At 60.7% G+C, this 68,552-nt stretch overlaps 3 protein-coding genes across 7 annotated transcripts in view; 2 read left to right on the forward strand and 1 right to left on the reverse strand.

Annotated features, from left to right (window-relative positions):
• AFDN (afadin, adherens junction formation factor) overlaps window positions 1–4,954 on the forward strand; it is a 119,968-nt gene extending 115,014 nt beyond the window's left edge. For 4 of the 5 annotated variants that reach the window (XM_040965211.1, XM_040965213.1, XM_040965212.1 and 1 more), the window contains 3 exons: window positions 29–323; window positions 2,722–2,806; window positions 3,332–4,954. In XM_040965211.1, the coding sequence (XP_040821145.1) occupies window positions 29–323; window positions 2,722–2,806; window positions 3,332–3,485 (534 nt within the window). In that variant the 3' untranslated portion in view covers window positions 3,486–4,954. The remainder of the gene's footprint in view (window positions 1–28; window positions 324–2,721; window positions 2,807–3,331) is intronic. The other variant, XM_040965215.1, reaches the window with a different exon arrangement.
• A 14,391-nt stretch (window positions 4,955–19,345) lies between these two features.
• On the forward strand, window positions 19,346–55,830 carry KIF25 (kinesin family member 25). The gene is made up of 10 exons (XM_040965687.1): window positions 19,346–19,368; window positions 19,598–19,672; window positions 20,251–20,400; window positions 20,622–20,798; window positions 21,409–21,563; window positions 21,781–21,954; window positions 22,129–22,284; window positions 22,899–23,041; window positions 55,248–55,422; window positions 55,724–55,830. The coding sequence occupies exons 1-10, from the start codon at window positions 19,346–19,348 to the stop codon at window positions 55,828–55,830; spliced, it is 1,335 nt and encodes a 444-aa protein (XP_040821621.1).
• A 7,550-nt stretch (window positions 55,831–63,380) lies between these two features.
• DACT2 (dishevelled binding antagonist of beta catenin 2) overlaps window positions 63,381–68,552 on the reverse strand; it is a 6,036-nt gene continuing 864 nt past the window's right edge. The window contains exons 2-5 of the mRNA XM_040965688.1: window positions 65,551–65,683; window positions 65,023–65,301; window positions 64,566–64,828; window positions 63,381–64,250 (exon numbers count right to left, since the gene is read on the reverse strand). Coding sequence (XP_040821622.1) covers window positions 63,381–64,250; window positions 64,566–64,828; window positions 65,023–65,301; window positions 65,551–65,683 — 1,545 coding nt within the window. The remainder of the gene's footprint in view (window positions 64,251–64,565; window positions 64,829–65,022; window positions 65,302–65,550; window positions 65,684–68,552) is intronic.

Raw genomic sequence — 68,552 nt, forward strand, 5'->3', positions numbered from 1 at the left:
GACTCTGCCCTCTGTGCTCTCCCCACAGAGGCGTCAGGAAGAAGGCTACTACAGTCGCCTGGAAGCCGAGAGACGCAGACAGCACGAGGAGGCTGCGCGCAGGCTGCTGGAGCCCGAGGAACCAGGGCTCTGCCGCCCCCCGCTGCCCCGGGACTATGAGCCCCAGGGCCCGGCCCCTGCCCCTGGCGCCCCGCCGCCCCCGCCCCAGCGGAACACCTCCTACCTCAAGACCCAGGCTCTGGCCCCGGACTCGCTGTTCACTGCCAAGTTTGTTGCCTACAGTGAGGAAGAGGAGGAGGCGGAGGAGGACTGCGGCCTAGCAGGTCAGGAGAAGCATGCCAGCACCAGGAAGTCCCTCGGGCACCTTCCTGCTGCCGAGCGGGTGCCACAGCCACGCCCAGTCTCTGGTGGCATCTTTCTCTCCACCTCATGCCAGCCACCGTCCGCCACGGCCAACAGTACTGCTCCCAAAGCAAGGCAGCCCCCGTCCCTTCCAAAAAAGCCGAGCTGCTTCCGTCCTGGCCAGCCTAAAGGTAGAGGGCCCAATCACGCCCGTTCTCGTCTCTGTGATCAGACCTGCCGCTGGGCCAGGCCTCACGGCCACACTTGCTTCACGGGTGTGACTCTTCCTTCTGATTGGAGTCTCTGCTGGCGTGATTGTGGTCCAGGGCTCAGCGCTCTGCTCTGCGGGCAGTTGCGTGTCTAATCAGTGGTGACAATCAGTCCTCCCTCCTGCCTGATGCCCTGAAGTACTGTTGGTCTTGGTCTCCATTCTTCCTCTGCATTCTGATCTCTTGCTGCTCATTCTGGCGTCTCAGGACAAATGTGTGTGGCACGCCTCCCTGTTGCACTGTTAGCTGGGTTCAATATTTATTGCTCACATGGTGGTGTGGGCAGGGCAGTGGGAGACAGCCCTAAGCTCTAGACCCCCACCTCCCTGCCCTGTGTAACCAGCAGACACCCCTGCTGTCCCTTCATATACTCAGCAACCAAACCTTGTGGGCACGTGGTAGCCGCCAGCTCCAGAGCCCGACTCCTGGCCCGGCACCCTGGGTATGGCACAGATCACGTGTCTAAAAGGACACTGGTCATCCAAGGCGTGACTTTGGAATGTCTTTAAGCGATTACCGAGTCTGCTCCATCTAGCCTCAGCCCCTGTGGACAGTAGGTGTCTCTCACAGGTCCCACACAGACACAAGGTTTGGTAGCAGAGAAGTCACCTCAACCTTGCTGTCCCCATTGCATCTCCCTCCTGCTCGGCCCCTCGGAAGACTCCCCACCCCCACTGTGAAGGGCTGAGCATGTGGCGTCCTCATCATCTCACTGCCTGGCCCAGGACTGTCTGCTGATACTGGCTTCTGCACACGGCTCAGCACCTGCCCTTGGGACTGCAGGGAGGGAGTGAGGATTCCTGTTGGATCCAATGTGGCGATGTGGTGGGAAGGATGGGTGGTTGACAGCATTCCCTCTCTTCAGCTGGAAGGAGTTGATGGGCTTAGCAGTTCTGAACATCCTGAAGAACTGATTGGTACTAATGGAAGAAACCAGTATCACTCATGAAGCAAAGCTCAAACGATAGAACTCAATGTTGTAAACACAAGTGAGAAGAAGGGACTTGGGACTGAGCCAGAACTCCCACGAGGCAGGTTGTCTGCCCCAGGCTTCTTTACTGAGGACAGGGTGGTCCAGGCTGCTCGGGCATAAAGGTAGAATGCCACGTGGTACCAGGCAGGAGAAGCAGCCATGTCCAGCTGTTGTAACAGGGCTGTGCGCTGGTCAGTGCAGTAGCCCCTGCTGGCAGTGCTTGCTGGCTGTTCCAGGCATGGGTTACCCCAACCTAAATGGCCGTAAACACAGTTTTGCTAGTGTTAAAGTTAATGCAGACACATGAATACTGCTGTGGGGCGTCTGGTGTCAGGTCCCACCGCAGTACCATCACAGCTTCTTATCCGAGTCTTCCGGGCAGGCATGGTGTGTGCCCCGCTGAGGGCCACCCGTCCCCTGACTGTGCTCCCTGGCGGTGGCCTTGTACTGCATCAGCAGTGCAGATGGAATAAAAGAGGGTTTTAGTAGTTTGTTTTAAAGGCTTTATTTTGCTTTTAATAATTATAGTTACTTAATTATTTTCTAAAGATTATTTAAAAGAGCAGCAGATAGAGAATCTTGCATCCAGTGCTTCACTTCTCAGATGGCTGCAGCAGCCAGGGCTGGGCTAAAGCGAAGCCAAGAGCCAGAAGCTCGTCTCCCACGTGGGTGACAGAAACCCAAGTGCATGGGCCGCCTCCCCCTATCTTCTCGGGCCAGGAGCAGGAAATGGGAACAGCTGAGATTCCCCCACTGCACGGCTGTGCCAGCCCCCGTGCAGCTGTGCTACCACAGGAGCCAGTGCAGCTGTGTGGCTGCACCTTACTTACCCAGAAGCCTGCTGTCGGAACAGGGCCCATGCCCTGCCCTCCTCCCCTGAGTTGGATCCAACTGGAACCTGTGGGAAGCAGTGCAGGGCACAGCCAGCATTGGGCTTGGGCAGTGGCCACACCCCTCAAGCCCATGGGAGTTGGGCATCTTCAATTGATCTTTGCCCAGTGTGCAGAGCCGTTGATTTCCTATCTGTTCAGTAGACCATGTTGCTTTGGGCATTGCATCTTCATCCTGAGTAAAGTTTGAGGGTAATGCAGGAGCTTAAACTTTTACTTATTTATTACTTATTTTTTCATGGGAAAGCACCAAACTCTTACGTGGGACCTACCGGGACGGGCATTGGAGCCCACAGTGCTTACCAGGATCCGCGAGAGAAACACTCGAAAAGGTACTGTCTGTTATGCCAGGCGTTGGCTGCCCTAATGGCCCCTGTCATCCCTCATGGCATTCCTAAATTCCCAGGACTGCGTCATCAGCTCTGGCATTCCCCAGTGTCCCCTCGCTGTAAGCGCGGAGAGGCCTGGTAAGGCCTGCATGGCTCTCAGTGTCCCATTCTGCACTGTGACGTGTGTGCCCACAGTCGGGGGCATAGGAGCAGTGCCGAGGCACAGCTCGGCCGCATGGAGGCATCCCAGCCCACATCTGTGTGCGTGCCATGGCTGTTACTGAATGGCGTACATGGCAGGTTACAGAAGAGCCAAGAATGGAGCTCACTGCTGGGCATTGGCTGCTGGACTCTGACAGCAGGGAGCTCCTTCCCTTGGCCCTGTGTGGACTTCCACACAGCCCAATGCCGTTAACTGCAGGAGGGCTGGCCTCAGCGTCCAGCGTGGCGTCCAGCGTGGCGTCCAGCGTGGCGTGCGCCTCCTGGCCGGGATTGTCACTGACATGTTCTCTCTGACCTCTCCTGCAGCCACGACACGGATCCACCCGGTGGCTCTGGAGCCCCTGAGAACTTGACATTCAAGGAACGCCAGCGTCTCTTCTCGCAGGGTCAGGATGTGTCCAATAAAGTGAAAGCGTCTCGCAAATTAACAGAACTGGAGAACGAACTGAACACCAAGTGAAGCCGGCTGCGGCCGTGCGGCTGTGCCCGGGTCTGTCGTGGGTCTGTGGTGGCTGTGACTTTGAAGGAGGGGGAGATGTTGCTAGGTGGTGTGGGCATCTGGATCTGGAGCGGTGTGCTGATTGTGGCTTTACCGAGAGATGCTCGCTGCTGCGGCTGGAGCGGGCTCCCGTTCCTTCCTCTCTGTCTGATGGGGAGATGGGTGGGCTGGTTTTCTTTGGTGGAGTCTGACGTAGAGAGAGTACAGGATGAGGTGGTCCCACCCACCCTCATCACCCACCCTCATCACCCCCTAATCCTCCTCGTAGTGAGGGGCATCGGCAGAGAAGTCCCGTTTTTACTTTCTTAAAAATCCTTGTTGCCTCCCTGCTGAATGGTTTGAGCTGCTGGAGTGCTGTTTGCACCGCTCGGTGCCTGCCTGCAGAACATGCCTGCCGGCAGCTCCCCAGCAACGGCCATGCTGCAGGCCCAGGGTCCTGTGACACCAGCGACTGCCCATGCACCCTGAGCAGCTCTGAGTATTTAAGAGAGGACACCTCCTAGCAGGAAGTTTGGGGACTTAACCCTAGGATGTTTTGTTTTTAGAAATACCCAGTAGTTACTAGGTTAATCAATCATGGATGAATTTGGATATGACAGTTAGGTTAGAAAGTCAGCTGCTGTTTGGATATTCTGGGGGATGCTGAAAAAGGCCCCTGAGACCAGGAACCAGGAAAGCTGGCGTGGGGGGTGGGGGGCCACGATGACACTGGGCAGGCCTCTGGGGCCCCAGGGGCTCGTGTCCATGGAGTGCTGTCAGGGAGAAGAGAGATGGAGGGGCTGTGGTGTCTGGGTGTACATGTCCTGAGAACATAGAGCAGTTGAAGCCATTTTTCGCCGTCTGGTAGTTATTTAATGTTACTGATGACACTGTCACTGGTCCGGCTGCGGTGGGCGGACAAACCTCAGTGTGTGGATGTTCCGTGCCGTGGTGGCCCAGGCAGAACGGCCTCGCTGTCCTGGCCATTCCTGACGCCTTTGTTAGGGAAGGACACAGTCTGCGCTGCCTGTGAAGCCCCGGTGCATGACACTGCGAGTGTAGACAGTTTACACGCCCCGCGGTTCCTGTTCTGAGTGTCAGGGAAGGGGCAGTGTGCCTGCTGTGCCAGGCCACGGCCCCACCAGCCTGAAGATCGCCAGCCCATGCTGCCTCAAGGCAAGCTGGTGCCGAGATCACTGCTGTGTTCATATGTAGAAAGACACGTGAGAGTTGTGGAACACATGTACATACCCGCCTTGGGCACGCATGTGGCTGAGAGCCCCACGGGAGGTGGGCACGGCCACCCTGTGGCTGTGGGGTCCAATGTGAGTCTGTACAAGAGCTTCTTCTAATGACCGGCTTTACTCTGCACACATCCCAACTGCTGTGGCTTCCCGTTTCTACTGTATCCCGGTTCAGCCTATTTTTAATAAACTTTGTTATGTATTTAACTGTGTGTGCTGTTAATCCTGGAGTGCCGACCTGGTGGTCGTGTGTGGTAGCGGCCTGGCCTTGGGGCTGCTGCTCAGGAGGTCTTCCCTGCAGTGAGGCAGGTCGGAGTACAGGAGCCACCAGGGTGGCTGGGGGAAGCTACACAAATGACTTGAGTGTGCAGCAAGGCTCCCAGCCAGTCAGGATGCAGAACCACGGCCTGGCCAGGCTGGTGCAGGCCAGACTTGAAGACTGCCCCTGCTTGCTACGCCTCAGTGTGCGCCGGCCTTGGCTCCCCCTGCCTACACCTGATGCTGCACACAGACCGAAAGCACCTTCCCGGGAGACTGAGACCTGCACGGTGGGGAGGTGGCAGACTCCGTCGGGGAGGGCATCCTGGGACTGGAAGCTGCACCAGCCAGGGTGCGTGCATGGGGCACTCCAGAGACTGGCGTCAGGCAGTATCCCCGAACCTTAGGGCCCTGTTCTGTGCATGGGGAGTGTTCTCTGCTGTGCCACTGCCAGAAGAACTGAAATGTGAGAGTGACTTGCAGTAGGGTAGTCCTGCAGGTCCGGAGGATGCACTGTGCAAAGTGCGAAGTGCTGGTGCTCAGCGCCCGCCCGCCCGCCTGCTGCCCCAAAGCAGCCACTGCTGGTGGCTCACTGTCTGCCCGCCTGCTGCCCCAAAGCAGCCACTGCTGGTGGCTCACTGTCTGCCCGCCTGCTGCCCCAAAGCAGCCACTGCTGGTGGCTCACTGTCTGCCCGCCTGCTGCCCCAAAGCAGCCACTGCTGGTGGCTCACTGTCTGCCCGCCTGCTGCCCCAAAGCAGCTGGTCTTGAGGGGATGGAGAGCCACCAGGCTTGCAGGAGCAAGCGCTTCCTGGCCTGACCGGTTCTAGAAGACGCTAGGTCACCTGGGCTTCACCAGAAAGACACATTGTTTTGTGTTTTCTTTCTTGCATTTAGGTCAAGTGCTCTGCAGGTGTAAGACTTCTTTGCTGGGGGGGGGGAGGTGGCTGTTGCCCACACCCCCTCCAGAGAGTGCTGATTGGCCTCTCAGCTACCGTGTGTCGTGTCTTGCCAGACAGCGAAGGCAGGAGCCAGGGCAGCCTTCCATGTGGGTGGCAAGGAACTGGGCACACAGGCCACCACCTGCTGCCTTGAGGCCCATGGGTACAGAGCTGGGCTCTTAGTGGTATAGTGGGATTGGCACCAACATGCAGATATGGGACCTGCTTGGCCTGCTGCACCCATGATGCCTGCCATGGGGACCATCTTAAGTTCCCGTGCAAATCGTAGGCACTTCAGAGAAGTGACCAGCCCAGGCAGGAGAAGCCCAGGGCGAGGTCCATGGCCCTGCAGGGACAAGAGAGCGGGCGTGTTAGGACTGTGGTCAGTGTGATGTGTTTACCCTGCCGTGGAGAGCCCTGTTGTGCCAGCTTTGGCATCTGCCAGGGCATGGGGAGGTAATGGGCTGAGCCCTTCAGGGAGGCAGTGGCTGTCCTGGCGGTGTGGTTACTGGGGGCTGGGGTTGCGGATGTGGAGGTTGGAGATGAACCAAGCCCACTTGCCTGCCAGGTGGAATCTTTCCCCACTGTGGGCCTGCTCGACTGTACCCTTTCTGCCGTTCTGTTCTTTTACTGAACTGCAGGCATCAGTGGGTCTAGCTTACTAGGACACCTGGAAACTGAGGTGGATTTTTCAGGTGTAAACCAGTGTGCTAGAACCCCTGGCAGCAGCCCACAGGGGCTGGGGATAACCGGCTGCAGCGTGGAAAGGCGCCTGGGTCCTTTCTGACTGTAGGTTCAGTCTTGAGTGCAGTGACCTGAGGATGTTGCTTGGAACTGCTCCGTGCACAGGATGACACACTCAGGCCAGGCTGGGAGCCAGCACCATTGTGGCAGGGGTCTGCTGGACACGGGAGGCTCCGGGGAGGCCTGCACTCAAGGAATCCGTGGACTGCGATGGGGAGGCCGCGTCCAGCCCCAAACGCAGTGCAGGAGGAGGCGGCCAGCTGGGCGCGCCGGCAGTGTGGTCCCGCGAGGGTGGCTGTTGCGCGCGCAGGCCGGAAGTATGTGAAGCAGGTTCGCTGACCCCATCCTCTCCCAATCCGCTCCGCCCCCCGCCGCTTCCATGACACCACAAGAGGCCGTGGGGTGGAAGCGCGCAGGCGCAGACCGGTGTACTTACCGTCCGCCTGCGATCCCTGTACCGGCCTTCCGCCCTAATCCCAGGTGGACCGTGGACCTGAGGCCAGAGCGAGCATGCCTTATGGCAGCGGGCGATGGGGGAGCTTTTGGGAGATGCGGGGGCGGCAGCTGCAGCATCGAGTGCGGGTGAGGCTAGAGCGGCAGGGGTACCTCTGGGATGGGGTTCCCGGTTTGGGAACAGCACTCTAGGCCCTCCTGGGGCCGACCCCGCCCGCCTGGGCCCCCAGCCCACCTGGGCCCCCTCCTGGAGCCACATCGCGGCTGGGTTGCATCAGATCTCAGGAGGGTAACTGGGACGCAGTGTCAGAGGGCCTGGGCAACAGTGCCTAGTCTCCCTGATTCACAGGGGTTTGCCTATGAGGTGACTGGGCGCCTAGGTGTGGTACAGCTCTTGGGGCTGTGAGGCCTCTATGGGGAGATAGGGTGAACAGAGCAGAGCGCCCAGCAAGAGCAGGGCTAACTGGGCAGGGGTGGAAACCCCCGCTGTTGGGCTGGGGCCTGCCTTGCATCTGGAGGGTGGGGCGTGGGGACTTTGTCAGTTTGCGTATGCATGGAAACTTCTCCGTCTCCTGTGACTGCCTTTATGGTAGCCCTAACCTGGGAGGTGGCTGAGAAGGTGGGGCATGGCTTTGTGCCTTGCTCAGGCCTCCATCACCAAGTGCAGGAGGCTGGCAGGACGCCTGCACACTGTACTCCCTCTGGCCCCAGGAGCACCAAGGACACCAGGTGCAAGGGTGGCCGGAGTTCCTGTCCAGGAGGTCACTACGGGACGGGGGGTGGGCATGCTCGACGGGTGAGGAGAGGGCAGCCTCTCAGTACACCTCCAGTTCAGGAGCCACGCGTCCAAGCTCACAGTCTTGGCATCCCCCAGGCAGATGTCACCACCCCCTGCATCCTCACGGAATCTTCTCCAGCATTCATTCATTCATTCATTCATTCTCTCTCTCTCTCTCTCTCTCTCTCTCTCTCACACACACACACACACACACACACACACACACACACACACACACACCGTGTAGCTGCCTGCCCAGACCGCCTACTTCTAGAAGGACACTGGCCCCAGCCTCCTGGCTGCAGTCTACCTTAGTCACCTCTTCCTGGAGGGTGGTGGATTGGGACTTAAGAGTGGGAATGGGACCATCTGCCCTCCTCCCCCGTGAGGCTGCTCAGCAGCTTCAGGGAAGGGAGCCAGCACCCAGAGCTGTTATGTTGTGGGATGTGCCTGCTCCTGTGCCAGTGAACGGAGAAGTGAGGCCTGGCATGTGCACTTGATGGGAGAGGCTGCGGGCTGCTGCTAGCAGGGGGCCGAGGACATCATGCTTGTCCAGCATGTCACACTCACGGGCCAGCAAGCAGCAGGAGGGATCACTCAGGCAAGTTGAGTCAGTTCACGTGCCAGCCACTTCAGTTGTCCCGAGTCGGGGAGCCTCTACCATGGCCTCCCACGCTGGGCCCCAGCAAGTTCAGGGTCATGTCCCTGGGGTGCACCAGTGGTAAGACCGACACTTTGGGTCTCTCCAGAACAGGATTGGCCATGCCATCGCCAAATCAGCTGGTGACTGGGAGGGTCCGAAGCTCTGAGGCTCCTGGGGAGCACATGGGCCCAGTGGAGGCAGCACTGCCTGCTCTGCCCAACCTGCCAGGTCTGTAAGGAACCACCTAAGAGGGGGCATTGGACCTCAGTGAGTGACAGCAGGTGTGCCGACTGTCTGTAACCAGCGTTCCCCAAGCCACGAGGGATCGTGCAGACACCATAGTGTGTCTCCTGCAGTATTGGTGCCTCTTGATGTCATGACATCACAGCCAACATGAGCAGTGTGCTGCATGGCCCGGTTGTAAAAGGAAGATTTCAGGAAGGGGTCAGCTGACCGAGACTGAAGCATTAACGGAACCCAAGAAAGATGGAGGTGTTTATAGAGGGCAGTTGGAGGCATAGGATTGGGAGAGAGGCCAGGGGCAGAAAGGCCTCTGAAAGAGGTCCCTGCTAAAGACATTCCCAGTCGGGGAAATTACGACTCCACACACTGGAGATCGGTGGTGGAGGTCAGTCCGCATGTGTGTGCTCCTTCCTTGGACCTGGGGTGCACATGGCCTCAGCGCATCACGTGGGACCGTGCTGGGAGCGTGAGGTGGGTTTAGCTGGTTCAGGTGTGTGTGTAGCAGTGCCCAGGGCAACTGCTAAGATGACAGGAAACAGTGGGAAAGATTCTGGAGACAGCAAGGATGGCCTGTTGGAGAGCACGCGCAGGAGCGCCTGCTGCAAGGGAAGATGACGGTTGGTGGACACAGAAAGCCGAGCAAGCTGGCCGGCGTGGTCATCTACAACACGAGTGGAGGAAGTCAGTGAAGAAGCCGAGATTGTCTTACAGAATGAATGTGATGCTGGGCCCAGCTCTGTGTGGTCCAGACTTCAGGGTGCCAGTGAGTGAGCAGTGCAGGTGTGGGGAGGACCACACTGTCGCTCCACCCACCACAAGGAAGCTGAGGATGACAGCAGACAGAACAGTGTGCAAGACGGGGGTGCCGTCAGAGACTGGCAGTGTGTGATAAGGTGGTTGTAAAAACCACGACTGTGGCTCAGCAGGGCTCTGGGGTCATGCAGAATGGCAGCTGAAGGCTCTGGCGCTCCACTTCTAACCAAGGTCACACGAGTAGGGGGACAGTAGGGACAGAGGTGTAGTGAGAAGCCCACTCCCAGGGGCATCATGGGTGTATGCCTGGCACCTGTGGCGCCCACACCTCCCAGGAGGGGCTGGAAGGCAGGGGGATCAGGCCTCCCAGCCAGTGCTGGCACCACATGGCCAGTTCTCTGAGCAGGACAGACACTGGCAGCTTCCGTATCATGCTGGGGACCTGACCACAAAGGGACTCTGAAGCCTGTGGTGTCCCCCTAGCCAAGACCGTGTGTCACGGTGTACACTGCACCTGCTTACCAGCAGTGAGGAATCCTCAGTGCTTCACAGTGTTCTGGGGGGCAGGTGGACAAATTTTGAGCAGGCCCCCCGAGAGGAGACAGGGAGCTGTTTCAGCACAGAGCCCATATTGCAGGGACAGTACATGGCTGGCAGCAAGCCTGACACTGGAGCCCACCTCCCCCAGAAGCTGGTGGTAGCTGGTATTTGTCCCTAGGACGTAAGTAGGCATCTGGGCTGGGGGCCATGCCTGTGCCTCCTCTGGCCTAGCCTCTCTCTGCTCCTGTCCTTGGCTCAAGGCCTTTGCACTGGCCCGTAGCCCTCTCGGCCAGCCTGCCTGATGAGAGGATGGTAAGGACCAGGTCCTCCCGAGAGGGCTGGGAGCAGGCTGTGGCCTCTGACTTCTCCCCACACTTGCTGGGAGCCTGGGGGTGACCTTGGGGCTGCCACATGGCAATCTGCTGGGAATTTCCTGTTGGATGTCCCTGGTTGCAGGTCAAAGAAGAAAGAATCATAGAGCTGGAACTGGAGAACGCAGCTCTCCGCCTGCAGCTGGCAGAGGTAGGATCAGTGGCTGGGCAGTTTGCCTCCATTCATGCTGAGTCTGATGCAGCCCTGTGAGTGGGGGCTGCCAGACTGCTCCTGTGCTGGGCACCCCTCATAGAGCCGAGGCCCCCCGGGCAGACACAGGCACTGGGAGTTAGGAGGCTGCGGCCTCTCCTGTGCTCCTAGGGCGTCCTCAGCTGCAAGCGTTCAGACCCTTCCCGTCTAAGATGTTGCCACTAGGAGCAAGCCTTGAGTGTCAACTGTCTGTCTCACCCCAAAAGTGTTTTTCTTAATCCTGAAAAATGCATTTTCACTTGCAAGTTCATTCTTTTACACAATGATTTATTATTTTGAAAGACAATTACATGGAGGGAGAGTGTCGCCAGGTGGCTAGCAGAGCCGAGCTGGGCTGCTCCAAAGCCAGGAGCTCCTTCCTGGTCTCCCGTATGGATCCAGGGCAAGCACTTGCACCATCTTCCGCTGCTTGGATTGGAAGTGGAGCTGCCAGGACGGGATGGGCACCCCTGTGGGATGATGCTGCTACAGTCCTGTTGTTGGGTCGATTGCTCTTCCTCTCACACAGTTTGCTGCTGCCTCCCGTGTGGGCTCAGCGGAGGCTCACAGTAACGGTTCTGCCTCAGGAGCCCAGGGCCCCCTGTCCACCACCTGCTGGGTGAGACAGCCAGAGGGCCTCAGGCGCAGTGACCATGGGGAGCTCCCCACTCCTCAAGTTCAGGTGTGGGTCTGTGGCCTGCATCCCACCTTTCACGCCCACAGTTGCTCACTACGTGGCCTGCCACGTGACCATGGCCTTGGTTCTGCCGGGAGCTCCCATCACTGACATTCTCCTCCTGGAGGCCTCTTGGGCCGTGCCCATGCCTGTGCCTGCCAGGAACACCTTCCTTCCTACTCGGTCCACACTCCACACAGACAGCAGTGTCCTGGCCCTCGCCTTACCTCTTGTTTTCCTACGTGACAGTGCCGAGAACGGAGCCAGCGGAGTGGCAGCGAGGCCTGGAGGACTGACAGTGCGCGATGTGGACAGCCGCACGTGGGCTCCTTCTGGCGCCCGGTTGCAAGCCAGCTCTGCTGCCTGGCCCAGGTACAGGCTCAGCCTCTGGGCAAGGAGCGGCATTTCAGCCAGAGCAGGGTCGTTTGGGACTGCTGGGAGTGGCCTGTGCCGCACAGGCAAGTGGCTCGTGTCTGACCCGTCCTGGCAGGGGGAGCTGGCAGATCGCTGCCTCAGGCCTGCAGAGGGGTCGTAACTTCTGAACCCCGAGCCTGGCTATGGGGTCCTGAGGGTTCTCCTGACTGCTGGGCCTGGCCGGGGGTGTTTGTAGGCCTCTCCCTGAGAAGTCCATTTGTCTGCTCTGTAAATGTGAGGGAAAAGAGGCTGACCTTTGTGACAATGGAGATGCTATCTGCAAGCAGGATTAATCCTAATTTAGGCCCCCAGCTGCCTTTGTGTGCTGCAACGAACACGTCTCCTGGAGAACTTGGCCCAGGCAGCTGCAGGCAGCACATTCCTGCTCTCCGGAAATTTCTGGTTTAGTACTTTGTGAACGTTTCCCAGAGAGGTGGGGGCACACCCCTCCCCTGCCCACACACGGGATAACACAGACAGGCGTGCTCACTGAGGGGTGGGGGTGCCAGGCTGGAGAGCGCTGGGCTGCTGCCCTGGTGCTGGCTTTGTCCTCTGCTCTGGCCAGTGGCTCCCGGTGGATGACGTGTTTCCCCCATGCGCTGGCTCCTGGTGACCGCACTTCCTCCTGGCAGTGGACCCCAGCTTTGTTCCCTGTTGATGAGGATGGCAGGGACAGGAAATACCCAGGGCCTCCAGGCCCACGTCCACAGTGAGCTCAGCCTCCTAAGGAAACGACCCATGTGCGAAGGGGTTTTCTGAAGTCCCTGAAAGCTGTGAAACCACAGCTGTTTATTTCTAAAGTACAAGTCCCTGGCCATGGAGGCCCGGTACTGCGCCGCCTTGGGCCACTGTCAGGCAATGTTGGGTGTGGGTGCGGCCAAGGCCATGAGGAATCGTGATGTAGGACAGACCTCGCTTACGTACCGTACCCCTTGCTTTATAGCAACTTAAGCAGGACTCAGAGGAACTCCGAGCCGCATCCACGGCACTGCTGAGGGATTACCAGGCTGAGTGTCAGCACTGCGTCTCGGAGGTGGCGGTGGCCGCACAGGAGACCCTGCGAGGTGAGGGGCCAGCTGTGTCTCCCTGGAGCCAGGGCTCCTGTCCAGTGGGGGGATGCAGCCGGACACTCAGGACTGGCCATGACCTGCAGGGCTTCACGCGCTCACCAGCAGTCAGTTGCTTCTTTCTTGTAAATATCCATTTATTTGCAAACATTGCAGAGAGAAAGATCATCTGTCTGCTGGTCCAATCCTGTGACTGCCAAAGCAGGGTGGGCCAGGCTGGCACAGGGAGCTGGAGCTCAGCTCCCAGCTGGGGTCAGGGGCTCCAGCCCTCCCCTTGTTTTTGCCATACTCCAAGTCAGAGCCCTGGCTGTGGACAGCAAGGCCCCGAGTTCTAGCAAGGTGGGGGTGATTTCTAGAAATCTCCAGAGGAGGCAGACTGCGGTCCTCCCCTGTGGCAGCGCCCTGTGTGACTGGATCGCTGGGTGAGCGGTCAGCACTGTCCCAGGGCGTGCAGGCCATGCCCAGCCCACTCCCTTGTGGCGGGAGCCTCGCTGCCATGTGGACCGACTGTCCTTTCAGTGTGGCAGTCCCAGGCTGCGCGTCTGGAGCAGTCGCTGAGTGAGGTCAGTGCACGCTACGAGCTGGAGAAACAGCGGAGGAAATCCCTCCACAACAGCCTGGTGGTGAGCCTGACTGCAGACACGTGGCCCAGGGAGCGCAGGCACACGGCCCAGGGAGCGCAGGCACACAGCCCAGGGAGCGCAGACACACGGCCCAGGGAGTGCAGACACACAGCCCAGGGAGCGCAGGCTGGGCCTGTGTCCGGTGTCGCTAGCTCCCACGGGGCTGCCTGGGGGGTGCTGGGAAGACTCGGGCTCCCAGAGGCAGGGTCGAGGGGTGCTCCGTGGAGGGGCACTTGCAGTGGGTAGGGGGAGGCAGGGTTAGGCAAAGGCAGGCGAGGAGGGGGTCCAGCAGAAAAGGCTGGGGTGAGCCAGGAGTTCCCCAGCAGTCAGAGGAAGGCAGTGCCCCGCTACCACAGCACCCTGAGGGTACATGTAGGGACGGTTGGCACACATGGCCAGGTCCCAAGTGCCAGGCTCCTCCAGGGAGCTGTCCGGGGCCTCGTGCAGGCTGCTTTGCCTGGCACCTGGCCTGTGGCTCAGCTAGGGACATGTTTCCCTGAGACTGCCTGGCCCCTGGCCGGTGTGCCTGTGTGCTCCACACTTCTCAGACTCGAGGCGTGGGTCCAGTGTCCCCAAGACATGGGACACCGGATGCCCAAGGAAACAGCCGAGCTGGGTGTGTGTCCTAGTCACGGTGCCTGCCACTGGACTGCTCTGGTCAGCAGCACAGGCCGTGCAGGCCAACTGGGCTAGGCAGTGAGCAGGGCAGCCTCCGTGGAGGGGGTGACACTGACTTCCTCAGAGCTGTTGCAGGGCCAGTTGGGCTGGTTGCCCCGACCCTTGCTCCCTGGCCAGCTGAGCCAGGATACAGTCCACCTGGGCAGCAACTGGAGAGTGGCTGGCACAGGCCTGCAGAGGCCCAGCCTGGATCCTGTGTCTTCTGTAGACTGCGTGTGGCCCTTTGCCTGAGCCAGGTGCAGTGGGCATGATACGGGGGGCCCTTTGCCTGAGCCAGGTGACCTCTTGCTGCACACTGGCCCCACTGCTTAGCTCCACTTCTGGGTGCATGTGGTGACCCCTTCCTGGAGACCGGCCCCACCTCTCAACTCCACCCCTGGGTGTATGTGGCCCCACCGCTCAGCTCCGCCCCTGGGTGCATGTGGCCCCACCACTCAGCTCTGCCCCTGGGTGCATGTGGCCCTGGCGGCTCTCCTTACAGGACCTGAAAGGTGGCATTCGTGTGCACTGCCGAATCCGCCCCCTGCTGCCCCTGGATGGTGAACCTGAGGATACTGTCTCACAGGACAGGTGATGGGGCCTGTGCGATATGGCGCGTGTGTGTGTGTGTGTGTGTGTGTGTGTGTGTGTGTGTGTGTGTGTGTGTAAGTGCAGGAAGTGCCTCCTACTTGCCCGCTTGCAGCAGAGCTGCTCTGGCTGCCCAGCCTCCCACAGGCCCACAGCAGCCTTCCTCCACCTGAAAGAGAAGCAGAGAGAAGGGTGGAGGGGCTGATTGTGGCTGGGAGTCAGGCGCTCCGTGCAGCTGTCCCACATGGAACCTGTGCATGAGGCCACCCTTGCTGCCCTCCCAGCACACACGGACTGGTTCTCTCCTTGGGCACGCCTGCATCACAAGCAGAGGCTTAACCCTGCACACCCAGCCCATGCCCTAGCTGCGTCAGCTCCCAGTGCCATATCTGAGCTCGAGTTGGCATTCTTATGTGGTATGCATGCATGAGGTTCCCGAGCAGACCTGGGTGCGACTTCCCCGCGTGTCAGCTGGGGCTATGCTTGCAGGAGACCCCCATGGGGCACGCTCAGAGATGGGAAAGGCATGGAGGAAGGTCAGCCGGAGAACAGGGAGAGGCAGGGAGGGACCTGGAGTTAGGGGCCAGGCCAGGTCCCTGGAGGGCTGGGCGTCGGGAGCTCTCAGCGCTGTTTCGTCCTACAGCCCCGGCTCTCGGGAGGTGGCCCATGTGGTGGACAGCGTGAGTAACCCCCAACAAGAAGATCTGAGAGCGGCAGGACAGCAGGGGCTCTCTCTTCCGTCCCTCTCCCCAAACCCCTCCCTCCCATTCTCGGCATGGTCCCGCCAAGCCACAGGAAGTCCCCAGAACACATGGTGCCCATGGGGACCCCGCTGGGTGGACGGATATGGGCACATGCATGTTGCTGAATGCCTTTGTATCTGCATCGTGGAAGGGCAGGCATGGAAGGACAGACGTGGGCTCTGCGCTTGCACGCCCCAGCACTTGTCCTTGCTTCCCAGGCTCAGTGGGGAACCAGAGCAGATGCTGGGCACGTGCCAGCCACCTCTCCAGCTTGTCTCACATAGATCCGGCCCCACTGCAGTGGCCACTCCTGGGCCATTTGTTTATTTCTCACTTGGCTCTCCACTTGTGTCAGGGACCAGCCGATGGAGAAGGGGCTTGGGGTCTGGCCCCAGGCTGTTGCCGGCCTCTGTTGAGGTGGATGTGGATGGTGGCTGCCAGAGCCTGTGACCCTGTGACTAGAGATCAGCCTCACTGGTCTTGACCAGTCTGCCTAGGCCTTCTCTTCCACCCACAGCCAAGGTGGTGGGAGCGAAGGCTGTTGAGACCAAAGCAAGTACATGGGCACACGTGTTGAGGGCCCTGGCTCACTGCACTGCAGCCCAGACCATCCCATCTGGGTTGGGGGACCTGGGGTGGCAGTCACATCCCCTATGCATGGGGCTGCCGGGCCCTCGCTGTCTGGGAGCAGCCTTGACTGCATGCTGCGTGGTGATGTGGCAGCTCTGACTATCACCGGATGTGGAAGCTGGGCCATCAGCACGAACTCGTCATGTGCGTAGGGCCGACCCTGCCCACTGCCTCCCTGCCTCAGGTGCTCACGGCCTGGCTGCTATCTCCTTGGCATCCTGCACTGGAGAGAAGTGCCCTCTGAACTGGGTGGTCCCTGCCTTGGTGCCTGGCCCTGCCATGAACCCCAGGGCTGCCTTGCACATGCTGTTGCAGAGGCTGGGCTAGCACATGCCCGTGATGAGGGCAGGTGGCCTGGCTGGGCCTTGCTGGCATGCCCTCTGATCTTCCTTCCTTACTGCTAGGAAACTGTCCTGGTACAGTGCTGCCGTCCTGGCCACCCCCCCATCAACAAGACCTACAGCTTCGAGAGGTGAGCATGCCTGGCCAGGTTGTCTGGGGAGCTTTGGCCAGCTGTGTGGATTTGTCTCAGCTGCTTTATGAGTTGGTTTTAAAAGCTTAATATTTTTTCTAATCTGAAAGGTAGAGACAGGGAGAAATCGTCTGTCGGGTAGTTCACTTGCTAAACAGCCACGACACCTGGGGCTGGCCCACACTGAACCAGGAGCCCAGAATGCCGTCGGGGTTGTCCACTCAGGTGCAGTGGCCCAAGGCTTTAGGCCATCCTCCATTGCTGTGTTAGCAGGGAGCTGGATGGGAAGAGGAGTCGCCGGGACTTGAACCGGTACCTTTATGGCATGCGACATCATAGGCAGTTTTCCCTGCTGAGCCACATGATGCCCTCTGGAACCTGAGATCTCTGGGTACTTAGGAAGTGGTCATCCCAGAGAGGACCATGCTGACTGCGTCCCCGGGGACGGTCCATGCAGGCTGCAGCCTCTGGGCTCCCCCGAGGTGGACACAGGTGGCAGCTGTGGCTTGTCCATCCTGTGCTGTAACGTGGACATCTCTGTGGGTGTGGCCGACAGGTGGTTTACATGTTTATGGATGCGTGCACGTGCCATGTAAGGACATGCTCAGCCGACCCTCATGGCGAGCAGCGGCCATCGCTCTGGGGAAAGGCCTGGCAACCTCTCTGGCTAGGATGTACAGTGCGTGGTGGATTCTCTTGACCTCGGCCAGGAGGTCATGCAGCTGGACACGGAGCTTGCCTCCCACCGATGGGAAGCCCGCTAGCCTGGCGCACCCCTCCCCAACCCCTAGCCACTGCTGCATTTGTCTCGTTGCCACATTATTGTGCTGCACACAAGGTCCTCTGTAGGGTCAGCTTTGCCACCGCGCCCCCTTCCAGCACTGGGTGTGATCAGTCTGCAGGTGCAAGTAAACCTTGTTCTCTTGAGCATTCACCTTGATGGACATGATGGGTAAGTCCAAGTCTGGGCTGCTGCGGAGTACACTAAGCAGCCCCGTCAGCTCGCTTGGGGCAGCACAGAGTGGGGCAGTGGTGGCTAGCGTGTGGAGGTGGGCAGGGCCAGAGCGGTGGCTGGTGCAACGTCTCCTGCAGGCAGGGAGGAATGGCGTGCAGGGCCAGAGCAGGGGACCAAAGCCCCGATGGGAGAAGGCAGTCGACATCATGCTGTGGGTGAGGAGTGTGTCTGGCCATGGCAGGATGGGCTGTGTCCTTGTCTGACCATGGGGCATGCTGGGCCACGTCTCTGCCATGGCCTACATGCCCAGTCCTGGAGAAGCCCTTGCTGAACACCACCATTTTCAAGGCACGATGAAGGCCATGGCTGAGAAATACTGTCACCTGTCCCTTCAACAGGTGACTCGGGGTTGCTGGGGAAGCTGAGGGAGGCACACGTCTCTTGATTGACACACGCGTGTGTAAATTTTACTGGAGACACTGAGACAGGTTCCTTCGCTGGTTCCATCTACAAGTGCCCAGAGTGATCACTGCAGGAAATCGGCTCAGGGCTCCCATGTGGCTGGCAGGGCCCTGGCCGGGGCCTCCCAAGTGTGCATTAATTAGAAGAAAGCAGGGACTCAAATCCAGGATGGGGGCATCCCAGCCAGCGGCTTACCAACACCCAGGCCCAGGGCTTCCTCATGGTGGACACGACTGTGGAGAGTCTATGGGGCACTGACAGGCAGCGCTCGTGGTGGACACGCTGGGGAGAGCCCGGGCCCAGGGCAGCACCGACAGGCAGCGCTCGTGGTGGACACGGCTGGGGAGAGCCCGGGCCCAGGGCAGCACCGACAGGCAGCGCTCGTGGTGGACACGGCTGGGGAGAGCCCGGGCCCAGGGCAGCACCGACAGGCAGCGCTCGTGGTGGACACGGCTGGGGAGAGCCCGGGCCCAGGGCAGCACCGACAGGCAGCGCTCGTGGTGGACACGGCTGGGGAGAGCCCGGGCCCAGGGCAGCACCGACAGGCAGCGCTCGTGGTGGACACGGCTGGGGAGAGCCCGGGCCCAGGGCAGCACCGACAGGCAGCGCTCGTGGTGGACACGGCTGGGGAGAGCCCGGGCCCAGGGCAGCACCGACAGGCAGCGCTCGTGGTGGACACGGCTGGGGAGAGCCCGGGCCCAGGGCAGCACCGACAGGCAGCGCTCGTGGTGGACACGGCTGGGGAGAGCCCGGGCCCAGGGCAGCACCGACAGGCAGCGCTCGTGGTGGACACGGCTGGGGAGAGCCCGGGCCCAGGGCAGCACCGACAGGCAGCGCTCGTGGTGGACACGGCTGGGGAGAGCCCGGGCCCAGGGCAGCACCGACAGGCAGCGCTCGTGGTGCACACGGCTGGGGAGAGCCCGGGCCCAGGGCAGCACCGACAGGCAGCGCTCGTGGTGGACACGCTGGGGAGAGCCCAGGCCCAGGGCAGCACCGACAGGCAGCGCTCGTGGTGGACATGCTAGGGAGAGCCCAGGCCCAGGGCAGCACCGACAGGCAGTGCTCGTGGTGTGCTCATTCCTGATGTGCAGGTAGAATTCCAGTTGCTCTGAGAAAGAACAGTGCCCGGGCTTGTGGTTGTCCTGACCGCCTGTACTCGGCCCACATCCGTGTAAGCTTTCCGTGTTGAGTTCTCCGTGGGGTCCACTTTTACAGTCGTCACAGCTTACAGAATACAGAGCATAATGATGTAACGCAGATGAACAAAGGCTTGTTCTGGCTGAAAGAACTGTGTGTTGAGCCTAGTGCCTCCTGCCATGCTGCACTTTCTGCTGGCCTGCTCCTGGCATGTGTGCCAGCCTTTTTCAGATCCGAAATGACAGTTCAGTCGCCACTGGCGATGGCCAGTGAAGGCCTCCCTCCGTAGCGTGCCCCCTTGCTCCCTGCCCGGCTGGCATGGATGACTTCAGTGATACTGGATCCCCCACCCCCTTTCACCCACGAGCTGGGAAAGCAGCGCCAGTTAATCCTTTGTTGCTGAAGAATTGTGCAGTCTGTGTGCAGCAAGTGCGTGGGGAGGCTGCTCCCCTCGGGTCCGTGGGACTGAGCTGCCCCCCTTGCAGCAATACACCAGCTTCCCTCTGTCTTTCAGAGTTTATGGGCCAGCGGAACCTCAGAGCGAGATCTTTGGAGAGGTGCGACCTCTTCTCTCCTCACTCCTGGATGGGTGAGCAAACAGCCCCCATGTTTGCTGTAAGTGACAGGAAACCTCACGATGCGAGGTGGCAGGTCTGGTTCTGAGTGGGCCACAGGCATCACAGAAAGGGTGTGTGTGTGCTGTGGGCATCTGCGTGCATGTGGTGTGACGTGAGCCATGGGCACTGTGTGTGTGGCTGCACTGTGCTGTGTTATGTGCTGTGTGTGTGTGTGTGACTGCACTGTGTTGTTATGTGCTGTGTGTGTGTGACTGCACTGTGCTGTGTTATGTGCTGTGTGTGTGTGTGACTGCACTGTGCTGTGTGTGTGTGTGTGTGTGTGATTGCACTGTGTTGTGTTATGTGCTGTGTGTGTATGACTGCACTGTGCTGTGTTGCATCCTGTGGGTGTGTGTATGTGTGTGTAGATGTGGTATTACTAGAGGGCAGCAGGGATGGGCTCCTATCAGCAGGGGCCTGGCCAGAGGTGCAGGGGTACAGAGGCGGCCATGGGATGTATGGTGCTGCCTTCTGTCCAGGTGGCAGCTTCCCCTGGGTCCAGGATCCCCCAACCCGTCCGTGGGTGGACGCTCAGCCCGCCTCTCCCCAGGTACAACGTGTGCATCATGGCCTATGGGCAGACGGGCAGCGGCAAGAGCTACACCATGCTGGGCCCACAGCGTGGGGATGAGCCTGCCGTGCCGGCCGACGCTGACGGTGACTGCGGCCTCGTGCCTCGAGTAGCCTGGGAGCTCTTCAGGTGCCCCTGAGAGTGGTAGCCGGGCAGGGACTGGCACACAGCCTCTCAGATGGGTGGCCTTGGGGTAACACTGCAGGCTGAGGCCAGGGTGCGTCAGGCAGGTGGGAGGGGCCGAGTGGAAGGGGCTGGGGTGAGCTTTCAGACTGCTCACTCCGGGGGTCTGCCCCTTGGACGCCCCCTTCTAGACCTTCTTGGGCCTCCCTCTCTGCTGTGCCCTCTAGGCTGCTCTCGGAAGAGCCCACAGAGAGCCGGCAGGTGGAGGTGTCGGCGGTGGAAGTGTACAACAACAATGTCTTCGACCTTCTGGCCGAAGGTGGCTCTGCTCGGGGACCCAGGGTCAAGCGTGAAGTGACCATGATCCAGGAAGGAAGGCCAGAGGTCCCCCTGTTGACCTGCCAGTAAGTGCCATGGCAGCCCCTGGCAGGTGGGGGGCAGATGGGCAGGACCGGGGATCGGTCAGCCCAGCAGCTCACTGCACTTGGCTGAATGCTGGCTGAGCTGTCTGTTAAGGGCCACCAGCCAGCCACCTGGCGACAGGTGTGCCATGGTGACATGGCTGCCTCCTAGCGGGGTGCATGGCCAAGGGGCACATGCCAGAGACCCACCTGTGCTTCTGTGGGGCAAATAGGAACAGGAGGAATGCTCGACGTGTCTTTAGGAAGCCGTCAGAGTCGAGGGCTCCCTGCCCCCTGCCCATGGCAGCAGGTGCCTGTCGGCTAGATCAGGGCCAGGTGGCAACACTGGACAAGACACACGAGGGTCTGTTTGTCGCCAGAAAACCCCTCGACTGAATCAAGTGTGTTATCCTAACATCTGTGCACAGGGTCTGACCACACCTGGGACCCACCTGAGCTGGGAGAGCCCAAAAACGAGGGAGGGACCCTCCGCCTCCAGCGGGGAGGCTGTGAGCAGGTGGCAGCACAGGTGGAATATGCCGATGGGAGCGATGACACGTCCACAGTGAGTGCATGGGCACCGAACCCTCCATACCTGTTCTGTCTTCTGTAGGGCTGTGGGCAGTGCCGCAGAGCTCCTGGCCTGTGTCCGCCAGGGCCTGAGGCTCCGGGCGCAGCAGCCCACCCTCGTGCATGCCAGCTCTTCCCGATCCCATCTCATCGTCACTGTGACCTTGCCTGTGGCCCCCTCCTCCTGCAGCGGCCCCGGTAAAGTCCCTGTCCTTGCCAAAGGAGAAGGTGGCAGGACCTCTCCAGGGAACCCTGGCAGGGCGGGAGACAGGAGCACCTTCAGCCACCCGTGCCTGGTCCGTCCCAGGGAGGGTGGGGGACCCTCCCCAGGGGTGGATGTCTGCCCCAGCTGGGCTGTGGCTGCACTTGCAACGCTCCGTCCCTCTCCTTCCTGCCTGCACCCTTGTGGATTTAGGGAGTGAGATGAAGCAATCCTCTCCTGGCCAGCTGGGCAGCCCCCTGCTCCCGCAGAAGCGAGCAGGGCCCTCCCCTCCACGGCTTGTTCCCAGGGATGATGGCCACCACGGGCAGCAGGAGCAGGTGTGGCCCAAGCTGCAGCTGGTGGACCTGGCAGGCAGCGAGTGCGTGGGTGAGCAGGCTGGCAGCGAGGGGCAGGCACAGGCATCCTAGCCACTCTGCCTGGGGCTCTGGGCATGCGCTTCCTCTCTGCGAAAAGTGTCACTTGCTCTGGGGTTGGGGCAACTTTGTCACCCCTCTGAGCACCCCCCAGTGTGGAGGTCACTATGGGCTCTGCATGTCTCAGGTGACTCTGGGGTGACCGGCTTGGCCCTGCGGGAGGCTTCCAGCATCAACCGGAGCCTGGCTGCCCTGGCAGACGTGCTGGGGGCCCTGTCGCAGCGCCGGACCCATGTGCCCTACCGCAACAGCAAGCTCACACACCTGTTGCAGGATTCCATTGGTAAGCAGTTACCCCAAGCGTGCCCAGGGGCCCTGCTCCTGCCTGGCCATGCCACCACCTCTCGGGAGTCAGCCAGGCTTGTGGAGCTGTGCCCCACCTCCCTTTGTCCCCAGTGTTATGCTTTCATCTGCTCCTGTCCAGGTGGACAGTGACTCTGGCATGGAGGTATGTGGGCTCTCTGTCCCCCAGCCTGCAGGCAGCTCAGGGGCTGTGTCCACAGGCTGTGTCCACAGGCTGTGTCCACGGGCTGTGCGCACACTGCTCCACCTCCCCAGAAGGGCCAGAGCCTGTTTGCTGTTCTACTGAGTTCAGGATAACAGAGGGTCACCCCACCAGTGGGTGTTGGGGTGGTGATCCGCGGTCAGCCCCACAAGTGGGCATCGGGGTGGTGGCCCACAGTCAGCCCCACAGGTGGGTGTCAGTGTAGTGACCTGTGGCCAGCCCCACAGGTGGGCGTCAGGGTGGTGGCCTGCGGTCAGTATCTGTGCCCTATAGCAGGTGAACAGGTGGCCAGACAATGACAGAGCAGACAGGTGACAGGACACCCTGTGGACTGCCGAGGGGCAGGCATGGCACCGGACGGCCGGCCTCCCTGCTCTTCCCTCTCCCCCTAGGAGGCGATGCGAAGTTACTGGTGCTGCTCTGTGTGTCCCCGGGCCGGAAGCACGTGGCAGAGACGCTGCAGAGCCTGGCATTTGGGGCCCGAGCACGGCAGGTGAAGCGTGGCCCAGCTAGGAGGAAGGCACCCGGGGTGCCAGTGAGGAAGGAACCGTGTGCTGGGGGCCATGCAGTGGAGCCCCACTTCTCCTCTTAGATAGGGCCTGCATGTGGCTTGGGCTGGGCAGCACACACCAAGAAATAAATGGTGACTGGCCACCTTGTGTCCTGAGCCCCTTCCAACATGGCAGCCCAAGAATGGCCGTTCCGGAGCAGGCTGGGCTCAGTGTTACAGGGAACGGGACTGAGGAGTGAGCCCCAGGCTGCCCCAGCCCTCCTGCGGCTGCGCCTGCAGCACTGTGTCCCTAGCATTTGGCTCCCGGCTCTTCTGCTGTGCAGGGGCCTAAGGCCTGTGGAAGTTAGCAAGGAAACTGAGCTGGCCAGCAGCGTGGGGAGTTTTCAGGCCCCTGACCTCGCATGGGCAGCTCGTAGGCTCTGCAGCTGCTGACCCCTACCCCATCCCCCTGAGCTCTGTTCTGGGCCAGCCTCGCCCTCAAGAGGCTGGACATGCTTCTGTGTGAGGACCCGCTGGTAGTCTAGGTGAGTCCCTGTGTGTGGATGTGATGTGGATGTATGTGTGCTGTGTGTGGGTGTCAGGTGTGTGGCACTGCACGTGCAGGTGGGTGTCGGTGTCCGTGGGGCTCCCTGTGTGCCCCTCATGCTCTCTGCTGGCAGCGTGGCTGGCCACACAAGTGGGTGCATTTGGCACTGCCAGCATGGGCCCGCCCTGCCCACCAGTGCACGCTTTGTAGCACATACTCGTGCAGGTCTGCAGTCCAACCTGGAGACGTGGACGCCATCCTTCCTCATTGTCCTCACTGACCGTCACCTGCCACGCAGGAGGGGGTCTGGGCAGGGAGGGGCAGACAGAAGCGCTCAGCCCCCTGTCTGCCATGGGCCCCTCTGGCCACAGTTGGGGACAGGACAACGCGGGGCTACCGTGCTGATGCACAGCCAGGAGTCCTGGCCAGGGTCCTCCAAGAGGAAGGGAGGGGTCCCAGTTCAGGCAGAGGCCGAGGCGCTCCTGCAGGGTACGTGGGCTGGGCTGTCTGTGTAGAGTGGATGCTGCTGCACCCCGCCCAGTAGGGCGAGCAGTGGAGCAGCACCCTGGATCCCCAGCATGGGGTGGGACAACTGGCAAGGCAGGCCCAGGACCCCCAGTGATGGTGGGGGGTTACTCGGAGCCTGCTATGCGCCACCACCCTGGATGGGCCTTCTGAGTCTGATCTGTTGCGTGGCTCAGCCCCATGTGGGAGGCTGGGGCTCTGGGCCCCTGCCCTGCCCATGAATCCGGGTCTTTGAGGGCCATGGGCGGCCAGGCTCTGGCGCCTGGCTCTGCGCTGCGGTTGGCTCTCCAGCAGGACTCAGTGGACGGCTGGCCTCCAATTGTCCTGTGCACTCCTAGTCCAAGGCACATCTCCCCACATGGCCAGCGGTCAGCGGACACTGGGCACTGGGCCAGGCCTGCCCACAGGCCACAGGAAAGACAAAAATAGGAATGCTCCAGGCAGCTCCGGGTCAGCCAGAGGTCACAGGCGCCGTGCCATGGGGACGCAGGCTCTGTCCTGGGTCCCTGGGGCCTGGCCTCTGCTCAGCCCAGTGACCCTGCGTGCGGCTGACAGACCCTGGACATGGTCTCCGTGTGGCCTGAGGGACAGGCAGCCTCCAGCCTGGCCAGTGCTCATGGAGAAGGACCCACCAGTGCAGTGTCCTCGTGGAGGGACAGTGCCCTCAGGGGAAGGCTTGGGGATCCCCGAGCCACAGCTGCCCCAGTACCCCTGAAATGACAGATCCCCAAGGGAGCCCAGAGCGAGCCCGGGGAAAGGCTGGGGCAGATGGAGCTGGGTGTGGGTGACACTGCCTGAAGTTAGGCAGGACTCACAGGTGAGGGACACCCTGGCCTGGGCTGCTGCGTGGGAGCTGTCGCAGGGTCCTGTGCATGGTGCACTGCACTCAGCTGAACTGGCGCTTTGAGTTGTGTGGGCCCATGGCGCCCTCTGCTGGCTGCAGACGGTGCCACCGTGTGCTTGCCCAGCTTCTCTCTCAGGTGGATGCTGAGGCCCAGGCCGCCTCTCCTGCCCCCACAGCCAGCAGCTACGTGGTTGGGGGCTGGATAAGCGCAGCCTCCCATGACCCACGCCCTACCTGCTCTCATGTAGACTCCAAACCAAGGGCACCCACAGGGGTGGGGAGGGACCAGTGCCCCTGCTCCTCCTCACTGGGCCATGCCTGTGTCCTCCTGTCCCCCTGCTGACAGCAGTGTGCCGTGTAGCTGCACTGTGTGTCGGGCAGGGGCTTGGGAGGGGGCTAGGTCCCAGGGCGGACGCCTGGCACCCTCCTCTTGACGTACCCATGGTGAGCTGCGGTGCAGCCTCCACAGTTGATTAGTGGGCCAGCACAGGCCAGCTCTCCACGCTACCCCACAGGTCAGAGGGGCTTGTCCACACGCCAGCTGTGAGCTCGGGGCACAGGCAGGCCCTGTCCCACCTGTGGTCTCACAAGGTAGGGTCAGGAACATGTCCACCCTGCTGCCCGCCGCTGCTTTGGGGCCAGCGTGCAGGGAGCCCAGCTCCACCGCAGGGAACTCCACTGTGGACTGCACAGCCTGCCCACCTACGCCTGGGAGAACCCGGCTGCCCTCTGCTGCCTTCTCTGCCCCGTCCTCCCACTGTGCTGGGCACGGTCTCACGGAAGCACGTCCCACATGCATGTTTGAAGACGACAGGGCAGCCCTAGGCCACCAGCCACGGCTGCTGGTCTCCTGGCCACGCGCAAGTGCTATGCTGAGCTGTGTGGGCCTTGGTGTGGCCAGGGCCTGCGGGGATGGGCCCCCATCCTCCCCCAACCCCCCCCAGTGTGGTCAGGGCCTGCGGGGATGGGCTCCCCCATCCTCCCTCCCCCTCCAGAGCGTGGTCAGGGCCTGGGGGGGATGGGCCCCCATCCTCCCCCTGAGAGTGTGGTCAGGGCCTGTGGGGATGGGCCCCCATCCTCCCCCTGAGAGTGGGGTCAGGGCCTGGGGGGGTTTCCACCACCCACTAGGGCTGGGGACACCTGTGTGGTGCTGCCAGCACCCAGCTTTGGTCTGGGATGGAATGCAGAGGCCTGTCCCGGGCTCTGGGAGCACATAGGCATGGGGCCCGGCAGGAGTCCTGGAAGGTTCTAGGTTAGGTTGGGTACTTAGGACACTGTCCATTTCTGAGTCAGGGCAGCTGCCTGGTTCCATTTCTTTTTTAGGATTTGTTTATTTGAGAGTAGTGGGGTAAGGAAGAGAGAGAGAGAGAATGAATGAGAATATGGGCCAAAGCCTTGGGATCCTGCACCCGCCTGGGAGACCTGGAAGAGGCTCCTGGCTCCGGATTCCCTCAGCTCCGGCCGATGCGGCCATTTGGGGCGTGACTAGCAGAAGATGTCTCTCTGTCTCTTTGATTCTTTCAAACAAATGTGAATTTTAAAAAGCCACAGTTAGCCTGCAGTGGAGCTGTGTTCTGTGGCCATGGCCCCGTAGCTGTGGCCCCACTGCCTGGTCTGCTCCTGGCATGGGAGGCAGCCGTGACTCTAGTGACGGGCCGACCGCCACACTCATTTGCAGAAGCGGCTGGGGTGGGCTGCGCACGGCCAGGGCATGTGCGCACAGTGTTGGGAGGTGGCCTTGCCCTGCAGCCCATGAGCTCACTCGGCTCTAGTGAGTCAGCAGTTACCACCCTGCAGGATGGCCCTGTCTGGCTGTGTCGTGCCTGGAACTGACCTCATGCTGGCTTCTGCTCCTGCTGGGCTGGAGGGAGACCACAGGGCAGTGTCCCCTGGCCGACTTACCACGCTCGGGGCCGTGCCCTGGGCCCTGCCCTTGCTCTGCTGGCTGTGGGGAGGGTGTTGGGGCCCAGGCCTCTGGATGGCACGTACAGGGAATGCAAAGCCGGCCGTAGATGATCCTGGCTGCTTAGAACTGGGCGTGAGCCGCCTGCCCGCCCAGAGCACCTTGGCCTCAGGGGAGCGAGCCCATGAGCCTTGTTTCAGGAATGTCCAGCTAGGATCTCAGTGCCGCCCGAGCTCTGTAGCCCTTCATCAGCCAGGTGCCCAAGTGGCTGCACGTCCTCGAGGCAAATGATGTGCTATGATGTGGCTTGCTCGGCAGGGGCCTGCCTTGGTCGGGCACGCCTGCAGCTCCTGCCATCGCCCTCATTCCTGGGTGGGACTCTTCAGGAGAGTTAGAGAGAGGTGCAGAGCAGTGTTCCACCTGCTGGTTCACTTCCCTGATGGCTGCAGGGGCCAGGGCTGGGAGCTTGCTCTGGGTCTCCCGTGTGCGTGTCAGGGGCCCAGCAGGAGCCCAGCAGGGGCTGTCGTCTGCTGCTTTATCCAGGACTCATGCTCTTTGCCCTTCATCTGCTGCTAACACAGGGAGCTGGATCAGAAGTGGAACAGCCAGGACTCGAACCAGCACCCTTGTGGAATGCTGCCATCCCAGGGTGTTACCTGCCACACCACACAAGGCCCCTGGCTGTGGATCTCCCTGGGAACTCAGGGGTTGTGTGGGATAGTCTGTCCCTCTAGCCAAATGGTAGGGCTCTGGATCCCACCTGGGGTCCCTCGGGAGGCTCTCTGGGCCCTCATAGGTGTCAGTAAGGTCATCATGGAGTGCTGGCCCTGTGGGCAGCTGGAGGACATGCCTGCAGAAGCACTGACATACACCTCCAGGGCTCACACACTCAGGACTCACACACATAGGGCCTGCACACACCTAGGGCTCACACAGATGGCTCATACACACTGAGTACACACACATCCAGGGCTCACACACATTCCCAGTGCTCACACCCTCAGGGCTTACACACACACCCAAGGCTCACACACACACAGTGCACATACATGCTCCCAGTGCACACACCCCTTCAGGGCTCACACACTCCCAGTGCACGCACACATCCAGTGCACACACACATACCACGTGCACACATCCAGTGCATGCACACTCCACGTGCACACATCCAGTGCACACACACCACATGCACACATCCAGTGCACACACACACACCACGTGCACACATTCAGTGCACGCACACTCCACGTGTACACTCCCAGTGTGCACACACACTCCACATGCAAACTCCCAGTGCACACTCCCAGTGCACACACACACTCCCAGTACACGCACACACATCCAGTGCACACACACACTCCATGTGCACACATCCAGTATGCACACACACACCACGTGCACACTCCCAGTGCACACACACACTCCACGTGCACACATCCAGTGCACGCACACTCCACGTGTAACTCCCAGTGTGCACACACACACTTCTAGTGCACACACTCCCAGTGCACACAGCAGGTGCACACACACACACTCCCAGTGCACACACACTCCATGTGCACACATCCAGTGCACATACACACTCCCAGTGCACGCACACACTCTACCTACATGCATCCAGTGCATACACACACTCCCAGTGCACGCACACACCATGTGCACACATACACTCCACGTGCACACATCCAGTGCACGCACACACCACGTGCACACATACACTCCACGTGCACACATCCAGTGCACACACACACTCCAAGTGCACACACACTACACGTGCACACATCCAGTGCACACACACACTCCAAGTGCACACATCCAGTGCACACACACACACCATGTGCACACATCCAGTGCACACACACACTCCACATGCACACATCCAGTGCATACACACTCCCAGTACATGCATACTCTGTGTGCACACATCCAGTGCACACACACACACTCCCAGTGCACGCACACATCCAGTGCGCACACACACCACGTGTGCACATCCAGTGCACACACACTCCATGTGCACACATCCAGTGCGCACACACACACACACCACGTGCACACATCCAGTGCACACACACTCCACGTGCACACACCCAGTGCATACACACACACCACGTGCATACATCCAGTGCACACACACTCCACGTGCACACATCCAGTGCACACACACTCCACGTGCACACATCCAGTGCACACACACACTCCACGCACACACTCCATGTGCACACACACTCCCAGTGCACGCACACACTCCCAGTGCACACACACTCCACATGCACACTCCCAGTGCACACACACTCCACATGCACACATCCAGTGCACGCACACTCCACGTGTACACTCCCAGTGCGCACACACACTCCCAGTGCACACACACTCCACATGCACACTCCCAGTGCACACACACACACTCCTAGTGCATGCACATTCCACACACACACATCCAGTGCACATACACACTCCCAGTGCATGCACACACTCTACCTGCATGCATCCAGTGCATACACACTCCACGTGCACACATCCAGTGCACACACACTCCCAGTGCACACACACACCACGTGCACACATACACTCCACATGCACACATCCAGTGCAAACACACTCCCAGTGCACACACACACCACGTGCACACATACACTCCACATGCACACATCCAGTGCAAACACACACTCCACGTGCACACATCCAGTGCACACACACACATCCAGTGCACACACATACTCCACGTGCACACATCCAGTGCACGCACACATACCACATGCACACATACCACGCGCACACATCCAGTGCACACACACACTCCCAGTGCACACATACACTCCATATGCACACATCCAGTGCATACACACACTCCCAGCACACACATACTCTGCGTGCACACATCCAGTGTGCACACACACACTCCTAATGCATGCACACTCCACGCACATGCTCCCAGTGCACACAGCACTTCACACGCACACATCCAGTGCACACACACACTCCCAGTGCACGCATACACTCTACCTGCATGCATCCAGTGCATACACACACTCCACGTGCACACATCCAGTGCACATACACACTCCGTGCTCCTTCAGAAGTTGTGTTTTTCACATCCAGCATGGCTCTCCTCCCCACCTGCTTGGCTTCTAGCCCGCTCTTCATCTTGGCCCTGAGTGTGTCAATCTGGGAGCTTGCTACTCCTCCCTGTCCTTGGGATCCCAGAGTCCCCGTGGCTGCTGACAGCAGCCAGCAGAGGGACCGATCCGGTGCTCCGTCCATCATGAAGTCCCAGCAGTGGGAAGCTCAGCCAGGTGTCCACAGGGTCTGACAGCTGGAGTACTTGGCCACCAACCATGTCCCAGTCCCATGGGGGTAAGATCAGATATTTTCTCTGGAGGCAGGGTGGCTGTCTGGAGATTGCCAGGCACTGAGGTTGGTCCTGTGCTATGGAGTCACACCCCACACCTTGGAGGCCTCTTGGGGAGAGGAGCACCCTACAACCCCCTCCATGCACGTTTCACTTTCCAGACATGCATGAGTAGGGTTGGGAGCACGAGGCAGGAGGCTGCAGCCTGCTGGGACCTGCCCTTCCTCCTCTCCCAGCAGGTGCACTGCCAGGTCCCTACTGCTGTCCCATGGTCCCCCTTGTCTTGTTCAGGAGCCACTCTCCAGGACAAGGCTCTGCCCTGACCACAGGCTCCTGGCCATCGCCATGGGCTCCATGTTCACTGTCAACACCCCTCCCCCCAACTTACCCCTGCTGAGGAGACGGACATGTGGTCTGTGCAGTCGCCTTCAGGGTTTAAGACGACTTTGCTGTAACTCTCCAAGCAAGCATGGGGCCTGCTTGGCTGAGCCTGCCCTGTGCCTGGGCACTCAGAGTCAAGGACCATCAGGCCCACTCAGCCGCTCGTGGGCCCCATGCAGACCCCAGCACTCGGCCTTGTTCGTGCACGCTGAGTGTTTCCAGGGCTGTCTCTGTTCCATGGATGCCTGTGAGGATGGAGTGGGAGCTCGGTCCTCCCGGGAGAGCTTTCTGCACGTGGTCCAGGCTGGTTCCTCCACAAGCTTAGTGGATGGAACCCCATCTTGCAGCAATACAGGCTGTGACTCCCTTTCTGGAGTCTGCCTGGCTGAGACGTGGGTGCCATGCCTGACTAGTTCTTCCTGGCAGGCCCAAGGGTGACGGTCACCCCATTCTGCGATGACCAGGCTGCTGGTGCCAGCATAAACTGCCCCCTGTGCAGGAACACACAGTCAGCACTGCCTTATTAGGCAGCCCGACAGGAGCCAGAGGGGGCACGGGGGCTCCAGGCAGGGGGTGCATGCCAGGACTCTTATTGCCTCCAGCACAAGGGCAGTTCAGGGCCTCAATTGAATGGGTCAATTGGCCAATCCTCTACGACCAAGCACTGGCATCCCACATGGGCACCAGTTCATGTCCTGGCTACTCCACTTCCTGTTCTGCTCCTGTTTATGACCTGGGAAAGCAGCAGAGCATAGCCCAAAAGTCTTGGGACCCTGTACCTGCATGAGGCCTGGAAGACACTCCTGGCTCCTGGCTTTGGATTGACTCTGTTTCGGCCCTTGTGGCCACTTGGAAAGTGAACCAGCAGATGGGAGATCTTTTTGTGTCTCCTTCTCTCTGTAAATCTGCCTTTTCAATAAAACAAATCTTAAAAAGAAAAAATTCACACACACATGTACACACATACATCTAGATACGCGCAGAACACAGACATGCGTACACAGCACACACACACACACACACAGACACACACACACGCGCGCACAGACACACACGCACACACACAGACACACACCCACCCACACACACACACACACACACACACACACACACACACACACCCCTCTACACTGGGGCCGAAGGCAGGCAAGCACCACGCCCTTCCTGCTTGAGCACGTGACCAGGCAGCTCCTCACTCTGCCCGTTTCCCTGTTGAGCGACAGGGCATTGCCCCAAATTGACATGTACATGCAGGGAGCACTCACACATGCATGTCCCTGCTGGGTCCATGGCTGTGTGGTGCCCAGAAGGAGGACCCGAAGCCAGCCCTGGCTGCATGTCACTCACCAGTTGCCTAGGGCAGCCATGGGATGTTCTTGCCAGAGCAGATTTATGGGAAATGGGCAGGGCCAGGAAGGATGTGGCCTTGGGAGAGCTGGCAGCTGCTGGGGATCAGTGGGCAGCCTTGGGGGACAGGGGACCCTGCAGACAGGAGTCCAGGGCCCGTGCCAGGAGGATGGTCACGCAGAGGCTCTGTCACGGCCCTGTCCGTGGAGGCCCAGCCGATTAGTTTTACTGTGTGTGCCGACAGGCATAGTTATTTGCCTGTCACCATTAGGAAAGCAGTATTTGCAAACAACATTTAGTTATGTGAAAGGTAGAGTTAGAAAGTCTTCCATCAGCTGATTTACTCTCTAAATGGCAGCGAGGCCTGAGCCAGCAGCCAGCACTTCACCTGCATCTCCCATGTGGGTGCAGGGACCCAAGGCCTTGAGCCACCTTCTGTTGCTTCTTCAAGGCCATTATCAGGGAGCTGGACCTGAAGTGGAGCATCTGGGCATGAACCAGTGCCCACATGGGATGCCAGATGACCAACTGGTCTGCTGTGCCTTGGCCAGATCGGCTGGGGTACCTGCCAGGCTCTGTCCTGTGTGACTGTGTCTCCTGGAAGCAGAAACTCTGGGCGCTGTGGGCATGTCCAGGGTGAGTGCCTGGGCTCTGACAGTGCCCCCAGCCAGCGCGGGGGTCTGAGAGCACTGGCTTCTAATGGACATAGCCTGTGAATCATTAGCCCGGAGCTGGCTCTGGCACCAGCAGAGGGCAGACTGCAGGCTGCACGGGCCTACACACCCAACCCAGTCATGAGCAGAGGCCCATGGGTGGGCAGGTTAGCCATGAATGTCTGGCTGCCTGGCTGGGATGGTGTGTGGCCCTGGGAGCTCCCAGGCCAAATGGGCTCTGCTCAGCTCAGCAGCATCCTGACCGACTTCCCACACTTGCCCAGGGCCGGGTGGGAAGCAGCCAGGGCTGGCGAAGCATGGTGTGTCTCCCAAGTCCCCAGGGAGCACACCCCTGGAGGCCACTCTGCCCCGGGCCAGGACACTCCTGCCCTTTGACCCTGCCCAAGGAAGACAGCAGGTGGAAGCTGGGTTTCTGCATGCCGTGGGGCAGGCTCAGCTGGCATCCCCAGCTGGGTGGCGTCCTTTGGGCTCTGGCTTCCTTGTCCTGCAGTCGGAGGGCATCCTGGAATCCCAGTGCCCTCAATAGGCACAGCCCACGCTCAGGCAGCACGCCACTAGCACACATCTCTGTCAGTGGAATTCCTGTGCCGGCTCCGGTTAGTGTCTGTGAGGGTCAGGGTCTGAACGGACTTGGCCTGGCTCCCTTGGGGGGCACACACTTGTGTCATAGCCATCCTTGCTTTGAACTGTTTGGAGTTTGCTTGGAATGTTATGCCTTCTATTAGAAGTGACATCTGCATTAGGTGTCGGGCACATCTGATAGCCACTTGTTGCTTCATGACCTTGGCAAGTGTGTCAGAAACATTCAGGGTCTCATCCATGCTCGTGTAAGTCATTTCAACATCCTGCTGGTGTACCCCAAAACTCCAAAGGTGTTGGGAAGAGCAGAGAGGATCAGGTGCAGCCTGGGAGTGGGCTCCAGGCCCGCTCTGATCTGAGGCTGCTGGAGGCGGGGGGAGGAGAGAGGCTAGCTTTGATAGAGACAGCACAGACTAGGTCCAGAAAGATACTTTTCCTGTCAACATTTTTAATGGATTTGTTTATTTTAATTGAAATAATTACACAGAGGGAGAGTCAGTGAGAGGTCTTTCATCTTATAGTTCACTCTCCAAATGGCCGCAAGGGCCAGAGCTGAGTCCTGAGCCACATCAAACCCCAGAAAGCCACCCAGTAGAGCTGTGGCCAGCCACCAAGCTGCCACTGCTTCTTCCTGGGCCACGGGCTGGCCTCCCCTGCACGTCTGCCACAGCCTGGCCTCTCTGGCCATGCCTGCACACCTGCCACGCCTGCTCGGGCTGGCCTCACCTGCCATGCCTGCACACCTGCCACAGCTTGGCCTCTCCTGCCACAGGCTCACCTCTCCTGCCATGCCTGCATGGGCTAGTCCTGTCTGCCACGGGCTGACCTCACATGTCACGGCTTGGCCTCGCCTGCCACGCCTTCCTCCACTGCAGAGGCCACTGCTGATTCTGCCACTCTTTCCTCAGCGTGCAGGCAGGTTCCTCCCTCTGATTGGCTTACGGCTGCAGAGTTCCTGTGAGCTGCTCACGCCACCTCCCTGTCTAACATCTGTTGGCTGTTTCGTCACAACTGGGGGCACACCCACTGTCCCCCCCCTACACACCCCTGTAATCCACACTCCCGCCACCCTTGTTGCTTCCCAGCTGCCAGCAGGCCGCATTCCCTGGCCGACTGAGTTTTTCTAGGTTTGAGTCTCAGCTCCCACTCATGAGGGAGACACAAGGCGATGTCCTCTGGGTCCAGTGTGGCTCTCTAAGCGTGCCCCGCTGCCGTCAGCAGGGCTGCGCACAGCAGGGCTTGGTTTTCTCACTGGATGACGCCCTACCATGTGCACCTTCCCTTTCTCCCTTCTTCCGGTGGTGGACACCTTTGTGGATTCCAGATCTTGGCCCGTGGAGCAGTGCTGCTGTGACACGGGTGTAGACACCCTCGATTCCTTGTGTCCAAGTCTTTCGGGTCCGTCGCCAGTAGAGGGACCGTGGGCCATGTGACAGGTCTGTGTGGTTTTGGAGGAACCCTCCACTCCGTTTCCCAGGTCTGCGCCCGTCACATCCCACAGCAGTGTCTGCGTGCTGGCCTCCCGCACAGGCTCGCCAGTCTTGTCAGTGTCCGCGTTTGGTTCTAGCTGTTCTGACGGGGCGGGACTCGCCAGGCTTGGCTTGCCTTTCCCGAGGGCTGGTGAGCGTGTGCTTCACGTGCTTGCTGGAGAGGTGTGCGTCTTCCTTTGAGGACCGTGTGAAGTCCTCTGCCCATTTCTCAGCTGCGTTGGTTGATTCCTGCCGATTGCACCTTTGACTCCTAATCTGTTTAGTCGTTTGTGAGAGCGGGCGCTCACGGAGACGTGTTCCATTTGTTGACGTCGTGTCACTCTGTCGTCTGACAGGCAGGAGCTTCTGTGCCTGGTGTAACCATTATCGCATTTTCCTTTTGTTGCCTGAACTTTTCGGGGTTACCCACGAGGGGTTACCCGCTACATTGTCATCTAGAACTTTCGTGGTTCTAGGTCTCATACGCAGCTCTTTTGTCCATCTTGCTTTGACCATTGCCTGTGGAAGCAGGTTTGTCTTCTCTCACGTCTGCATGGCCCATCTCACCAGAACTTGGATGGAAGGGACCATCCTCTCTCCAACATTCTTCTTGGTACTTGGTCGAAGATGCGCTATCGGTACGTGTGTGTCCGTGTGTCTGTGTGTGCATGTGTTCTGTGGTGTGCGTCTGGCTTTCTGGGCCTGTGCTCTGCTCCGCGGCCTGCCTGCTGGTTTTCCTGCTAGCACCATGCTGTGTAACATGACCAGCCTTGGAGCTTTGAAGCCAGTGTCCTGTTGCCCAGCTTGCTTCATTGTTGCTGTAATTTGCACAGGACTGCACTGGCCTTAGGGGTCTTTGTGAGTGCACCTGGACTTCAGTGTAAGTTTTTCTGGTTCCGTAAGCTTGGCACTGCTGCTTTGATCGGGATGGCCCTGAGTCTGCAGGAAGGCCCTCGGTGATGTTCTTTCTAGACCCTGAGCGACCGCAGCTGCTGGAGGGTTTCCCGCAACAACCGGTCCCAGTGCCACTGCATGCATCTTCCTTTGCTTGAGTTAAACTCGTCCCTCAGCATGATTTCCTAACAGCTGCTGGGAACAGTCCCGTTTGCTCAGGTCTCTCGGTGACAGCATTACGCACGCTCTCCAGCTGCTGCTGGGCTGCGGGGCCCACTCTCTCCTGTGACGGCGCCGACCAGTTTCTAGTCCAGAGCCTGGGTGACGGGTTCATGGTTGTCTAGCTACAACAATCGGCCCCCTGCAACGTGGCCATTTTCACGCCGTCTCCATCCGGACTTCCTCGATACTGCACCTGCTGCTAGCTCCATTCCCATAGGAGGAGAGCGGAGGGAAAGGACATGGTGCTGTTGAGTATGTAAAGAAAAGACAGATTTACCAAATCGGGTGCCGCCATTGAAACTGGGAGGGTCACTTCTAGTGTGGAAGGCGGGAGGGCGTTCTGTAACACTGAGGGGAGCTGAGCAGGAAGAGAGCCAGGACGAGATGCAGACAAACACGAGGTGCTCCCCTCCTGTCCTCAGTGTGTCCCTCCTCCTCCCACAGTGTGTCCCTCCTCCTCCCACAGTGTGTCCATCCTCCTCCCACAAGGTGTCCCTCCTCCCACAGTGTGTCCCTCCTCCTCACAGTGTGTCCCTCCTCCCACAGTGTGTCCCTCCTCCTGTCCTCAGTGTGTCCCTCCTCCTCACAGTGTGTCCCTCCTCCTGTCCTCAGTGTGTCCCTCCTCCTCACAGTGTGTCCCTCCTCCTCCCACAGTGTGTCCCTCCTCCTCCCACAGTGTGTCCCTCCTCCCCCCACAGTGTGTCCCTCCTCCCTCAGTGTGTCCCTCCTCCCTCAGTGTGTCCCTCCTCCTCCCACAGTGTGTCCCTCCTCCCACAGTGTGTCCCTCCTCCTCACAGTGTGTCCCTCCTCCCACAGTGTGTCCCTCCTCCTCCCACAGTGTGTCCCTCCTCCTCCTCACAGTGTGTCCCTCCTCCCCCCACAGTGTGTCCCTCCTCCTCCCACAGTGTGTCCCTCCTCCTCCTCACAGTGTGTCCCTCCTCCTCCTCACAGTGTGTCCCTCCTCCCACAGTGTGTCCCTCCTCCTCCCACAGTGTGTCCCTCCTCCTCCCTCAGTGTGTCCCTCCTCCCACAGTGTGTCCCTCCTCCTCCCACAGTGTGTCCCTCCTCCCACAGTGTGTCCCTCCTCCCACAGTGTGTCCCTCCTCCCACAGTGTGTCCCTCCTCCTCCCTCAGTGTGTCCCTCCTCCCACAGTGTGTCCCTCCTCCCACAGTGTGTCCCTCCTCCCACAGTGTGTCCCTCCTCCCACAGTGTGTCCCTCCTCCCACAGTGTGTCCCTCCTCCTCCCTCAGTGTGTCCCTCCTCCTCCCACAGTGTGTCCCTCCTCCTCCCACAGTGTGTCCCTCCTCCCACAGTGTGTCCCTCCTCCCCCACAGTGTGTCCCCTCCTCCCACAGTGTGTCCCTCCTCCTCCCACAGTGTGTCCCTCCTCCCACAGTGTGTCCCTCCTCCCACAGTGTGTCCCTCCTCACAGTGTGTCCCTCCTCCTCCCACAGTGTGTCCCTCCTCCTCCCACAGTGTGTCCCTCCTCCTCCCACAGTGTGTCCCTCCTCCCACAGTGTGTCCCTCCTCCTCCTCACAGTGTGTCCCTCCTCCCACAGTGTGTCCCTCCTCCCACAGTGTGTCCCTCCTCCTCCCGCAGTGTGTCCCTCCTCCTCCTCACAGTGTGTCCCTCCTCCTCCTCACAGTGTGTCCCTCCTCCCACAGTGTGTCCCTCCTCCTCCTCCCACAGTGTGTCCCTCCTCCCACAGTGTGTCCCTCCTCCTCCCTCAGTGTGTCCCTCCCCCCACAGTGTGTCCCTCCTCCTCCCACAGTGTGTCCCTCCTCCCACAGTGTGTCCCTCCTCCCACAGTGTGTCCCTCCTCCTCCCACAGTGTGTCCCTCCTCCCACAGTGTGTCCCTCCTCCTCCTCACAGTGTGTCCCTCCTCCTCCCACAGTGTGTCCCTCCTCCTCCTCCCACAGTGTGTCCCTCCTCCCACAGTGTGTCCCTCCTCCTCCCACAGTGTGTCCCTCCTCCCACAGTGTGTCCCTCCTCCTCCCACAGTGTGTCCCTCCTCCCCCCACAGTGTGTCCCTCCTCCTCCTCACAGTGTGTCCCTCCTCCCACAGTGTGTCCCTCCTCCCACAGTGTGTCCCTCCTCCTCCCACAGTGTGTCCCTCCTCCTCCCACAGTGTGTCCCTCCTCCCCCAGTGTGTCCCTCCTCCCACAGTGTGTCCCTCCTCCCACAGTGTGTCCCTCCTCCTCCCACAGTGTGTCCCTCCTCCTCCCTCAGTGTTCATCCTCCTCCCACAGTGTGTCCCTCCTCCTCCCACAGTGTGTCCCTCCTCCCACAGTGTGTCCCTCCTCCTCCCACAGTGTGTCCCTCCTCCTCCTCCCACAGTGTGTCCCTCCTCCCACAGTGTGTCCCTCCTCCCACAGTGTGTCCCTCCTCCTCCCTCAGTGTGTCCCTCCTCCCACAGTGTGTCCCTCCTCCTCCCTCAGTGTGTCCCTCCTCCCACAGTGTGTCCCTCCCCCCACAGTGTGTCCCTCCTCCTCCCACCACAGTGTGTCCCTCCTCCTCCCACAGTGTGTCCCTCCTCCTCCTCCCACAGTGTGTCCCTCCTCCCACAGTGTGTCCCTCCTCCCACAGTGTGTCCCTCCTCCTCCTCACAGTGTGTCCCTCCTCCCACAGTGTGTCCCTCTTCCCACAGTGTGTCCCTCCTCCTCCCACAGTGTGTCCCTCCTCCTCCCACAGTGTGTCCCTCCTCCCACAGTGTGCCTCCTCCCACAGTGTGTCCCTCCTCCTCCCTCAGTGTGTCCCTCCTCCTCCCACAGTGTGTCCCTCCTCCTCCCACAGTGTGTCCCTCCTCCCACAGTGTGTCCCTCCTCCCACAGTGTGTCCCTCCTCCTCCCACAGTGTGTCCCTCCTCCTCCCTCAGTGTTCTCCTCCTCCCACAGTGTGTCCCTCCTCCTCCCACAGTGTGTCCCTCCTCCCACAGTGTGTCCCTCCTCCTCCCACAGTGTGTCCCTCCTCCTCCCACAGTGTGTCCCTCCTCCCACAGTGTGTCCCTCCTCCTCCCACAGTGTGTCCCTCCTCCCACAGTGTGTCCCTCCTCCCACAGTGTGTCCCTCCTCCCACAGTGTGTCCCTCCTCCTCCCACAGTGTGTCCCTCCCCCCACAGTGTGTCCCTCCTCCTCCCACCACAGTGTGTCCCTCCTCCTCCCACAGTGTGTCCCTCCTCCTCCTCCCACAGTGTGTCCCTCCTCCCACAGTGTGTCCCTCCTCCCACAGTGTGTCCCTCCTCCTCCCGCAGTGTGTCCCTCCTCCCACAGTGTGTCCCTCCTCCTCCCTCAGTGTGTCCCTCCTCCCACAGTGTGTCCCTCCCCCCACAGTGTGTCCCTCCTCCTCCCTCAGTGTGTCCCTCCTCCCACAGTGTGTCCCTCCCCCCACAGTGTGTCCCTCCTCCTCCCACAGTGTGTCCCTCCTCCTCCCACAGTGTGTCCCTCCTCCTCCTCCCACAGTGTGTCCCTCCTCCTCCCACAGTGTGTCCCTCCTCCTCCCACAGTGTGTCCCTCCTCCTCCTCCCACAGTGTGTCCCTCCTCCCACAGTGTGTCCCTCCTCCCACAGTGTGTCCCTCCTCCTCCCAGTGTGTCCCTCCTCCCACAGTGTGTCCCTCCTCCTCCCTCAGTGTGTCCCTCCTCCCACAGTGTGTCCCTCCTCCTCCCTCAGTGTGTCCCTCCTCCACAGTGTGTCCTCCCCCACAGTGTGTCCCTCCTCCTCCCCACAGTGTGTCCCTCCTCCTCCCACAGTGTGTCCCTCCTCCTCCTCCCACAGTGTGTCCCTCCTCCCACAGTGTGTCCCTCCTCCACAGTGTGTCCCTCCTCCTCCCACAGTGTGTCCCTCCTCCCACAGTGTGTCCCTCTCCCACAGTGTGTCCCTCCTCCTCCCGCAGTGTGTCCCTCCTCCCACAGTGTGTCCCTCCTCCTCCTCACAGTGTGTCCCTCCTCCCACAGTGTGTCCCTCCCCCCACAGTGTGTCCCTCCTCCTCCCACAGTGTGTCCCTCCTCCTCCCACAGTGTGTCCCTCCTCCTCCCACAGTGTGTCCCTCCTCCCACAGTGTGTCCCTCCTCCCACAGTGTGTCCGTCCTCCTCCCACAGTGTGTCCCTCCTCCCACAGTGTGTCCCTCCTCCCTCAGTTTGTCCCTCCCCCCACAGTGTGTCCCTCCTCCTCCCACAGTGTGTCCCTCCTCCTCCCACAGTGTGTCCCTCCTCCCACAGTGTGTCCCTCCTCCCACAGTGTGTCCCTCCTCCTCCCACAGTGTGTCCCTCCTCCTCCCACAGTGTGTCCCTCCTCCTCACAGTGTGTCCCTCCTCCTCCCACAGTGTGTCCCTCCTCCTCCCACAGTGTGTCCCTCCTCCTCCCACAGTGTGTCCCTCCTCCTCACAGTGTGTCCCTCCTCCCACAGTGTGTCCCTCCTCCCACAGTGTGTCCCTCCTCCTCCCACAGTGTGTCCCTCCTCCCCCCACAGTGTGTCCCTCCTCCTCCTCACAGTGTGTCCCTCCTCCTCCCGCAGTGTGTCCCTCCTCCTCCCGCAGTGTGTCCCTCCTCCTCCCACAGTGTGTCCCTCCTCCCACAGTGTGTCCCTCCTCCCCCCACAGTGTGTCCCTCCTCCTCCTCACAGTGTGTCCCTCCTCCTCCCACAGTGTGTCCCTCCTCCCACAGTGTGTCCCTCCTCCTCCCACAGTGTGTCCCTCCTCCCACAGTGTGTCCCTCCTCCTCCCACAGTGTGTCCCTCCTCCCACAGTGTGTCCCTCCTCCCTCAGTGTGTCCCTCCTCCCACAGTGTGTCCCTCCTCCTCCTCCCACAGTGTGTCCCTCCTCCCTCAGTGTGTCCCTCCTCCCCCCACAGTGTGTCCCTCCTCCCACAGTGTGTCCCTCCTCCTCCCACAGTCTGTCCCTCCTCCCACAGTGTGTCCCTCCTCCTCACAGTGTGTCCCTCCTCCCACAGTGTGTCCCTCCTCCCACAGTGTGTCCCTCCTCCCACAGTGTGTCCCTCCTCCTACTCAAAGCGTGTCCATCCTCCTCCTCACAGTGTGTCCCTCCTCCTCCTCACAGTGTGTCCCTCCTCCTCCTCACAGTGTGTCCCTCCTCCTCCTCACAGTGTGTCCCTCCTCCTCCCACAGTGTGTCCCTCGTCCCTGCAGCATGCCTGCCCTCTCCTCGTGGTTTGTTTTTCCTCCACACCATATATTCTTCCTCTCGCTGGGTGATGCAGAACATTGCAGTCCTGCCTTCCAGGAGCCGGCTCCTCAGTCTTCCTGTCCAGCCCTGCAGGCTCCAGCAGAGGATGTCCCCCCTCTGAATTCTTTTTCCTCGGTCTGTCCCTCTAATTTAGACTCTCGTGGTCTCCCCTGCTTACCGCTGCTGTGGTCCTTTCCTCCTCTTCCAGTATGTGGGCACTTTGGGGTGTACAGTTTCGCCTGGAGCTGCCTGTCATGGTCACCTCTGTGGATAGCATGGTCCAGCCTGGGCCCTTCTCCGCACTGGACTGAATTGAGTTGTGACATCATGGGAGCATAAAGTGTGACTAGCTTACTTGTTGTTTTGGGAAATCTAGGCGGACAGCTCAGCCTGGGGCCCTGAGGTGGCCTTTAGCGAGACCAAGCATTACACAAGGAGTGGCCATAAGAGGGCGCTGCTCTGAGCAGGCCAGGCTGACTGCAGGATTGCAAGGCCCTCAGGAGGGCTGAGCCTGGTTCAGGCAGCAGTGTGGGCCACTGGGCACGGCCATTGGGTGCCTGGGGACCCGAGCGTGAGTCAGCGCGGGCTTCCCTCCCAGGTGCATCACAGTGGTCCCAGCTGGCTGTGGGACAGGGTGCTTGCCTCTACACTGAGAGTGCCCCGTGGAGTGGCAGGTACAGTCCAGAAAGACTTGACGGGGCCTGGGAGGGAGTGGCCAGCCATGCAGGCAGGGACCCCCAGGCAGAGTCTGCTGTGGGAGCCCACGGGGTCTCCAGAGCTCAGCTCCTGGGAGGGGCAGGAGGGTGTGGTGGGGTGATGAGGGCTCAGCCAACCCTGACTGAGGGGAGAGGGAGGAGCCGTTGCAGGGTGGGGACCGGCTGCTGAGCTCACCCGCAGGGACAGGCCCTCCCATTGCACCGGGAGCTGAGCTCAGCCCTGGGATGAGGTCAGCAGCAAAACAGAAGACGCCCAGGTGGGTGGACGGGCCAGGGGGGAGGGAAGGACAGGAGCCGGCCATTGAGAGTGTGCCCTCAGACCTGCACACACACACCTCACATGCGCACACCCCCTCCTGTGGCCAGCCACCGTGTTCTGCTTGAGTGACGGGCTGTAGCCAGCACCAGGAGAATGGTGTTCAGGATTGCTTGAGTACGTCTGTTTGTGAATACACGCATGCGTGTCAGTGTAAACCCGTGTGGCACATCTCATGTCCGTGTGCACACCACACACGTGACTGCTGTACATTTGTGCATTGTGGAAGTGCGTGTGTGTCCTTGGCTAGTGGTGTGTTGTGTGTGCGTATGTGTGTGCCTGCTTGCATACATGTACTTATTCATGTGTCTAATGGTAAACGTGTGTGTTCAAATTTGTGAGCTGCTCAGTTATATGCTATGCATGCATGTAAAACGTGTTGTATGTGATGTTGTGCATAAGCATGTGTGTAGTCGAGTGTATGGCATGAGAATTGGGTGTTTATGTGTCTCATGTGCACATGCATGGCCAGCTGCATGGGGGTCCTCCCAGGGGGACTGTTGCCCATGCCCTGGCCAGCTGCATGGGGGTCCTCCCAGGGGGACTGTTGCCCATGCCCCCATGGGGTGTCGCCAGGGGGACTGTTGCCCATGCCCCGGCCAGCTGCATGGGGGTCCTCCCAGGGGGACTGTTGCCCATGCCCCGGCCAGCTGCATGGGGGTCCTCCCAGGGGGACTGTCGCCCATGCCCCGGCCAGCTGCATGGGGGTCCTCCCAGGGGGACTGTTGCCCATCCCTGGCCAGCTGCATGGGGTGTCGCCAGGGGGACTGTTGCCCATACCCCGGCCAGCTGCATGGGGGTCCTCCCAGGGGGACTGTTGCCCATGCCCCGGCCAGCTGCATGGGGGTCCTCCCAGGGGGACTGTTGCCCATGTCCCGGCCAGCTGCATGGGGTGTCACCAGGGGGACTGTTGCCCGTGCCCTGGCCAGCTGCATGGGGGTCCTCCCTGGGGGACTGTCGCCCGTGCACAGGCTGACCACTTAGCTCCGGTGAGGGACTCAGCAGTGCCAGGTCAGGGTGGAGGCCTGCCCCAGCAGCTGCCTGTCAGGGCAGTTGGCAGTGACCGCTGTGCTGCTCTTGCTCAGGCACAGCCTCGTGGTGTTTTCGTGTCCCGGAGCCTCCTCCTGCTCGGCTGCACTGCAGGCATGGTGGCAGCTCAGCTGGCTTGCGAATCTGTGAGGATGCAAGATGGCCCGTGAGCCCAGCTGCCAACAGCCTCGGGGAGAGGAAGGCAGGTGCAGCACACAGCAGCACACAGTGCTGGACATGTGAGTAATGTATGCACACGCAGGGCATATACACGCGTGGACACAGAATCCATGCACACACAGGAACACACACATGCTCTCCCACGTCTGTCCAGGGGCTGAGGAAAGGGTGCATCTAGAATGTGTGCCTGGCACTCTCCTGGGCCCACGTGCAGGGCCAGGCTGAGCCGTGGGCCCTCAGGCTCCTGTGTCCTGTGTGTTTGGAAGGGGCCTGTGCGTTGGCTTCCTTTACTGGGTCACAGCCATGTTCACGTGTTGGAGAGTGGGACTTCCTATGGCTGGACACTGACCATAGAGCAACTGCCTGGGGCAGGCTGGCCCAGGGTGTGGGAGCTGCTCGCTGGCTACTCGGCCTGCCTGGGGACCCTGCCCACCCAGCTGGGTCCTGGGGCACTGTCCCCTGCTCCGACCCCAGCCCAGGCCTGCGGGGACAGCAGATGTCCTTCCAAACATCCAGGTGGCCAGACACTCTTCTGGCCTTGCCCAGGCTGACTGGCCTGACTGGTGAAGTAGCACCCCAGGACAGTGCCTCCGTGGCTGGGGCCACGTGGAGCCCCAAGACTGTCTCCATGGCTGGGGCTGCATGTATACCCCGGATGTGCAGGTCCCTGCCACTTCCCATGTCAGCCACATGTCATGACAGAAGTCTGAGGGGAGACAGAGCAGGCAGGGGCCCCGGGACTGTGGCAGCAGGCAGCATCACTCATGCACAGACACGAGCCACGTGTCTGGGTTCCCCGGCAGGTGTTGGCCTCTGCAGGAGAGTCCCAGCCACACAGCTCACAGGTGGCCAAGCACAAGCATGAGGGCCAGGACTAGGGCCAGGGTGGAAGGTGTAGGGAGCCCTCCTCACCCCAGGTCTCCAGAGGGCAGCGGGGTTGCTGTCTCCACTGGCACTGAGCATGGGTTCAAGTTATCCCACGTGGAGAGAACTCGGGCCAGTGGCAGACAGCTGACCACTTGGCATGCCATGGTGACTGTCAGGACACAGGAGCCTGCTTGGCATAGCACAGCCCATGCCAGGACACAGGGAGCCCTTGGCAGACCTTGGCCCGTGCCAGGACATGGAGACCTGAGCCCACACCAGGACATGAGCACTCCTTGGCACGCCACTCCACCTGCTCTCCTGGTGCTCTGCCCCTTTCTGACTGCCCTGCGGCTCCGGCTCCCTGTACCAGTGTATATGCCTCTCTTCCTGGCGAGGGCAGGCCTGTCCTGGCACAGCACAGCCAAGGCTGACAGGCTGAGCCTAGAACTGCCTCCCTATTCAGTGTCATGTCAGACCCTCGCAGCTGGGTCACTAGAACAGGTGTCCGCATGGTGTCCAGCTTTTGAGCTTGTTCCCGTCACTTGCCCTGCAGGGGCTGGGCAGCTGTGAGCCAGCGTGGCTGGAGAGGGACAGGGAGGACCACCACCTTAGCTCCTGCCAGAAGTGACGGCCCGAGCTATCCAGTGGCTGAGCCGGAGCCTGCCCTCTGTGACTCTGCGGGAGGACAGCTGTGTGCAGGGGTGTTGGTGTGAGCCCCAGAACACACCAGGAAGAGCCCGGCTTCACTCACTCTGTGCTTCACAAAGCAAAAGCCATCCCTGCCTGGGATCTCAGCTCCTGGCTTTCCTCCAGCCCTCCGGGAATCAGCAGCCTGCATCTGTCGGGGCAACAGGCCCACGTAGGCAATGTTTGCGCCCCAAGTGAGAAGGCAGTGGTGCTCACAAGTTCATGAGCATGAGGGAGGTGGCGGCTCAGCCAAGGGTGTGCAGGATTAGCACACCCTGCCACATGCACAGCCCAAATGCCACTGGCTCTTTGCCCAAGATGAAAGCTGTTCTGGCAATTGCCACGGCAGTGTGAGCTGCGGAAGGAACACCCCCAGCTAGCATGACAGTCTGACGGTGTCCACCCAGGGCGGTTGCCACGCGGGGGACACTGGGCACTGCACAAGGCCCGGCAGGGATCCGTCCTCGGGGTGCAGGTTCCCAGGGCTGTCGGTCCCGCTGCCCGCGCTGGGCCAGCAGGCGCTGAGTGACCCACGGCATGTCATGGCCTGTTTCTCCAGCCCCTGCCGCCTCCCCTCTCAATTTTAGCATTACTGTTCTAAGCCCTTGTAGCCCAGTGTGTTCATCTCCAGTAGGTTAGACTTTTATTTACATTCAAATGCATTTAAGTTCTAACATGTGAAACACTGCAGGGCGTTGTTGTGTCATTTCTGAATGTAGCAGGGAGGGCGCCCTTCACATCACAGCTGCACACAGAGAGATGTTCACACATACACGCACACACATTTACACACACGTGTGCAGGGAGCCCAGGGCCACGAGCAGCAGGCAGAGCAGGCCCCGCCCACGGGCTCTTGCTCCCACGGCCAGGCCCTGCAGCTGGACACCTTCAGAGCCTGCCTTTCCTGCCCTCCGCTGCTCTAGCAAGGCAGACAGGTCAGAAGATTCAGGGCCACGGTGAAGACCTGGGTTCCCGTGAGGGCGGCCCTGGCCGGAGGAGCCCCTCAGCCCCGCCCAGGCAGACACGGCAGGACGAGGAGGGGACAGCAGGGCCGTGCAGCAGACATGGCAGGACATGGAGGGGACGGCAGGGCCATGCAGCAGACCTGGCAGGACATGGAGGGGACAGCAGGGAGGAACAGACATGGCAGGAGCAGGCCTGGAGCTGCCAGCTGAGACCCTCACTGGAACCAGCTGTGAACTCCAGCTATTCTGGGACACAGCAGGTTCTGAACAGAGGCTCATGAAACTCAACGACAGGAAACGGTCTCCTTTGTGGATGATGACAAAGGTCCCATGTTGCACCAGCTTCATCCCCGCCCGAGCTGCTCGTGTCTACCCAGGAGTCCTGTCTACTGCTTGAGCTCCAGCTGCAGGTGCCACCGCTCCTGGCTACTGCGCTTGCCAGCACCTTGCACCGAGCACACACCAAGGCCCTGCACACACCCAGTGTTGAGCACACACCAAGGCCCTGCACACACCCAGTGTTGAGCACACCCGAGACCCTGCATACACCCAGTGCTGAGCACACACCAAGACCCTGCACACACCCAGCGCTGAGCACACCCAAGGCCCTGCACACACCCAGCGCTGAGCACACCTGAGGCCCCCCACACACCTGGCACTGAATGCACCCCAAGGTTTGCTCTCATTACTGGGTGCGATGTATAGTAATGGAAGTAAATTTCTATGTGGCAAGACCTAAGAGAAGCAAACACTTTGTGATTTCTCAAAGATTCTGCGTGTGTGTGTACATGCACGTGTGTTGTATGTGTGTGTGCGTGCATGTGTGTTGTGCATATCCCAAGCAGCTTAGCAGCAGCCACTCACTGGCTGTCCAGCATTCTGCTATACTACTGTGGGCAGGAAGCAGCTGGGGCAGGGGTGGGGCTCTCGGGCACCCGATGTGCTGGGCACATTCCGAGCGATGGCTGAACAGGTGTCTCTCCGAGGACATGCCCGCGCCTGCCTCTGCTGCCTGTGCCAGGCTTCCCTTCCAGGCCACTTCCAGCTCTCCCTCTCCGTGCCTGCCTTGCCCTCCCTCCAAACCAGAGAGGCAGGCAAAGCCCAGAACAGAGCACAAGGAGGAACAGCGGCTTGGTCCAGGCTCTGCCCTGCCAGGGGCTGCAGGGCGGTGGGAAGGATTCGGTGGCAGGCCTGCACAGGAGAGTGGGCGGCAGGGCAGTACCCCAAGGCTGCACCCGGTGCTGTCTGCTGGAAGAAGTGGTTGCGAGAGACACAGGCTGTCTCAGCAGAGCTGGCCTGAGGCTGCCTGCCGGGGTGCACGGCCACCCCATGCCCCGAGCTCCGTGGCCTCTCCAAGACCCCAGGGACCAGGCTCTGAAGATGCGTTTGGGGCCTTAGGGGTCCCTAGGGAGGTGAGGGAAGAGTATGGGTGACTTATGTGTGCACACAGGCTGCCACTCACGCAGGACTCTGCAGTGACTCATTGGCGACCCCGTTGGTGTCTCTCCGAGAGACCCCATCCTTGGGCGGCAGGCCTGGGTCCCAGGCGCCAGGCTGTGTGCGGGCACCCAGATGGTGGCGTTGGTGGCATGCAGCTCTGAAGAGCTTGTCAAGCTTGGATAGGTGAGTGTGCTGGGCACACACGTAGCCTGTGGGAGAAAGCCCACAAGTCAGAGCCAGACCGGGGTGGCTGGCCCTGCAGGGGCAGGCGTGCTGGGGCACAGGTGTCCACGCTTGCAGGAGTGGGGAGTCCAGGGCCTGCGGAAGGCGGTGCCACGTGGGCTGCCGTGAGTTCCTGAGCGCTGTGAGCCACAGCACACGTAGTGCATGGAGATTCAAGCTCTATGGAGTTGACTGTGTGGGCGGGAGGAGAGAGATCCAGCCAGGGAGGGGTTCATTCTCCCAACGCCCAGAGCAACCAAGCCGTAGCCAGGAGCCAGGCCTCGGCTGGCATCATCCACCTGGGTGGCAAGGACCCCAGAACTTGAGCCATCACGGCTGCCTCCCAGGGCAGTAGTGGGAACAGGAACAGGGAGCAGGGCCAGGCCCTGATCCCAGGCGCTCCGATATGGCATTTGTGCGATCTGTGCCACAGCTTAACCACCAGATGGAGGCCCCTCTGCCCGCCTGTTGCCAGAGGAGAGGGTGGTGGCTTTGAGCTAGGGGACCCAGAGGAAGGCACTTCCTGCAATTAGACCTTGCAGCAGACATTACGATTTTATAATTCAGTGGGAGAAATGTCCTTAAGGAGCCAGGTTCCGTTGGGAGAGATTCTAGCTTGTGGAAGGTGGCGCTGCTCTGACGTGCACCATTTCGGATGAGCCAGGAGCCAGGTGGGGGTTGCCTTCATGTTCCTATAGGAGGGTGAGTGGGCCAAGCGGGGAGCCCCTCCTGTGGGGGTCCTCAGAGCCTGGCAGCTTCCTCCCCCAGCTCAGCAAAACCAGCCCAGTTTCATCTACTTAACGGGGATTTCCTGCACTGTTTACAGAACACTGCAGTTACAAGCAGCCCTGCAATTATTCTCATCCGCCTTCCCCTCCCAGAGGAGGGAGATGGGGGGGGGGGGCTGGGCGGTGGGGGCAGGCTGGGGCCAGGCAGGGGCCTCTAGCTGCCACTTCTCTGTAAGCCGCGGCAGGCCCTGACTGCGCTGGCCGCGTGGGACCCGCCCGCGGGAGTTGAGTTTCAAAGGGAAGTCACAGTGGCACCAAGGATGCCAGCACCCAGTTGGTTAGCTGGGGCCTGCACTGAGGGTGGCTGAGAAACCAGGTTCCTGTTACCAGAAATGGCCAGTGGGTTCTTTCCTCAGCTTAGTACAGAAATAAAAAGCCGGAAATCTGTTGCAGACAGAAAAGTTTATTTGTGGAGGGACCAGGTGAGCAGGGAAGGGGGAGGCACCCCGGGAGAGAAGGCCGGGAGGTGGGGGGCCTCTCGAAAGGGGAGGGAGAGAGACAGCAAAGGTTTGAGGAAGGGTCTGGGGTTTTAAGCCTTCCCTGACCCCTCCTTGTTGGGTGGGAACCTATAGGTAAGATGTTCCCCATTGGTGGTCTCTTAGGAAATGGGTGGGCAATGCTGGTGCCGCCTGCCTGAAGGTGTGACCAAGACCTCAGCAGGCCTGGGTGGTCTGAGCCTCCATGGAGCCTACCTGATGCCAGGGGTCGGGGAGCTGAGGGGCCTGGCAGGTGCCAGCGACCCCATGCATGGCCCCAAGGCCTGCTGAGACTGGGCTGGCACATGCGGGCACCCCTCGAGGACCCGACAGACGTAGGGCAAGCAGGAGATTTTGAGAGCGTCTCGCCCGTACTCACGTCAGGTATGGGGGAGACAGGTCAGCAAGGTGTGGACAGAAAGGCGAGTTTTCTGGCGTGAGGTTAAGCCAGACATCCCTAGGGGTGGCGAGGGGCTGGAAACATCCAACCGCTAGGTCGGATTAAGGAAGCCCTACACGGCTTGGGGTTTTAGGATTGAAATGATTGCCCCGTTCAGTGAGACAAAAGAAACCCACACTGGATTCAGGCCAGCCCCAGCTTCTGGCTGTTACTGGGGGGCCAGGCCACCCGTGTCTGGGGTGGCTGTTGGTCGCTGGGACCTGCGCTGGCCCCACCCTGCCAAGTCCATGGCCTCGGAAGCTTCGTGGGGGCACTTCTGGGGGGTGAAGATTGGCTGTCGCTTGGGAGGGCGACCCCTTCTCCTGGTGAAAAGGACGGTGGTAAAGCAGGGGCTGTCGGGCGCAGCCTGGAAGTGCTGCTGCGGCAGAGAGGGTTCTGCTGTCTCCCTTTGGTCCCAGGGTTGCTAGATGCAGCTGCCCACTGAAGGCCACGCCGCGGTGACAGGCTGCTGTGTGCTTCTGTGGGTCCAAGGCCCTGAGCCATGGACTTGCGGTCCGGAGTTGCTGCAGTGAGCACTTCCAGGCAGATTCCCAGGAGTCCCCGCTGAGACAAGGCTCTCTGCCCTGCCTGTGCCTTGTGCTTGTCCGTGGCCTTGAGTGGGAGACCGGAAGTGAGGTCTCTGCTAGGCCACTCGTCTGCGCTCTTTGGAAAGGCGTTCTTGGGCTGCCGCGTGACACTCTTGACAACAGTCCCGTCACCTGAGCCCACGCAGCTTCGTGGAGATGCCAACCCATGCGTGACCTTGGCGTGACCTTGGTACGACTCCTACACTGCCCAGTCGCCCAGACACCGAGGCTTCCACTCCGGTCCTCTCCCTGCCTCGTCCCTCCCTGCCCGCCTTTGTCTTGCCTGGCCTCTCTAGCTTCTCCACACTGGGCACGTTGCTTTTAATCATTAACAGCAGGTTAAGGAAAGGCGGGTGGGGGGCTTCCACAGCCCTGCAGAGCCAGGCTCTGCTCCATCTGCCGAACCACGTGGCTCCTCTGTCTGGCTCCTTGGCCTTTCTGAAGGCTAAGCCTCCTTCTCGGCCTCGAGTCGAGAGAGAGAGAGAGAGAGAGAGAGAGAGAGAGAGAGAGACAGGCAGGCCATCTGCCGGTCCACTCTCCAATGGCTGCAACAGCAGAGGCTGGGCCTGGTCAGAGCCCACAGCCAGAACTGCTTCTTGGTCTCTCATGGGGGTGCCAGGAACCCCAAGGACTTAGGCCACATCTGCTGCTCCTGGGGCCTTGAGTTTGGACGGGGACCCCAGCCCTGCAAGGTTAGGTTTGTTCCATGCCATCACCCCCTGAGGACAGCCTACGTATCCTGCTCCTGAGGGAGAGCTGGCTAAGGAGCTGAATGGCAGCTGGGATCCCGCACCGAGCCCACATGCCCCTGCCCCACCCCGCCCCTCAGCTCGTGGCGCTGTTGCCCTGAGCTGCGTGCCTGTGATGTAGCCTGCAGCAGGGCGCTCTCTTCTCTATCCTCACTGGGGGCTTTGGACTGTTCTGTGCAAAGCAAAACGATGGGCAGCTGGATGGAGGCTCCTGGGGGACTCCGTGCCTGTCACCAGGCTCCACAACCTCACCTCCAGCTGGACTGACCTGTGACCCTGGGGCCTCCACTGGGAAACCTGCCTGGGAAGCAGGTCCACACTCCGAGGAGAGCTGGTGGTGGGCAGGGGAGGGCTGGAGGCAGGGATGTGTCAGGAGTGGCCCTTGTGCTGCCAGAGCTGGGTGCCTGGTGCAAACCTGGTATGCAGTAGGTACAAGAAATGGGGCCATTTCTTGTACCCACTGGCTCACTCCCCAAATGTCTGCAATGGGCAGGCCGGGCAGGCCAGGCGGGGGCCAGGAGCTCCACCTGGGTCTCTTCCTTGCAGGGACTTTCTGCTTCCTTCCCAGACATACCAGCAGGAAGTGGAGCAGCCGGGACTCACACCTGCACTCTGCCACGAGGCTCTGATGTCACACACAGCACATCACACGAGTGAGCAGCTCCATGAGCACACATGTTTGGGAGGTGCCTCTGGCACCCGCTGGCATGGTTAGGGCGCTGGGGAGCCCCCGATGTGGACAGGTGAGCGTGCCTCGCCAGCGTCCTTCAGTGAGCACCCACCTTGTCCTGTCCTGGCTGTAAGCCTAGGGTGCTGTCTTCTGCAGGGAGGGGTGGGAGGTGAACCTGCAGACCACTGGCATGGTATGGGGATGCGGCGGGCGGGCTGCAGCGTGGGGTCACCCTGACCGCCTTCCTGGAGGTGACCCAGGTGTGGGAGGGAGTTCGGAGGTCAGCTGAGGCGCTGACCTGGGCTGCACGGGAAGCCAGGCTTCTCCTCCATGCTGTAGAGCATTCCACAACTGCTGCCTTGCAGCTGACCTCTCGGGATCTGGGCTGGCTGCGGCCCCCCATCCCCGGTGGCCGACCCCGTCCCTGGCTCTCCTGTTACCCCACCTCAACGCCAGCTATCTGGTCCACTCCCCTCCCCGTCCCTGGCTATCCCACCTCCAGCCCAGCCATCTGCCATCCTGCCCCTGCCCCCACTCCCACTGCCACCCCTCGCGCCCCCTGCAAGGCCTCCGACCTGCAGGCAGAGGCCCACACCCCTACAGGAGCCCAACTGGAAGGTATTTGTCTAAAGCAAACACTTGCAAGCTTTTCCCCTTGACCTCTGCTGACCCCTCCCCAGGGCGCTCTCCCTCCCTCTCTGCTGGGGGAAGGGGTTGCCAGAGAGGTCTGTTTGCTCAGCAGGTGTCTCTTGGCCTGGCTAGACTCGCCTGGACTGAGAGCAGCCGGCAGCTGCTTGAAGAGGTGGACACTGCAGCCAGGAACCGTGGCCTGGCAGAGGCCAGCTGCTGAGCGCCTTCCAGACCGAGACTGAGGGCCTGAGGGTCCCTTCCCAAGCTTCCTTCACAAATGCGTTTATGATTTGTAAGTAAGAGTTATGCATATAAAGAGATCCTCCATCCGCAAAGTCACTCCTCAGATGGCCAGAATGGCTGGGGTTCTGTGGGGCAGGAGTCCCACCTGAGTGTCCCCTGTGAGCACAGAGGCCCGGCACTCGGCCAGCCCCTGCTGCCATCCCAGGTGCAGTAATTGGAGCCGGATTGGAAGTGGGACAGCCATGACTCGGCTGCTCATGCCACTCTGCCACCATGTAGACCCTCACCCCACAGGCGTATCTACTGCAGTAGCGCTCCTGGTACCCACAGGACGGAGTGCGGCCAGCACCAATGGGCCGAGCCCTCCTGAGTGGGTGCTGAATCCGGGCGAGGGAATTCCGGCCAGGAGGGGGCCTGCTGGGTTGGTGTCTCTGACGTTCTCCCTGTATCCCTGCTCTGAGAAGCACACACAGGCAAGACAGGGCAGCTGGCAGCCGACCACAGGGTCACCCGGCACAGCTCTCCACAGCCCCCAGGGTGACCCCACTCCATGATGGGAAGCCTCATGAAAGTGACTTGGCCTTCTTGGTGCCACCAGCCGACACTCTAGGCAGCATCATGCCCAAGGAAGGTTCTCACAGGGGATTTGGGGGGAACTGGTCTCAGCCCCAACTTTGGCAGTGTGTGTGGCCCGAAGGCACGGGTGTGGGTTTGCCCGGGCTGCAGGGCCAGCTGGTCCCGGTGACTGAGGCGCAGTCCTTCCCCTCTCAGAGCCAAGATGCTTGGTGTGGGCGTGCATCTGGCCAGGGGGACTGGGGTCGCAGCAAGAACTGACTGCACACCTGCCCCAGCCCCGACTTCCGGCCACTGCAGGAGGCTTTGGGGTGGAGGGTACTGGGAGTGCCACAGCAGTACCCGCTGGTCTCAGGGCTGCCTGGGGGTCCCCGCTGGTCTCAGGGCTGCCTGGGGGTCCCCGCTGGTCTCAGGGAGGCCTGGGGGTCCCCGCTGGTCTCAGGGAGGCCTGGGGGTCCCCGCTGGTCTCAGGGAGGCCTGGGGTACCCGCTGGTCTCAGGGAGGCCTGGGGTCCCCGCTGGTCTCAGGGAGGCCTGGGGTCCCCGCTGGTCTCAGGGAGGCCTGGGGTCCCCGCTGGTCTCAGGGCTGCCTGGGGTACCCGCTGGTCTCAGGGAGGCCTGGGGGTCCCCGCTGGTCTCAGGGCTGCCTGGGGGTCCCCGCTGGTCTCAGAGAGGCCTGGGGTACCCGCTGGTCTCAGGGAGGCCTGGGGTCCCCGCTGGTCTCAGGGAGGCCTGGGGTCCCCGCTGGTCTCAGGGAGGCCTGGGGGTCCCCGCTGGTCTCAGGGTGGCCTGGGGGTCCCTGCTGGTCTCGGGGAGGCCTGGGGGTCCCCGCTGGTCTCAGGGAGGCCTGGGGGTCCCCGCTGGTCTCAGGGAGGCCTGGGGGTCCCCGCTGGTCTCAGGGCTGCCTGGGGGTCCCCGCTGGTCTCAGGGAGGCCTGGGGGTCCCCGCTGGTCTCAGGGAGGGCTGCCTGGGGTCCCCGCTGGTCTCAGGGTGGCCTGGGGTCCCTGCTGGTCTCAGGGAGGCCTGGGGTCCCCGCTGGTTTCAGAGAGGTCGGGATTGAGCGTGAACTCCCAGCTGGTCCAGCCCCCCTGTTGCAGGAGTCAGGAAAGGACCCAGCAGAAGGGAACTCCTCTGTGTCTCATGTCAACAAATGGAAAAGAACACCAACTCTTGGCCTCGTTTCCAAAGCCCAGCTAGCTGAGCTGTGAATCGGCAGTTTCCACTGGCAAGCACCAATGCCTGATCCGTATTCCCAAGTTCTCCTGTGCAAGCTGACTGAAACAGGCGGGGTCATAGTGGACTGGTGGGGCAGCCAGGAAGGTTCTGGAAGCAAGTGTGACCAGACAAGGTGTGTCCCTGTGCTGTGCACATGGGGATGTGTGCATGGTGGGCAGGAGATGCAGGTGTGCTGCCTCATTCCATCATCTACCGTCCACAAGTGAGAAGGTCCTGACCCCAGGGGCGCATGACCGTTCCTGGTTAGACTCAGGTGCAGCACACCAGGGCCTGTCGGAGGCCTCCGTGTGGAATTCATATCTCAGGTGCACAAGAGGCAGAAAAAATTAACAAAGATGCAGCCTCTTAAAGAGTTCACATTCATTCCAGGTGCTGCTCTGGTTGGATTAGCTCCTGCCAGGCTTGGGAGCCAAAAGCATTGGGGGAAAACAGGACCAAGAGGGAAGCAATGGCAGACATTCAGGAGAGCAGGGGACAACAAGCGAATTCCATCACCATGCATAGCACAGAAGGAAGTCAAGACCCAGTGACACAAAGTAACATAGGTGGGACTTGGGAAGCACACTGCACTCCTGTGTGTGTGAGAGAGAGAGGACAGGTGTGAGCACCCTGTGCACACTGCACTCCTGTGTGTGTGTGTGAGAGAGAGGAAAGGTGTGAGCACCCTGTGCACACTGCACTCCTGTGTGTGTGTGTGAGAGAGAGGAAAGGTGTGAGCACCCTGTGCACACTGTACTCCTGTGTGCGTGTGTGTGTGAGAGAGAGGACAGGTGTGAGCACCCTGTGCACACTGCACTCCTGCGTGTGTGTGTGTGTGAGAGAGGACAGGTGTGAGCACCCTGTGCACACTGCACTCCTGTGTGTGTGTGTGTGAGAGGACAGGTGTGAGCACCCTGTGCACACTGCCCTAGCCTTCTCTCAGTCTGTGTTGGGTAGCAAGTCCTGCACGCCTCTGACTCTTCACGCTCTGGGACAACATGTGAGAGCCGTCTGGGTCTCTGTCTGGCAGCTGTGAGGTTGTTTGAGTCAAGCTGTGCACACGTTGCCTCTTCGGATGGGCTCTCATTCTACTTCAAGACCCCCCTGTTTTCCAGACTTTAGTAATGTGCTTGGCTGGGTTCCCTATGGCTAGCTCTGCCTCTGGTTACTGATCCCACTGCCCAGGCTATGGTCCATGTTGGGGCGCGAGCTGCAGTGAGCTGCCTGGCAAAGGTCCCGTTCTCATGCTTGGAAAGCCCTCTGGACGCTGGAGAGCTGGCCGCTGGTTATCTCGGGCAGCAAGGGTTTCCCGGCCGTCTCAGTTCAAAGCTGCAGAAATCAGCTCATTCATCCCCCTGTGGCCACGAGTTGATAAGAGACCCAACTACAGAGCTCTAACTTGCAGTCTGCCCCCGGCTCTGCTTTCTCTCTGGGTGCTGGGCAGCGGGCCGGGCAGTACCTGTGGTTGGCACCCAGGCCTGGACCAGACCCAGGGCTCCAGTTTCCTCTCTTTGGCCTTTGTCTCACGCTCTCTCTCACACAGGAAGGCAATGTGCGAACTCTCCCCTGCCCTGCACAAAGCTGGGCAGACAGCGTGCCACAGCAGCCCCAGGGGAGCCTGCACGGCCGGCTGCACGCCGGTTGGAGCTCGGGCTGGCGCCGCGGCAGAACGGTGGGAATGTGCACAGTCAAGGGGGATGACGGGGAGGAGGTCAAGGGTGAGGTGGACCCTGCGTGTGTGTGCAGCTGGCCGAGGGAGCTGTGAGGTGGCTGCAGCACTCGCATGTCCTCCTTTAGCTCTCTTAATGCCCTCCTGTGCTGTGGCAGCACCGCCACTCCAGAGGGCCACCCGTGCAGAGGACTGCACCTGCTCAGCACGAGCTCCTCTCTGCCCCCAGCTCCCACAGGCTCCTGGTTGCTCAGGTGTGGAACAGGCTGTGGGGACTGTTTCAGGAAGAGCTTTGTCTCCTCGTGGGGGTTGCCGGGGTCCCATTAAGGCCACCGCTCTGCTCTCAGCAGATCGCTGGAGCCCAGTGGGGGACAAGACCCTGGAGAACCTGTGGCTGGCAGGCTGGCCGGGGAGCCTCAGCCTGCTGCACTGTTCCCTCACCCTCATCTTCTGTTGACTCTTGATGGAGAGGGAGAGAGAGAGAGAGAGAGAGAGAGAGAGAGAGAGAGAGAGAGAAAGAGACAGAGGACTCCCAAGTGATAACTCACTCCTTAGAAACCCACAACGCCCTGGCCGAGGCCCACTCGTGGCCAAGAACCTGGGCGCTCTATCCCCCTCCCCCTGTGACAGGACCTCAGGACCGGGCCATCTCCCTGTGAGTGACAATGACCGCACACTCGGGCTGCCATGCCGCCTCTCCAGGGCTGAATCTTGGATCAAGCACCAGAGCTGGGACTTGAACCTGGGTCCTGTGGTGTTGCACCACAGTGTTGGAGCTGCGTGTCCTGGGTGCTGTGGATTCTCTCATGACCACACTGGTCAGCCGAGGCCTGACGCAGCTGGGCTGGGCTGGGATGAGTGAGGCTCCCGCAGCCACAGCGGGCACAGGCTGTGGGCAGCTGAGTAGGGTGGGGTACCTGCGGTCCAACCCTGTAGCCACGCTCCTGTCCTGCACCCTGCTTCCCACGCTCAGACGCCTGTCCTCTGCCATCCTCAGCACCCAGGGCTTCGAGGACCCTTCACTCCAGTCCAGTCATCCCACCTTGCAGAGTCCCCTGCCTGTCACAGGTGTCTACCGCAGCCCTCTGAAGCCAGCCTGAGGAACGCAGTGCCCTTCCCCCGAGTGGACCTGGTGTTAGCTTCGTGCTGGGACTCTGTCCATCCCGTCCTGGGAGGCAGTGCCGCTGAAGCAGGGGGTCAGGGGGTTAATGTTTAACCAAGGCTGATGTTGTTCAATCAAGTGTTTAACTTGGGCCCCCTGTCTCTGTGGGGGTGCCCAGGCCAGGGCTGCACCTGGCAGGCCTGGCCTCCCTCTGCCACGGCCCCACTGGGCAGGCACGAGAAACAACCAACAGGAAAGCATGCAGCTGCGTTAGCTGCCCACCTTGCCCCCCTGGCCCCCCAGCGTGAAACCCCAGGACAGACAGAGCAGCTCAGAGGTGCACAGAGGCGCTGTCCCCGTCTCTTTAGTCGCTAGACTTTGCTTTCCTTGTAGCGTATCATGTTGCTTGATTCTGCCCAGCACAAAACAATAAAGTTTACCTTATCTCTTTGAAAAAGCACATCCGGTGCTGGCCTTGTGACTTAAGGGAAAGCTGTGACCTGTGGCACCCACTTTCCATAATGGGGTGCCGGAGCCCCTGTGCCCACATGGGACAGCTGGAGGAAGTGCCTGGTTCCTGGCTTTGGGCCAGTCTAACTTTGGCTGTTGCAGCCACCTTGGGGAGTGAATCAGCAGATGGAAAATCTTTCTCTCTCATCCCCTCTCTCCCCTTCCCCTCTCTATAAAGAATAAAGTTTAGAAAAAGGCCGGTTTTGTCAAGTGACAATGACATGCCCATGTCCCCAGGGGCAGCTTCCAGGCCTGTAGGAGCACTGTGGGCAGACGGACGCTTCTCAGGTGATATGTTCGGTGTGACGGGAGGGTCCCTGGCCTGCAGCTGGACTCAGACACCCAGGGCCAGAGGAGTCAGAGTGCCCCAGGCCCGAGGGTGGGACCGCAGGACCCAGGCAGCTTCCCGGGGACCAGCGCCCTGTCCTATAAGCCATTCCTTGGATCCAGTGAGGAGGACCTTTGCAGAGGACTCAGTTTTAAACATTTAAAACTTGATTTTCAGGGTATTTGCAAGGGAGGGAGAGCGGACTTGCACCCACTGCTTCTTGTCTCCATTGCTCACACAGCCAGGGCCGGGTCAGGCCACACTCAGCAGCCTGGGGCTCCAGCGAGGGCTGATCAGGGACTCGGGTGCTTTGACTCCGAGGCCGAGAGCCAGCACTGCTCCCTCCCCAGGGGCCTGTGGGTCCCAGGCAGGACCAGGGTCTAGACCTGGAGCCAGGGGCCTGAGTGTGGCAGCCTCCACCCGCTGCCTGCGGCGAGTGCATGTGTGCCCACACGGGGCTGGGCAGAGCGAGCGCAGGACTTGCATGGAATGAGAACATGTGTGTTTTAACCTTCTTTGCCTGTCCTGGAGGAGTGTGCATGAATTCTGCTCAGGCAATTCAGACACTGACTGTCGCTGCCGACTTGGTCCTGGCACCTCCGAAGGCGATTTGGAAAACTGAATGGCTGGTTATGCTGAGAATGACGATGCTCAATGGAGTAGTCTGCAAGAGGGAGACGCTCTCCACGAGGTTGCAGACCTGCTGGAGCTGCCCCAGTCACGGGGAGACCATCTGGGCCAGGGAATTCCAGCTGCCCTGCAGGAGGAGTCAGGAGGGCGCATGACAGGGAGCAGAGCTCTGCGCTGTGACAAGATACACATGTGCTTGTGCGTCTACGGAGAGCAGCACGTGTGGGGACCCCGGGTCTGTGGATGCAACATGTGTGGGGACCCTGGGTCTGTGGGTGGATCATGTGTGGGGACCTGGGTCTGTGGTTGCAGCATGTGTGGGAACCCTGGGCCTGTGGGGTGCAGCATGTGTGGGGACCCCGGGTCTGTGGGTGCAGCATGCGTGGGGACCTGGGTCTGTGGGTTTCACCAAGGTGTGAGGGTTTCCTACCCTAGGGAGTTCAGAGGAGTTCTTCTTTTTCTTCTTCTTCTAATTCTTCAAGATTTTTTTCATTGGCCTACTTGGGGAGCTAAGGGGACACCCTGACTGGGGTGTGGTTCCCATTGGTAAGTGTGCAGGCCAGAGTGGGAGCTGCGTTCTGGTCCGGATAAGGCTGCAGAGTCCCTTGGCACAAGTATGGACTGGGGCTAGGTGCACTGAACTGGGCTGGACTCCAGCACCAACTGGTGCTCTGGAGGACCAGGGTGGGTGTAGGATGGACTAGGCTAGGTCTCTGCCCCTACTGAGCCATGTGTGAGCTGTGTCTGGGCATGGACCAGGCTTGGCTGGGCTGAAACATCCAACAGAAAGAGCTGGAATGAGTTGAAGACCAGTCAGGAAAGGCCACTGTTCCTGCCAGGACAGGAGGTGGACCATGGACCCACCAGTGTGCGAGATCTGGCATTGGGAGAGGTTCTGATGGGGGAGCTTGGGCAACTCCTCTGGTAGGACACAGTCCCTGCAGGTGAGCGCAAGAACAGCAATAGGAGCAGCCCAGACCAGGGAATGGTACTCAGTGGCATACATTTGGCACAGGTTGGGGGCAGACCAGGCTGAACCAGTTCACATCACCCACTGGTGAATCCAAGCACCAGAACAGTGTGGGTTTGGCCAGGATTGGTTGCAACACATATCAGTACACATTACGGCTGGGACTGAGTGCCGGCTGGGCTGGGCTAGACTGTAACCCCCACCAGTGAGAGCTGGATTTGGGCGTGGGCTGGGCTGGGCCAGGCTACAGCGCAGTGAGGCGAGCCATGCCAGACTGGACTATAGCACCCAACCAGCACATGTGAGAATGTGGGGGAGGGGGCAAAGCTGGCAGGGGGAATGTGGAGGGCTCCCAGCTAGACCACCACTCCCACAGGAGAGCGTGAGTTGGGATGGGGGCAGACCAGACCAGGCAGGGCTACAACACCTGTGTGCCTCACGTGAGCTAGATCAGGGAAAAGCCAGGTTTGGTTGATTGTCCCTGCTGATGAAAGCATAAATTAGAGTGGGTGAGAGTTGGTTGGTCTTTGCCGCAGCATTAACTGGCAGAGGCTGGCACTGGGGGCTGATATTGCCAAGTTAAACTCCAGAACCACCTGGAGAGTGCATGGTCCGGGAGTGGGAGTGGCCGAGTAGGGAGATAGTGGGCACCTCCCTCTCGGGCTACCACGCCCTCTGGAGAGCATGAAAACCAGGACAGGGGCAGGGGTGGCTAGACAGAACGGCACCCACCAGCATGTGTGTGGGCTGGATGGTAGGGCTGGTTGGGTTGAACTAGGCTTCAATGCCCATTGACATGTATGAGAGCTGATGGGATGTGGGACAGACTGGACCAGTCTGTGGTACATACTGGCAAGCACGGAACCAGGGTAGGGGCAGGCCTGTTGGGAGTTATGGGGAGTCGCCCCAAGTAGGCTACAGCTCCCACTGGTTTGCGTGAGGGCCAAGTGTGTGCTGGGCAGAATCAGGCTGGACTGTAACACCCATTGGTTCTTGTAGAAGACAGGGTTGGAAACAGAACTGACCCAGCAATTGCAAGGACCAGCATGTGCATAAGCTGATTGGTGGGATGGGAGGTACCGGACCCTGTACTGGCAAGCACACACAAGAATCAGGTCTGGAATCACCTCAGGCGAAGTTCTTTGGGGATCCCTCCCTCTGAACTGCTGGTCCTAGAACCCCAACCACGTAGAAAAGGACAGGTTTCATGTTCTGACCATGGAGTGCAAGTGTCAAAGCTGAGCCTCTTCAGGGGCTCAGACGGAGCAGTGGACAGCATATCCAGGTGCACATGGAGGATATGGCAGTCCATCAGAACCTGCAGAGGACACCTGGTACTACAACAGAGGATGGAGGACAGAACAATTCGATCATCTACCCCAGCCATGTGTTGGCAGTGAGAATCTGGACAAACAGAGACTCTAAGGTGGACTATGTCAATCAGTGGATTCTGGAGATCTCATCGTGCTTGGAATGGCAAGACTGGCAGCAATTCAGAACTGTTGAATTATCAAAACCACTTGAGCAGGACTCTCAGAGCATGCCCCTTGTCAGGTACCCTGGGATGGGTGGGAGGCTGGCTGGGGCTTCTTTCTTTATCAGCCCCTTACCCCAGACACAGGGAAAAAAAAGAGAGAGAGAGAGAATGTGGAAACAACGGTCTTACCACTTTGCTGTAGCCCTTGACCCTTTAGCCCTAATCAACTATATTTTTATTTATCAAAATGAAGTAATAATTAAATTAAAAGATGTATTTTATTTTTATTGTAAAATCAGATATACAGAGAGGAAGAGAGAGAGGAAGATCTTTTGTTTGGTGATTCACTCCCCAAGTGACCACAATGGAGCTGAGATGATCTGAAGCCAGCAGCCAGGAGCTTCTTCTGGATCTCCCACACAGGTGCAGGGTCCCATCCTTGGGCCGTCCTTGACTGCTTTCCCAGGCAACAAGAGGGAGCTGGATGGGAAGTGGGCCGCTAAGACATGAAGTGGTACTCATATGGGATTCTGGCATGCGAGGACTTAGCCAATAGGCTACCGTACCAGCCCCCAGGGAAGCCCTGCTTGCGTGGGGGCCAAAACCCCCATGACAGGAAGTGTAGGCTCACAGCAGCACAGTGGCTTTGTAATGTGGATCTGCAATGTGCCATGGTGGAGTGTGTGAAGGCTGAGGGCCCAGCGTGCAGGGGTGGAGTGTGTGAAGGCTGAGGGCCCAGCGTGCAGGGGTGGAGTGTGTGAAGGCTGCAGGGCCCAGCGCGCAGGGGTGGAGTGTGTGAAGGCTGCAGGGCCCAGCGTGCAGGGGTGGAGTGTGTGAAGATTGAATGGCCCAGTGTGCAGGGGTGGAGTGTGTGAAGGCTACAGGGCCCAGCGTGCAGGGGTGGAGTGTGTGAAGGCTACAGGGCCCAGTGTGCAGGGGTGGAGTGTGTGAAGGCTGAGGGCCCAGCGTGCAGGGGTGGAGTGTGTGAAGACTGTAGGGCCCAGTGTGCAGGGGTGGAGTGTGTGAAGGTTGAATGGCCCAGCATGCAGGGGTGGAGTGTGTGAAGGTTGAATGGCCCAGCATGCAGGGTGGAGTGTGTGAAGACTGTAGGGCCCAGTATGCAGGGGTGGAGTGTGTGAAGGCTGCAGGGCCCAGCGTGCAGGGGTGGAGTGTGTGAAGGCTGCAGGGCCCAGCGTGCAGGGGTGGAGTGTGTGAAGACTGTAGGGCCCAGTGTGCAGGGGTGGAGTGTGTGAAGGCTGCAGGGCCCAGCATGCAGGGGTGGAGTGTGTGAAGACTGTAGGGCCCAGCGTGCAGTGGTGGAGTGTGTGAAGGCTGCAGGGCCCAGCGTGCAGGGGTGGAGTGTGTGAAGACTGCAGGGCCCAGCGTGCAGGTGTGGAGTGTGTCTAGCCTGTAGGGTCCAGTGTGCAGGGGTGGAGTGTGTGGAGTTTGCAGAATCCAAGGTTGGCTGAAGCTGCGAGACTGGCTCCATGCTGACCCCCGCCTATTCACTCACTTCACCAGCCAGGGAGCAGCTGGCCAGTGAGGTCATGCAATGGCTACCTCCCTCAACCCAGAGGACCCCAAAGCTAGCCTGCTGCCCTGGCCATGGGCCCTGGCGGGTTGGGGGTGGGGGGGAGAGAGAGAGAGAAAGAGAGAGAGAGAGAGAGATGAGAATACTGTAGGGGCAGGCAGGTGCCGGTATGATGGATGGATGGAAGGAGGAAAGATGGGCAGGATGGGTGGATCTGCCATGAAGTTTACTGAGGTGGATGTGCATCAGGGCAGGGGTGAGGTGGGGCCTCTGCAGAGGGAGGGAGCGGAGAGCTCCCAGGCAGTGTGGTCGGGTTGGCCCGGGGCATGGTCCAGTGCAGGGGTCCAGTGCAGGGGTCCAGGCCTGTTTTGCTGTAGATGCAGAGGCCATTCTGCCTGGGGCTGCCATGGGGAGGGGCCAGGCCTCCCTGGGGCAAACTGTTGAACCCTCTTCCTGCCACTGTAAGGTTTTGCTTCCTGGTGTTATCAAACTAGGCGGCCCCTTGGCACCAGGCAGAGCAGGGCCCCTCAGCTTCCCTACAGGGATGCAAGGGGTCCCCCGAAATTGTGGGGGCATCTCCGAGCAGCAGGTGCCAGGCAGGGAGCAGGGGTTGCATTCGGGCAGTCAAGCCACGGCCACGTCCCTGGCAGTGCCTGTGTCTGCAGCCTCACACGCTGGCTGGCCAGGCATAGTCGGAATCCAATGATCCTGGGCACCACGCGGAGGAAGCACACCCACTGAAGGTCACACGTGTCCTGCGGCCAGCGCCAATCGGGTTGGGCATCTCCAGCACGCAGCCAGCACCTCTGGGGGTGGGGTGCGCCCCCATTCTCCAGTGTTCGTGGGTTTGAACCTGTGGCTTTCAGCAGGCTCACCCCGGAAGCTAGCCTCCTGGGGACGAGGACCTCAGGGTCTAAGGTCTCCCAGGTCTCCCAGCTGGCGCAGGTGGCTTCTCACCCTTCCTCCCCAGGAAACTGTGACCACCCCCTGGAGCTGTGACCCTGTGTCCCCGCAAGCCCCAGGCCCCTTGGTGCCAGCCCCTGGCCCAGCAGCCCGTTAGAGCTGCCCCCTCAGGCGTGGCTCTGGGACTCGCAGATGCCACACGTGTGGCCAAAATCCCAGGCTGAAGAAACGGTTGGAAAAACAAACACCCATACTAAGGTTACTTGGTTTTCTGCCAACACTTTTAAGCTCCATGTGTGGACATTGCAGTCAGACAGTGTTCCCTCCTCCCGATGGGCAGGGTGGGATGCAGCACCCTCCGTGCACCGGACACCCACAGGGATGCTCCAGGATGGAGGCCGGAAGGAAGACGAACGCAGGGCCAGGCTCAGATCGCATCCTGACACCGGGGGAGACAGTGGCAACATCGCGGCTGGCACTGGACAGACTGGGAGCATGGCGTGGGAGACGCCGTGGCGGGCACACGTGCAGTGGGCTGGTCCTGAATCCCCAGGTCTCACACCATGGTCATGACCTTCAGCGCTGCGGGCTGGAACCTACGGATCTTCTTTTTCAGCGCGCGGGACGCCCGGACGCGGCACAGATGGGGCACAGGAGGTAGGGATGGCCTGGCGTCCCCGGGCCTCCGCATCCCTTGTCCGGGCCGCGTGCTGTCCAGGCCGGTGCCCCTGCGTGCACTGCCCTCGGTGGTATCGCTGCCGCTGGACTCGGCGTCCCCGAAGCAGCTGGCGGAGTGGGCGCTGGCATCGTCTTCGCTGCTGTCGGCGACTGTGGAGCTGGGAAGTGTGGCGCACTGGGCCGGGTGCTCCGGCGGCTGGGACACACCCTGCGCTCTTCCAGGCGCCAGCCTCAGCTGGACGCCCGCTGCTCTCCGGCCCGAGATCTCTGCCGTGGACCTCCACCTGCGCGGCTTCTTTCGCGACTCCAAGGGGTACAGCCCCTGGGCTGGCGCTGGGTAACTGTCTCGCGGGGCTACCACCATGGGCACGAGGAAGGACACAGGGTAGAGGGTGGACTCAGAGCAGGACCTGCCCCGTGCCTCCGCAGCCAGGGCGGGCGTCCTCCTGAGCCCTGTCTCCAGAAGCCCCCTGGAGGGGTCCCATGCCGGGGCTGGCTGGCAGGCCCCGGGGACACGGCAAAGTCTCTCTGGGGGCAATGGCAGCTTCCTGGAGCTAGGCCCCTTGTCGCAGGCCCTCCTCCTGCTCTTCACAGCCTTGGGCTTGGGGTGGCTGGTGGTCAGGGCCTGCAGGGAGCCTCTGCCTTCCACCCCCAGCTTGGGGATTAAGTGCCCGGAGGCCACAGGCCGGGGTTCTTGGAGCTGCCTGGCCGGGGATGGGCCTTGGTGGCTATCCAGAGCCCGGGGAGGCTGCGGGGTGTGGGAGCAGGGAAGGGGGCCTCCAGTCATCTCCCCTGGCACACAGCCATACTTGGGTCCAGGGTCATTCTTTGGGAGATGGCAGGGGTGTTGGGCGTCCCCATGAGGCCCAAGTCCCTGCTGCCCGGGGCCGTCCCTGTGGGGGGTCCCTGCCATGCTGCTTGGCCTGTGCTCCTGGCCCAGCTTCTGAGGGGGTGGGCATGCGTCCAGCCTGGGTGGCTCCTGGCTGTGGGCACTGGCCCCGGGGGATGCCCTCTGGCCATGTAGATGGAGCAGCCTGTGGATGTAGGCACCCGCTGGGCCCACCTCGGGGGCCTGCCCAGTTTTGGGGGTGCAGGGAACAGGCTGGGCAGGGGGCATGGGGTGGGCCAGGGGTAGGGTCTCCTTGGTCAGGGCGAACAGGGGACTCTGCAGGGCCACAGCATGCAGGGGACTGGGGTAGGGGTAGACCTCTCGGCCGCCCCTGGACACCAGGTCCCGCTGGTACTTGGGGTCCAGCACCTGGCACAGGAGTTCTGCACCGTGGCAGCGGCCCTTGTTGGAGTCCTGCAGGACACGGTCCAGATCACCTAGGGACCAGAAGGACAGGCAGGCGTCAGGAGGGGAGGGGCCGAGCATGCCACCCGGGCAGAGCCGGGGTCCCAGAGGGACTGTGGAAATTGTTGACCCACATTCCGAGTCACTGTAAGAACAGATGCCAGTGGTTGGGAGTGCCTGGACTTTCCCTGAGCACATCACCTCTCATCTCCTGGGAGTTTCTTACCCGTGGACACTGGTCGAGGACGGAACGTGCCCCGGGGCAGCCGGACAGCATCCTCTATGCTGCCTGGCAGCCCGCTAACCTCTGTGGGCTGGGGTCTCCACACTGGTACGGTGGTCTCATCTGCTGACCGGGGCCGCCAGTCCCCCACGGCTGGCCTGTCCTTGGAGATCTGGATAGCAGGCAACAGACTGCCCAGGGAAGGGGGCATATGGTCGCTGCACACGGAGGCACAGGAGGTGGACAGGGAGCAAGATCCACCGTCGCTTAGTTCATAGAAACCTGGAGAAAGCAGGACAGGGTGGGTGAGCGCCTCGCTGCATGGGAGAGGGGCAGGGAGGGCCATGCTGGACAGAGCACAGGGCAGGTGGGTGCACAGCTGGGCAGGTCGGTGCACAGCTGGACAGCAGAGGAATACCAGACTGCCAGTGCAGGACCTTGGAGAACAGTGTGCCTGTGAGCAGCTGACACTCATCAGTCACTTTTCAAATTCTGCCCTGGCCACCTGCTGACGAGGGACGTGGAGCGTACCTGAGCTGGGCCTGCTGTCACTGTCCACAGCCTCGCTGGACGACCTGCACATGTCTAGCTGCAGTTCGCTGATCTGCTGGCCCAGCTGCTCCAGGTGTGTCTTCAGGCCCGTGTCCTGCCTCCGCAGCCGGGACTGGGGGAAGGAACAAGAAGCAGAGCTGAGCCGCACGCAAGGGGCCATGCCCCACACAACGGCGCCCACAGGACACGCATCCCTAGCAAGTGGTTCTACCTCTCGCAGAGCCGGCGCTGCCCTCCAGGGACATGCAGCACAGCCCGTGTCCCTCCCTTCCCATACAGACATCTGCAGACAGCAGCGATTCCCAGCCTGACACCTCTACAGGTGACCAAAGGAAGGCAGCCGCGGGTGACGCGAGGAGCAAGCCAATGCAGAGCCACATCTCGCCCAAGGGTGCCACCTCCCCCTTTCCTCTGTTCTCTGAGCACCGCAGAGTACGTCTCTCTCTGCTTGTGCTCAGCCATGGGCCCTGCCTTCATGGGAGCCTCCCACGGAAGGCCCTTTCTGCCTTCTGGGCAGGAGTGAATGTTCCTGGGAGACAGGCGTGGAGTGGTGGGCTGAGCTGCTGCCTGCGAAGCCAGCATCCTCCACTGGATCACCTGCTTGAATCCCGGCTGCTCCTCTTGCAGTCCAGCTCTGTGCTAATGCACTCGGGAAGATAGGAGGATGGTCCCAGGACTGGGGCCCTGCACCCTCCTGGGAGACCCAGATGGAGTGCCAGCTCAGGATAGTGTGGCCATCTGGGAGGGACCAGCAGATGGAAGATCTCTCTCCAGCTTTGTCCAGGACAAAAGCATCTGAGATCCCCTGGGAGCCCACAACCTCACTCTGCCCTCAGCGTTGCCGTCTGTGAAATGGGCCACCACACTTCCTGTCCTTCCACAGCTTCACCTGCTTTCCAGACCTGTAGCCTCAACCCTTTGCATGCAGAGAGCTGGCTCAGCAGTGCAGGCTGCGGTCTGCCCACACTCTCTCAGGAAAGCATGACTCCTATTGTAATCCTGTTTTCCAAGTCCCTGAGTAAGCTTTTAACCCCCAGTCGCATCAGACCTTGCAGGAGGATGTCATGACAGACAAGTGGCCGTCATGCTGGGTGGGAGGCGGGGTGGTCACGCAGGCGAGGTCCTGAGACTCAACTGTTGCCGGTAAACCCGACTCCACTGGCTTTGCACTGCCAGAGCTGCTGTGAAACACAGAGTCCCCTTGCCTGCCACAGGCACTCGCACACAGCGATGCCCACACAGCGGGGCTGCCCAGGCCATGGCCTCTGTCCCATCTCCATCCCTGGAGGAAACACACTCAGCCAACCGAGGGACCAGGTGCATCTGTACTGCAAGCCACGTGTACCTTATTCATGAGTGTCACGGCCATGTTCAGAGCCCGGGTCCGACCTGGGGTTCGCTATCTCTTGTTGGGGAGGAGCCCTGCACCCTGGCCCGCCTCCCCACTGTCTGAGGAAGCCGGGGCATGGGCCACGGGGGTCCCAGGAGCTCATGTGCTGCCCTCACTCCCTGGTCTGTACCCCTCACGCCATTCATGAACCTTTCCTCACGCTTGGGTGGACTCTATCCTGAGGCTACCCCGGAACACCCAGGAGTAGCGGGGGCAGAACGGGGTGTGGGGCCACCTATAGTCCTTCTCGGTGTGCCCAGGGTGGGGCCGCCCGTCGCGGGCTCACTGGGGTCCCTGCAGGCCCCGGGCTGCAGCTGACCAGAGGCCTGGGAACCTGCATTTAAGCTGCCTCTCAGGGACCACGTGGGGCATGACTGGGTGCTCCTGTCTTAGGGGCTGAGTCTGAGGCCACAGGGCACACACTGGCCCTCCCCCACCAGGTACGCCCCTGCAGGGCCCACGTAGGTCTGCGCACCTACAACGTTCCGCCCCTCCCCCAGGAGCCCTGCAGCAGACAAGAGAAGTGCCTTGTGGGGGGGCTTGGCCCACGGCAGGAGATGTCACCCCAGTTTCAGAGAGGAACAAGCAGTGTGGGGGCACGCCTGGCCTTAGTGTGTGCCTGAGCAAGGCTCAGCCCCTGGCTCTGCTGCAGCCGACCCCAGGGTGCCCTGCTCCAGCTCCAAGAATGCATGCCAGCTCCGCTTGCAGAACAAGTCCCAGCCGGCCCAGGCAACTGCCCGGGAATTCTTCGGGGTGAGGTTTCAGGGCCGTCCCCAGGTCTGCTCCCTCCTGCTTCCCACCAGGGCCACCTCCCTCTCTTGCTGCCCTCCGGCATGTCTGCAGGTCCCTGGCTGGTCCTGAAAATTCCACCAGCTGCTGTGCGGGGTTCATGGGGCTGCCTGGGCCCAGGGCACAGCAGCCAAGTGGCTCACCACGGGGCTCTGGCAGCTCGGCCCACTGGCCCCTCTTGGCGAGTCTCCTGCAGCCACGCAAGGGTGCCGCGTGGTTGGCTGAGCGTGCACTGGAGTTTAGATCCCTAGAAACAAACGCGGCTCCGTCTCCGGGGGGAATTCCCGGGCGACACCTGCCTCTTGACTGGCCCGCTGGGGACGGGGTGGGGCACTTGGCACCCCCACCGCCTCCCAGCCCAGTCCTCACCCAGCGGTGACATCACCGCTCATTGTTCCGGAGAGGACAACGTGAGGCTCTGGGTGCCGGCTGATGTTCAATCACTCCTCTCTTTTGATCACAACTCCCAAGAACAAAGATTCAAAAGTCTGCATGTTCCTTCTGGTTCCCACATTAAAACACACACAAAAAGTTAAACAAAAACTGTTTGATCTCTGCCCGAAAGGCGACCCGTAATTGAAGGCTGCACACTCAGGCGTCCCAGGCCGAGTTAGTCGGAACCCAGGCCCTGCCCCGGACAGAGCAAGTCATGCGTGTCACGCACCTGGAGTCTGCCCATGCCTGGCTGGGGCCACACACAAGCTAAGGGCCTGTGGGCTGCTCCCCATCACACACGCAACCCTCACTCGCAGACACATTCCTCCCCCATGCGCTGTTCCGAGCACGGCTGATCCACCTACAG

Source organism: Ochotona curzoniae, unplaced genomic scaffold (genome assembly GCF_017591425.1).
Source record: "Ochotona curzoniae isolate NIBS_2020 unplaced genomic scaffold, NIBS_Ocur_1.0 scaffold_3890, whole genome shotgun sequence".
Classification (NCBI taxonomy): domain Eukaryota; kingdom Metazoa; phylum Chordata; class Mammalia; order Lagomorpha; family Ochotonidae; genus Ochotona; species Ochotona curzoniae.

Coding starts and splice junctions, on each gene's coding strand:
- KIF25 (XM_040965687.1), top strand. CDS start 19,346: ATGGCCAGTGAAGGCCTCCCTCC. Junction 19,369..19,597: donor GCCAGTGAAGGCCTCCCTCC/GTAGCGTGCCCC, acceptor TCTGTCTTTCAG/AGTTTATGGGCCAGCGGAAC. Junction 22,285..22,898: donor CCTGTTGCAGGATTCCATTG/GTAAGCAGTTAC, acceptor CTCTCCCCCTAG/GAGGCGATGCGAAGTTACTG.